The 60948-nt window shown below is 53.8% G+C and overlaps 1 protein-coding gene across 1 annotated transcript; it reads right to left on the reverse strand.

Annotated features, from left to right (window-relative positions):
- Nucleotides 1-7627: 7627 nt before the first annotated feature.
- LOC116952895 (inositol polyphosphate 5-phosphatase OCRL-like) lies at nt 7628-59892 on the reverse strand. The gene is made up of 23 exons (XM_032972576.2): nt 59568-59892; nt 58141-58214; nt 57489-57586; nt 55941-55967; nt 49350-49460; nt 48699-49064; nt 32972-33362; nt 31924-32085; nt 31370-31474; nt 29146-29260; nt 28105-28221; nt 26323-26510; nt 25832-25943; nt 24250-24359; nt 22921-23056; nt 21757-21867; nt 20018-20183; nt 19231-19442; nt 18003-18101; nt 13740-13824; nt 12208-12335; nt 11088-11199; nt 7628-9988 (listed from the first exon to the last, which is right to left on the reverse strand). The coding sequence occupies exons 1-23, from the start codon at nt 59613-59615 to the stop codon at nt 9864-9866; spliced, it is 3198 nt and encodes a 1065-aa protein (XP_032828467.2). The 5' UTR covers nt 59616-59892; the 3' UTR covers nt 7628-9863.
- Nucleotides 59893-60948: the final 1056 nt, after the last annotated feature.

Below are 60948 nucleotides of genomic sequence, written 5' to 3' on the forward strand. Positions count from 1 at the left end.
TCTCATCTGACCACAACACTTTCACCCAGTTGTCCTCTGAATCATTCAGATGTTCATTGGCAAACTTCAGACGGACATGTATATGTGCTTTCTTGAGCAGGGGGACCTTGCGGGCGCTGCAGGATTTCAATCCTTCATGGCGTTGTGTGTTACCAATTGTTTTCTTGGTGACTATGGTCCCAGCTGCCTTGAGATCATTGACAAGATCCTCCCGTGTAATTCTGGGCTGATTCCTCACCGTTCTCATGATCATTGCAACTCCACGAGATGAGATCTTGCATGGAGCCCCAGGCCGAGGGAGATTTACAATTCTTTTGTGTCTCTTCCATTTGCGAATAATCGCACCAACTAGTCACCTTCTCACCAAGCTGCTTGGCAATGGTCTTGTAGCCCATTCCAGCCATGTGTAGGTCTACAATCTTGTCCCTGACAACCTTGGAGAGCTCTTTGGTCTTGACCATGGTGGAAAGTTTGGAATCTGATTGATTGATTGCTTCTGTGGACAGGTGTCTTTTATACAGGTAAACAAGCTGAGATTAGGACCACTCCCTTTAAGAGTGTGCTCCTAATCTCAGCTCGTTACCTGTATAAAAGACACCTGGGAGCCAGACATCTTTCTGATTGAGAGGGGGTCAAATACTTATTTCCCTCAATAAAATGCAAATCAATTTATAACATTTTTGACGTGGTTTTCTGGATTTTTTGTTGTTATTCTGTCTCTCACTGTTCAAACAAACCTACCATTAAAATTATAGACTGATTATTTCTTTGTCAGCGGGCAAACGTACAAAATCAGCAGGGGATCAAATACTTTTTTCCCTCACTGTACATCGATCCACACACACGCACATTGACTTCCACACACACATATCGACTCACACACACACACATGGACTTACACACACAAATGGACCCACGGACACACATGGACTTACACACACAACAACCGCCATTCGCCACTAAGTGGCGGTGACGTCACCACGACGCTTGTGCCAGGCTATGTGCACCTTGAGACCACGTGAAGTGTTGAACGCCCGCTGGCAGGAGGTCACGGGGCAGACCCAGGTGCCACGGGTCGACTGAGATGACTGGCTGATGCACCACCTGTGCCCCCTACTGTGCCAACTAGCTGTGTTTTAGCCACCGGCGCTCCACTCATTGTTTTGAACGTCGCTCCTCCGCCCTCCGTTGTAGTTGAAGGGCGATTGCCTCCAACTGCCCAGCAGCGTCTTTCATGAGCCTCCTCCACAGAGGCCGATCTTGACACCGCTGGTACCAGTCATCGGCAAGTCCACTCAGCTCCACATCCTCCTGTACACCATCACTACATCTCTTCTCTAGTCCATGCCGCACCTGTTATACCCCCTCTCTCCGGCCGAACAAAAGCTGTTTAGGCATGCGGTGACTGGGCATGCGGGCTACATGACCCAGCCAACACAGTCTTGCCTGCTGGAGGAGCTAAACGGATGAGACTTTGCCCAGATCTTTCAAGGATTTGTGAGCTCCTCACACAATCCAGCCTAGTTAAACCCAGGATGGACCGTAGGCAGGCCAGCCTAAATGTTTCCAATCGGCGAAGATGCTCCATTAGGGGGGTCCACGTTTCGCAAGCGTAGAGAAGGGAGGGAATGACTGTGGCCAACAAGACCTGAAGCTTAGTGCGGAGCGACAGACCAGGTAGCTTCCACACAGCGTTACGAAAACGATGAAAAGATATTGCTGCTCGACTGATTCGGAGTGAGACCTCTGCTGTAAAACCGGAGCCAGTCATGAGCACACTGCCCAGGTATGGGAAACTCTCCACTCTCTCCACAACTGCCCCATCACCGATTGGGAGTTGAGGGGGTGGAGTGCCCGATGGTGCAAAATACCCAGGCAGGTGCTTTGCTTTGGTGGGGTTGATGGTAAGGCCCCACCTTTTAGTGGCACGCTCAAGTTTCAGCAGCAGCGCCTCCAACTCCTCCTCTGAGTGAGCGGCAATTACCAGATCACTCCAGCGCTGTCCTCCAGTCTCGTCCCTTCACCTAATGAAGGCCGCTTGTGTTGTGGCCGAAACTTCGTGATTTTTGTTATTTTATTTTTTACCTACGTGACTTTACCCAATAGAACCAAAGAGTATACATAACGTGGTTGACCAATAGGGAGCCATCCCTTGACCGCACCCGGGCATCGATCAGCCTCCCAATGTATCTGTACCAGATGGAAATTCCTCTGGTACAGCCATCAAAGGCTTCACGAACTACGTGGTCGAAAAAGATGTTAAATAATGAAGGTCCTTAATGATCGTGAGCAGAGGGTCAGGGACTCTGGAAGCATGAAGAACAACCCAGAGCCCAGGCCTACTGATGGCATCATAGGCCTTGACGAGGTCAATAAAGCAGAGATTTAGGTCTTGGTGGAATTCCCTACACCTCTGCTGTAGCAAATGGACGAAAAATATGGCATCTGTGCAGGACCGCCCTTTCCTGAAACCACATTGAGGCTCCGCAAGCCTCTCCTCAGCGTGCCTGGCAAGGCGATGTTGAATAATCCTTGCCAGGACCTTTTGCGGCACACTGAGGAGTGAGATGCCCCTGTAGTTGTTACAGTCTGTGCGGTCCCCTTTCTTAAAAAGGGGGACCACCAGGGCATCCTTCCAATCCTGCAAAACCCATCCAGTGGTCCAGACTGTTGCTATGATGTCATGTAGGGCAGTCTGTGCACAAATGCCACCGTCCCTCAGCATTTCGCTTAGGAGATCATCTCTGGCCAGTGCCTTTCCTGGTCTCAGACTCTGGATCGCCTTTAGTACTTCCTCAACAGATGGCACCTCAGCCAGCCACTCACAGGGGGTGACTTCTTCTTTCAATATTTGAGGCACCGCAGCCTCAGCAGGGTCATCCTCACTTTGTGCCACGATGTTTTCCATGTCTAGGGATTTCCCCTCCCCCAGGACTTCACAGAAATGCTCAGCAAATCTGCAAACCTGTTCCTGGGGGTCGGAGATTGGATCACCGTTTTTCCCCCTAATGATGGTAATAGGTGTGGTGCTGCAGGTTACTTTTTTGATGGAGTTAAATAGGGATTTGTGATCGCGGGCCATTGAGGCAGACTCCATCTCCTCAGCAACCCGCGACCACCACCCATCCTTGCAGCGCTTCACGGCTCTCCGAACCTCCGAGCGAAGGCTGCGTTAAGCCTCCTCATTTTCTGACGTGGGATGCTGTAGACGATTAGAGTGGGCCTGTCACTTTTTCTCAGCCATCCTGAACACCTCCTCTGTCAGCCAGGGTCTCTGGGGAGGTAGGGACCGCGTACCCAAAGCAGCCATTGCAGCTGCCTGAGTCACAGTCCTACACCTCGCCCATTTACCCTCGACATCTGGAGGAGTGGGGGACGATGCCAACCCCAGCCGCAAGTGATGATGAAATCCTCACTTGCAACTTTCATCAGCTAGCTGAGACCAGGCCACCTTAGGCTTGAATGGGGTCCTGGGTGTACACCCACCACCGGAGTGGAAGAATGGCAGCCGCATCTTACAGATGACAAGTCGATGGTCAGAGGGCAGATCAGCTCCACGGAAGGTCCTGGTGTCAAGGATATGGGCTCGCATCCGCTGTTACGTCACTATGTAGTCCAGCAGATGTTCTTGCTTGGACCCGGCATGCATCCATAATGTTACGTAGATGCGCCGATGTCGGAACAGCGTGTTGGTAATTACAAGCCCATGGGCTGCACAAAAATCTAGCAGCCTCCTAACGTTGTTATTGAGCCAAGTTGGCCCATGCCTTCCAATCACTCCAGATCAGGTGCCAGCATCATGACCAACTCGGGCATTGAAGTCACCCAACAAGATGACTATCCCGAGGGGCCACTTTAGCCAGCACCTGTGACAGCTCATAGAAGGCATCCGACTTATCGGCCTTGCCTGCATCCCTCCACGAATATTCGTCTTCGGTGGGGGCATAAGTAACCACGACCACCACTCCTCGCCTCCGGTTGATGGGAAGGCAAGCCCAAAGTAGCCTGGGGCTGACACACACACACAGCCTGACCCCCTCACACACACAGCCTGACCGCCTGACACACGCACATAGCTTGACCCCCTCACACACACAGCCTGACCGCCTCACACACACACAACCTGACCCCCTCACACACACACAGCCTGACCCCCTCACACACACACACACAGCCTGACCACCACACACACACACACAGCCTGACCACCACACACACACACAGCTTGACCCCCTCACACACACAGCCTGACCGCCTCACACACACACACACAACCTGACCCTCTCACACACACACACAGCCTGACCCCCTCACACACACACAGCCTGACCACCACACACACACACAGCCTGACTGCCTCACACACACACACACAGCCTGACCCCCTCACACACACACAGCCTGCCTCACCCACACACACAGCCTGACCCCTCACACACACACACAGCCTGACCCCTCACACACACACACAACCTGACCCCCTCACACACAGCCTGCCTCACACACACACACAGCCTGACCCCTCACACACACACAGCCTGACCCCTCACACACACACAGCCTGACCCCTCACACACACACACAGCCTGACCCCTCACACACACACACAGCCTGACCCCTCACACACACACAGCCTGACCCCTCACACACACACAGCCTGACCCCTCACACACACACAGCCTGACCCCTCACACACACACACACAGCCTGACCCCTCACACACACACAGCCTGACCCCTCACACACACACACACAGCCTGACCCCTCACACACACACACAGCCTGACCCCTCACACACACACACAGCCTGACCCCTCACACACACACACACAGCCTGACCCCTCACACACACACACAGCCTGACTCACACACACACAGCCTCACACACACACACAGCCTCACACACACACACAACCTGACCCCTCACACACACACAGCCTGACCCCTCACACACACAGCCTGACCCCTCACACACACACACTGCCTGCCTCACACACACACAGCCTCACACACACACACAGCCCGACTGATGACGCACCGCACACTTTACCAAGTATAACTGCCACGATGGAGCCGTCACAACTCACCAGGACCTCCTCGCACGGGGTTCTCGCCCTCGCGGGTAAAGGCGCAGCCCTGCAAATGCCTGCCAGCTGTGGAGAGATCCTCCGGCGGGTATTTGGCCTACTCTTCCACGCTGGCCTCGGGGAGAGGTGCGAGAAAGCCACCCCCACACGAACCCTGGTGCACCCATGTACACCGCTGCGTGGTAAGGGCGGTGGGGCAGTGGGGCAGTGGGACGTGTGGGTTTAAGGAACTCGACAATTTGTTAATTTAACGCCGGAAGATCGGCCTGGCGACCTCCACATTTAAAATCAAGTGCACTAAACCATCGCCCCACGGCACCACCCACCCTGCCCGCGTGTCTTTGTACCAACACCACCACATCGTCTTTCTTACCACCATTACCACCACCACCACAGACTTTGTGGATCCACGTCTCCCACCGACCTCTTCTACAGAGAAAAAATCCTCGGACGCAGTTCTCAGACAGCCCGAGTCCATCGAAGCTGCGCTGTCAACTGTGATGACGTTCAACACAGCATTCCAAATACCAGACCCTGGTGCAAATCAATTTCTGCCATCCGAACACAGATGCCAATTCCTGGACTAGCCGACTCAAACCTGAACAGGTGGCAACTGTACATCAATCTCCACAGGCTGAATACATGTTTTTTTCCCCCCCACTTCTGTGAAATAAGAGGGGCCCCACCATTTTCCCAAGATTAAATCGGTTGTTGGGAGTGAAGAAGCCGATTGTAAACGACCGGGGTATCCGTAAGTGAATGTCCTCCCGTGTGACGAACTTGCACACAGTCGCTGCACTTTGTAGGGCTCGTCCCAACGTCTCGTCCCGACGTCTCGTCCCAACGTCTCGTCCCAAGTGTGAGTGCAGCAGACGGTGCAATCGAGGGCTCACGGACAAACTCCGTGTCGCAATACGGACAGCGGAATAGCGGCCGCGATGACGCTGCGTTATTTCTCCAAGAGTCCCCTCGAAGGGTGGTGCGACTTGGCCAATAACCATCCTCAGCAACATCATCATCATCATCATCCGTGTCATCGGGGTCATCATCGTCTTCCCAAGAACTCTGTCTTGCTCCTCAAGCCACACGGAGGTCGTCGCTCAACGTCGCTTCGTCGCCACGAGACGCATGCACGGCACTGGGAGCGACGTGGAGCGGAGTGAGCGGGTTGAGCGGAGTGAGCGGGGTGAGCGGGGTGAGCGGGTGAGCGGAGTGAGCGGGGTGAGCAGAGTGTACGGAGTGAGCGACGTGGAGCGGGGTGAGCGGGGTGAGCGGGGTGAGCGGGGTCAGTGTGACTGAGTGTGGGTTCTCTCCAGAACTCTGGGTTTTTTTTATCACTTATTTCTCCAAATTATCACGGATTGTTTTAGACTCTCAGTAAAAACTTTTTTCTTCAAACTATAAAAAATCGTACTTTGCTAGTCTCATACCTATAAAAGTGTGCACCAATCGCTAGTAAAACAACAATGCTAAGTAAGCTGCACATTTGACCCTTTGTGGCAGAATCGCTCCTGCCGCGTCCAGCTCTGGCGGACCGTTCAAGTCGGCCCTCACAACCGCCTCGACCCCCCCCCCCCCCCCAGGCAGCGAGGCTGGCCAGGGTTGAGTCGTGCGTGCATCATCGCTCATGTCGAGCAGTGGCGCTGCAGTTTATAACCTGGGGTGACATTTAGCGTCAAGATTACGTTTGCAAAAAACTAAATGAAACAGCTCGACTGGTGGCATTTTTGGGGGGTAAAATAAGCGCAAGGCAACGTCCATTCCGCATTCCGACTCTGACCTTTGGATGCGCACAGCTGTGCCCCGAGCACGCAACCCGCAAACTTGGAGGTCACGAGTTCAAATCCCCTGGGAGTGGGTCCCATCATCATTGGCCATGATTGATCTACTGTTGGATGGAGGCCTCCCCGAGTCGTCACCATCTCTCGCAGTCCCACGACGCAACAAATCCACTCGGCGGCCATCCACGAGTTGAACTTATCACTCCATCTCCGTGGCCGAGGTGCTCTCAAGGGGGCGTTCCCTCTCCCTTGGCTGCCAATGTCGTTATTCTCGACCAGTTCAACATCATCGTCACGGTCAATAAACTGAGTACTAGTTTGTGGGACGTGAGTAGTGGCTGCCCGCTGGACTGGCCCCCACTATGGGAATGTGGAATCTCCACGGCTAACGTCCACCCCCATTGCCAATGGTATCTTGAAATCTCATCTTAAAACTCAGATCTTATTCCCTAGCCTCTTTGAATGATTCAACTCACTCGTCACTTAACGCTGCCTTAGGAATAATGTAATGGGTGACGTTTCGGGCAATGACCCTTCTTCATGGCACATACACCCGTGCATGTCCCATGAAGAAACGTCGCTCATGTATTATTCTTTCTTGCCTCCCGTGTAGTGCCATGAAGGGTCATTGCCTGAAACGTCGCCCATTATACGCGTGTTCCTTCTAAGCCAGCGTTATTGACGAGTGTGTCGAGTTTCTTGTTAAGTTGTCCTTGCGCACTGCTGCAACGCAGCAACAGTCCCAACAGCACCAAATAATGTATTTCACCTTCAAGCGATCGTGTTTATTTCTTTCAGTAGTCATCATTCCTCGCTTGTAATCTCACGTCGTCTCGGATCGTACAGCAGCGCGCTTTTTTGTGGGACATTCTGTTTGTGTGAAAGCTGCCGCAAAAAAATAAATAATGGTATTATTTGAACTGCTAATCCAACTCGTGTACGACTTCACTCGGATAACCTCTCAGGAGCTCTACCCCGCAAGCTGTCCACTCCGCGACTGTTGTGTGTGCACGTGGAACTATACATAGCGTGTACAGACCCACACACACGCCAGGAGGTGTACACACACGCACGCCAGGAGGTGTACAGACGCGCCAGGAGATGTACACACACACGCCAGGAGATGTACACACATACACCAGGAGGTGTACCTACACACACGCCAGAAGGTGTACACACACGCCAGGGGGTGTACAGACACGCCAGGAGGTGTACATACACACACACGCCAGAAGGTGTACATACATACGCCAGGAGGTGTACATACACACACATGCCACACACACCAGGAGGTGTACACACGCACACACCAGGAGGTGTACATACACACACATGCCACACACACCAGGAGGTGTACAGACACACACATACACGAAAGGAAATGTACAGACACACACACACACACCAGGTGTACAGACACACACACACCAGGAGGTGTACAGACACACAAACACAATGCCAGGAGGTGTACAGACACACACACAAGCCAGGAGGTGTACAGATACACACACGCACACACCAGGTGGTGTACATACACACACACACAAGCCAGGATGTGTACAGACACACACACACATGCCACGAGGTGTACAGACACAGACACACACACCAGGACGTGTACAGATACACACACACACACACCAGGAGGTGTACAGACACAGACACATACCAGGTGTACAGACAGACACACACCAGGAGGTGTACAGACACAGACACACACCAGGAGGTGTACAGACACACACACCAGGAGGTGTACAGACACACACACCAGGTGGTGTACAGACACACACACACACACCAGGTGGTGTACAGACACACACACACACACACCAGGAGGTGTACAGACACACACACACGCCAGGTGGTGTACAGACACACACACACACACCAGGAGGAGTTCAAACCCAATGTAAGCACCGCACAACAGGGGGCTCCGTGCAGCGTCAAGCGAACGACGGCTCACACGGAGATGATTGTGAAAAAGCACGCTCGCCGCCTTTGTGCACAAGCAACAAGGAAATAAACGACGACGCAGTTCCTGAAGGACTGCCTCGTGGTGTCCCCCCTCTGGTCCGCGGTGAGATGCGAGCGACTGCAGCAGCCGCGATGCAGCGGTGGACGACGGTGCGCCGGTTTCATCCTCATAGCGGCTCACGTATGGATACCCCGCTCGTTTATCACTTAACAGATTTGATTATTGATTAGATTGATATTACAATACACGCAAAATAAAAATGTGAATTATTTACATACAGTGTCGTGACATGGTATACGTTTTTATATATATATCTGCGTGTGGAATCCACACGGATGGCCTTAACACGATTAACAAAGGGATCTCAGCACGGGTTTAAAGGACTGGTTTGGATGTCGCCACCGATGTTAGCCTCGACCGGGAATCGAACTCATGCGGCGTGTCCGGAGCGCCGCCGCCGCCGCTCGACATCAAAATTAGAACTGCGATTGTTCAATTGTATTTAAACGTTTGTTTGAAGAAAAAAAAAAACGTCACCTCGAGCTGTTAAGTCAGCGGGTGTCGATTTTGGACCAGCTGGTGCTGGACAGCCTTCACCCAGCGAGCAACCGCACCTGCCCATTGCAGCAGCCACAGCCCGAGCGGGATGTCTTCACAATGCGGCGGCGGTTTGCTTGCAGCATCGACAGCAGAGGGAGACTCAACGGGTCCATGCGTCTCTCTCTCCTCGCGCGCACGTGCGTATGCGTCTCGGAAGCTTAAGCGGCGTTAGTTATCAGGTGACGCAGGCGGTCGCGACTGCACGCCAGGGGCCTATGGCGGCGGAGAGGCCCAGGCGCCGGACGAAGAGGGGCGAAATGTTGCGTCGGGGCCAGTGGGCCCCACCGCGGGGGGGCGGGGAGGGGGGGGTGGGGGGGGGCTAGGCCTCCGGGCAAAAAAAGTTGATAACCCTGGTCCTGTCGATGTTCTAACGGAGAGCCAACCCCGCCGCACGAGCCGCCGCTCGCTGCGAGCCGGGACTCAGTCGGCCGAGGATGCCTCCAGCAGGAAGTTGAAGATGAAGTCGGCGGCTTTCTGTTTCTCCAGGCAACTCAGCGCCCGCCGCTTGCCCGGCGGCCTGAGCAGCAGGCCCCCGAACACCGTCGCTGGGGGGGGGGGGGGCAGGGGGGGGCAGGGGAGACGAGGGGGGGGCGGTGGCGACGGGGGCGGCAAACGAGGAGGGGGCGTGCGACGGTTCGTTAAAAACGGTTGTAAGGAACGGGCACGCGGGGTGCACGGGGCGATTCCCAACACGCAATGGACGTTGTCTAACTAAGCCGCGTGTTCAGCCGACGGGGAGTTGACTATCCGAAAGTTCCCCTTTTTTCTCCGGTTTGTGTCTCTCCCAAGTTTTGGGAAACTCTTCGATCCGCGTGGCCGGCTGTCTCCCGAGTGCGTCGCGAAGATGCAACTCAACTTCGCAATCGGGTTTCTGTTCGTCGTGGATCATCGTTACAAGCGTGATCGAAGATGATGATGATGATGATGGGAGATGAGGTTTATGGTTATGATGGTGGTAAAGATGATGATTATGATGATGATGACGATGAGGAGATGATTGTTCATGGGGATGATCGTGACTTTTCCAGGAGGGCCTAGCCGAGTTTTCTTAGCAGGGGGCAATGTTGCTGCTGCTGCTCTGTTTGAGCCCAGCTGAGTAATTTTCGGGTGATTTCTGAGCATTGGAATGTTAGGCCAACACCGGTTACATTCATAATAAAGGTCAAACATTTTTGGGGGTTAGATCGCGTTGGTATAAATGTGTTGTTAACCCGCCACCATCCGACACAGCCAATGAGTAAGGTTTGTCACGTAAACAAAACTTGCAACTTAGTTACTACTGCAGCCCCACGGGTGTGTTGGAGAGTAAACCCACAACATTCACAATTTGAGAAACTTTGACGTTTCGCTGGCGACTACATCCAGCATCATCGGGCCATTTACTCGACTTGTGGACTGACCGGTTACATTGTGGGGGCTTTTACTTTGAGAGGACGAAACCGAAGAAGCCGGAGGAAACCCACGCAGAACGACGGGCTGGGGAGCACCGCAACACCCCACACGGACAAGCGCCCGAGTCGGGAATCGAACCCAGGCCTCCTTCTTTGCTGTGAGGCGACGAGCGTCGCCGCTTACACCAGCACCCTGCCGCCCCCCCCCCCCTCCCCCGTGGGATGACGAACAAAACGCAAATCAACGTCTTACCGAGCAACTTTGGTTCGACCCCGTTATCCTCCGAGTGCTTGAGCAACTCTCTGAGGAACGCCATGAGATAGCGGAAGGTGTTCAGGTGACAGCGGGGCAGCTGCTGAATCACCTGGTGGTGAAGAGGCGGCAGGGCGAGGGGGAGGAGAAGGAAGGGGGAGGGTTGGGGGGGGGAGGGGGCGTTGAGGGGGACGAGGAGGAACAACGCTCAATGCCACTTCCACAACAATGACCGCACAGTGCGCCGTGCACCACCACCGACGACGATGACGACGATGACGACGACGATGTTAATGACAAGGACTGGGGAGGAGGGGTTACACATCCTTCTAAATGATGTGCGATTCGCGTGGCACCATCGTGCAGATGTGACAAGGTGATATCACTCGGTCACTCACCGGCGATCAGTCGCCTCCCGATCGCTCTTCTCTTGCTGCTGCTACCGCGGTTACTCATCCCATGAACCTCACTCGCCCATTCTTCCACTCCGCCCATATTGAGGACTCGGACTGCCAAACACTGACTACTTCGTCTCAGCCACACTGCGTTCAAACATCGGTCACAACAACTTACTCTCCCTCTCGCCCTTTCGCCTGCTCACCCTCTCGACCTTTCGCCCGATCGCCCTATCGATCGCTCACCCTCTCGCCCACTCGCCCTCTCGCCCACTCACCACACTACCGGTCACCGCATGACTCTTGGGCTTCTTCCCTCGCACTGCTCCATTTTGGAATTCCCTCCCATCTTCCCTTTTCCCAAGTTACTCAATAAAATATTGTATTCATTAAAACGTTGATAGCGCTGTTTGTTGCTGGCATCTTGTCGTTTTGGGGGTCGATACTCACCGACTTTGCACAAAGTGTAATTCAGGCAGCTGCTGTATTATGAGCTGATGGACAGCGAGAGATTATGCTGCAGTGTGGCATACAGTGGTGCAGTGTGGCACGGTGTGGAGCTGTGTGTAGCCGTGTACAGTGCCGCGGTGCTATGGGGTGTACTGCGCTGCACTGTGGTGCAGTGTCCTGAGCTGTGGTGTGTGCTGTGGTGTGCCGCTGTATTGTGCGGTGTGCTGAGGTGCGGCGTGTACTGTGGTGTGTACTGCGGCGCGGTGTAACCCCACCTGGCTGCTCTGTGAGGCACTGCCCGCCTTGTCGAGGCACTGCCCGTAGAGCTCGCAGCTCACCACGGGCTCGGCCAGCGCCTCCAGGAACATGAGCAGCGACTCGGCCACCGAGTGGTTACTCCCAGCTGCTCGGGGCTCAGGAAACAGCCACGCAAAGGCTCCCACGCTCCCAGCACCACGTCGGCAGCGCCCCTTGCACACTACCCACACACGTGCACACGGAGGACTCCCCACGTGCACACTGAGGACTCCCCACGTACACACGGGGGACTCCGCACGTGCACACGGAGTATTCCCCACGTGCACACGGAGGACTCCCCATGTACACACGGAGTATTCCCCACGTACACACGGAGTATTCCCCACGCGCCTTTCGGAGGACTCCCCATGTACACACAGAGTATTCCCCACGTGCACATGGAGTATTCCCCACGTACACGACCCACGCACGTACACGAGGAGGTTTCTTCCCGCATGTAAAATGATAAACTATTTAAATTTTACCAGGTAAGGCTCACTGAGCTGTATAGATCTTTTTCAGAAGCAATCTGGCTACACATGATAGTCCAACCAAGTGGCTCATCACCACGTGCAAATGTACAGCAGCCAAATACTCTAAACGTGATGTTGTTTCTAAATGTGGAGGGAAAAACCGGAAGACCCGGAGAATAACCATTATAATACTAACCATTATTATACTAACCATTATTATACTAACCATTATAATACTAAGCATTATTATACTAACCATTATTATACTAACCATTATAAGTTAGTACATTTGGTGTATTTGTGCTATTCTTATCACTTCAGACAATCTCGAAGTAAGGCGCTGCTGTGTTCTATAGACAGTCTGCAGTAGTTTCACAGTAGGGGGTGATGTTGCTGTGCGTGATGCCAAGTGAATCATTTGCGGGCAATTTTTTGTTAATTTGAAACAAAATGCAGGTACATAATGGCGCTACTCTTTTTGAGTGACATTACGGGATCTTTAACATCTAATGTGGTATTTCAAGGTCGATATACCCGTAGTAATAACTAGCGCGGCCTGCCAGGTTCAAACCGCAAACTTTTCCAACGAGCAACATTTGCGGAGAACACCCAACGAGGCTGTTGCACGGACACGTTCAAGAGCCTATAATTGCAGTGCCACCATCGCCTGGCCAGCTCAAAACCGAGCAGTTCACCAACGCCGCACGAGCCGTGAAGCCCAAGCCCCCTGGGTCGAGGCGTCACCGGTCACCCCTGACCGGCGATTCTACGAGCGGTCACGACGATTCAGAGCGCGGTCGGATTCGAGAATCGACTCTCGAGTTCCTCGCTTCCACGTCTCGCTCGGATCAAATCCGGGAAGGATGGATCTCTCCTCTTGCCCACGCCAGTTACAGCCCTCGGTCAATCCACTGCTGGGTGAAGCCCTCCCCCCAATGCCACGTGTGTGCACGACCACGCGGGGGTGGATGAACCCGCGAGCGTGCGCGTGTGTGCACGTGCATGTGTGCGTGTGTTTACACCGGCGGAAAGGATACGGAGCGTGTCGGGGATGTCGGTGTCGAGGCAATCTCGGATCTCCTCCATTTCGGCGGTGAGGCCCGGCTGCTGGAACAGATCCTCCTGGGGAAACACCACGCGGAGATGATCTCGGCAAAATCCTAATCTCTGCCCCCCCCCCCCCCCCCACCGGATCCACGTGAGCTCGCCTCCTCCATCGGCCGAAACGGAGCACCGGCGCTACCCAACGGCACAAGGTGTCGAGGGGGAGCGGTGGAGCAGTGGAGCTCCGCATCAGAAGCACTGGCTCTTCTCTGCTGCCATGGTCACAGTGGGGACCACTCCCAACAACCGCATCACAACCACAACAACACCAGAACAACAAATACAACCACAACAACTAAAACCACAACAACTAAAACCACAACAACTAAAACCACAACAACTAAAACCACAACAACTAAAACCACAACAACTACAACCACAACAACTACAACCACAACACCAACTACAACACCAACCACAACTATAACAAGCACAACAACAACCACAAAATCAACAATAACAACCACAACAATGACTACAATCACAACTACAACAACTACAACATCGCGTGCAGGAGGAAGAAGGAGGTGTGTGTATATATCGTCCATGAATGGAGCAATAGGAGACCCCTCCACCATAATAGAGGTTTTTGGGTTAGATCCCGTAAATATATAAATGTGTTGTTAAACCCGCCACCACCCGACAAAGCCAACCAGTAAGGGTTGTCATGTAAACAACGTGACAATTCGTCACTAGTACAGCACTAACCGGTGTGTTGGAGAGCCAAGCCACAAACATTTACAAACTGAGTACGACGTTTCGCCAGTAATTACAACTAGCTTCATCAGGCGACAGCCAGATTTGTGGAGAAGTCTTCCTGCTTCGTTCATTATGTTGCGTCGTAGAGCCACGCGGAGACGGAACTTCTTGTAAGGGCTTTCGCCGTTTATTAACGCGGTTTCAACACTCGGCTCACACCAGGGGGGTACGTGTTCTCTCTGCTTGGTCCTTCCCGTGGACCCCAAAGCTCTGCTCGTCCTAACCTCGGCTATCCCTTGGGCTCTCTCACTCGGACTGGGACGGGGGTTCATCCAACACCGCCCGGCCAAGGAGAGAAGAACCCCACTCACTCCCAGCCGATTCTCACAGGCTCCTTCGAGCCCTTCTCTCGGCTATCTCTGCGGCTCTCCCACTCGTCCACCCCGGACGGGGGTTCAGCCAACACCGTCCGGTCACGAGCGGGAGGAGAGACCTCCTGGGGCCGATCCACACCCCGGGGCTCCCACAACCCGGGGCTCCCACAACAACCACGCCCCAGGGCTCCCACAACGACCACGCCCCGGGACTCCCACAACGACCCCGCCCCGGGGCTCCCACAACGACCCCGCCTTCGTCACGGGGTCCCCCTTAAGTACCCCTTGGGCGGCTCCTCCCCCTTCACTCGGACCCGCCCCTGTTCTCGAAGGTGTCTCCTTACAGCGCCCATGACATGACGTCATCACACCTTATAGCACCCATGACATGACGTCATCACACCTTGCGGCGCCCATGACATGACGTCATTACACCTTACGGCGCCCATGACATGACGTCATTACACCTTTCAGCGCCCGTGACATGACGTCATCACACCTCACAGCTCCTACATTGCAGGGATCACAAAAAAGATCTCCAAAATCTTGAATAAACACAAGATCCAGGTCCGTTTCAACACATTACATAAAATCCGTGATCTGGTTCCGTCTGTAAAAGGTGTGATTCCGGACATACAATACCCTGGTGTCTACAAACTAAGTTGCCTCTGTGGTAGTAGTTACATTGGAGAAACCAAACGCCATGTCTCGGACCGCATTCGTGAACACAAAGCAGACCTTAAACACGGTAGGACCAACACCTCGGCCGTGGCAGATCATTGTTATAATTCAGTAGGCTCACATGCCATTGACTTTTCCAAGACAGAGGTTCTTTGTAAGCCATCTGGCTACCATGAGAGATTCGTTCATGAGGCTATCCACATATACAAGCACAGAGACAATTTCAACCGAGAAGATGGATTCTGGCTTAGCAATCATTGGAAAGATTTGATAAACCATTTCAGGTCTTAATTGATTGTTCACGCTTACAGTGGCTTTCAGACAGCATACATTAAAAAAAATCGTCTCCCCCCTCCTCTTTTCAGAACATAGATGGACTAGTCCATCTAAATAAACTGCCAAATCGCTGCGCGTGGCGCTAACGTTTTTTTTTATTATAAATAAATAAATACACCGTTTTTAAATAAATAAATTTATGCAAACCGACATACCTGAAGACGACCGTTTGTGTTATGGTCGAAACGTCGTGAGAATTTTTATTGTTTTATATATATTTTATTATTTTGTTGTTTCCCTTCAACGTTACTTTACCGAAAGAACTAAGAATATGAACACTTACTTCACCTGGAATGGTACATTCTACAAAAAAATGAGGGTACTCCAATGGGTTCTCCCTTATCGCCAGTGGTAGCGAATATTTTCATAGATAAATTTGAGACAGATTCCATCCAGACATCCACCCTACGTCCCTCCTTGTGGAAGAGATACGTAGATGACACGTCCGTCATCTGGCCACATGGCCTGTCAGCACTGAACCAAAGAAAACGCAAACTGACGCCTATCTGAATGCAGAGTCACACCATCACCCCACACAGAAATCTGCTCTTATCAAGATGCTCATTCATCCAGCTAAGAAAGTGTCAGATGGTGACAGTCTGAGAAGTAAAATTCAACATGTTACAGAAGCTACACCATGGTACCTCCTTATTTGACCATTTCTACCCTGTTCCGTGGTGAACTGGATGGATGGATTTTGCGAGTTGAAATGATTTAGAAATGCGTTCAGTGTATTTTGCCGTGTGGCCAGACCACCAATGTGTCTCCCACATATCTAAACCAAGCAGATGGTTTTAGTGTGCTTGAAGCTATTGCTTTTGTTTCAAAATATTCCATATACAAATTCGCTATCACAGGAGACAAAGGAGAACCCATTGCTGCTCCTTCCTTTTGTTTATAAAAGTCACCTTGCCACAAGAAACAAGTGTTCTTTAGACACAATAGACAGGAACAACAAGTTCAAAGGGCTCGCGTAATGCACATTCATAATGTACGTTGCCTCAGCAATCCCCCCTCCCCCACATTGTGCAAGAGCGCAGAAGGGTGGTCACCACATCTACGCCTCTATATAAGGAACGAAACAGTAAGACTTCTCCACAAATCTGGCTGTCGCCTGATGAAGCTAGTTGTAATTACTGGTGAAACGTCGTACTCAGTTTGTAAATGTTGTGGCTTGGCTCTCCAACACACCGGTGTGCTGCACTAGTGACGAATTGGCCACGTTCTGTTTACGTGACGACCCTTACTAGTATGGCTGTGTCGGGTGGTGGCGAGGCACCAGGACCAATTCTGGCAAACGTCACTGGTGTTGGCTGTGAGCGGGAATCGAACTCGGGCCACCAGGTTCATAGCGCAGCGCACTAACCATTGCACTACCGTTCCCCCCGCACACTCAACTAATATCAATAAACACAACTGCACACTGACCCAAACACACGCCAGTGTTGTTGACGAAGCGCCATTAGAAACAGGCTTCTGCACGAACACACAGAACCCGTTCTGAAGACTGCGGGGGAGTCGCTTGGTAGGAGGACACTTCGAAATATCAGCAGGCAGTCAGGCATCCCTAGATGGAGCCTGCCCAGGCGAATCATTCACGAAATTCCATCTTCACTGGTGAGGCAATGAGTGGTGGAGCTTGGACAGTGCAAAACATCTGTCTCACATTTATTGTGCCATATGCGGCGCCTTCGTCCGTGGGCTCACACGCTCACTGTGTGCTCCAAGCGTTGCTTACGCAGGCGGCTTGCGGCCGTCGAATGTTCCCTTTGGTTGGCCTGACAACCAACCGGAGGACAGGTGTCACCACCTGGCCTAGCAATGTAATTAAATTTTTTGTTTACTGCTTGCGACAATTAACTTGTAGGAACCAGCCTTTGACGAAATCGCCACGGAAATGCACCCACAATTTTTCAAGCAGGGTAGAGAGCCTGGGACGGCGCTAGGACGGGTAACCACCGCACTGCACACAAAACCGGCGTGGAAAGGCCCTCATCCAGCAGTGGATTGGACGAAAGGGCCCCATGTCAGCAGAGTGTGTAATCGTCAGCAGACGCTCTCCCCACCGGCTCGTTCGCTCGCCCGCATGCCGCCGCCGGTCCGTACCTGCGTGAGCGCGTTGCGGTACAGGTGGTTCACGAGGATCCACATCTCCTTGGGAATGTCCTGCGCACTGCTCTGCTCCCCCACATCGTGCGTGTTCACCTGCGTCACGCGCACGCAGGAGGGTGGGGGAGGGTGGGGGAGGGTGGGGGAGGGAGGGGGAGGGTGGGGGAGGGTGGGGGAGGGTGGGGGAGGGTGGGGGAGGGTGGGGGAGGAGGAGAGTGGAACGGCGCTCTTTCCCACCAAGCCAGCGACAGAAAAATCGTCGATCGTTTGGCTCAGAGGTCAGAGGGCTCGGCCAGAGCACCCCCGGGACCCTGGGTTCCAATCTGGGTTTCAGCCACTGCCTGCGATGAGAAAACCGCGCTCTCCCACGTGACCAGTTGATGGACTCGGCCCACTCGCTGCTCGCTGAATGAAAAGAACACCCCCATAATTCCAGCTGCGATAATTAACAACACTGGTGCGGCTGTGATGCGATGAGCATGACCCCGCGCAGCACGGTGGGAGCAAAGGTCACTTGAAGAAAAAAGGGGATCTGTCTGGAGTAGATCCGAAGCATCCGCTTCCGCGGTCCGTTCTCTCATCGCAAATGGTTGCACCGCTCTGAGAGGGCTCCAGATGGATCCATCATCGCGCAAAGTGACGCAGACAGCACAACCGGCGCGCAAATCTGGACCAAGTTTGGGGAAAAATTCCTCGTCGCAACATTTGCAAGCTGCGGCGTGTACAATATTCTTTGGTACGTGTCGTGACGGGTACTCCAAGATTCGTCCATGTCCGTCCCTGCTCGCTGAGCTGCATTGGCTTCCTGTTGCCAAAAAATACGTTATATAGGTCGCACCCATTACACAAATGAACCACAATACCTTGCCAATATAATAAAGAAGCATAAACCATCAAGCGAACTCAGGTCATCGTCGCAGCAGCAGCAGCAGCGGCTTTTTGGCCAACCATCGAATAAAGACGGTCACCTCATCGCAGGCTTTCAGATGCGCTTCTGCAATCGTCAGGAACGCCCTTCCTTCCAATATTAGGAAGCCACTGGCGCTATGCTCTTTTAAATCATCATCATCATCCAGATTGACAAACTAATTTCTTGAAAACCGCTTTTTGCATTTAGTTTGTTGTCCTTCCCCGCGCACCTCCGATTGGCACGGTTGGCCGCGTATGGTGCGGAAGACGTTCAACACATATACATACAACACACACACACAACATGCATACTGACCAGGGCGAGGGGCTGCGTGGAGTGGCACAGAGTCGAGAGCGAGGCGCCGAAGCAGCTCTCGGTGTAGGAGCCGGTGATGATGAGGAAGTGGTCGCGGCCGTCCTGCAGGTGCAGTACCAGGATGTCGTCCAGGCAGCGGCCCTGCCCGCCGCCCAGCAGCGACGCCATCTCCTGGTTCACGTAGACCTCGATGGCCACCGCCACCTGCTCCCCTGCGTGCCGGGAAACAACGGCGGCGGCGTGCGCGATGAAGTGAGTGACGGAGTGATGAAGTGAGTGATGAAGTGAGTGACGGAGTGATGAAGTGAGTGACGAAGTGAGTGACGAAGTGAGTGACGAAGTGAGTGATGAAGTGAGTGATGAAGTGAGTGATGAAGTGAGTGACAAAGTGAGTGGTGGTGTGAGTGATGAAGTGAGTGACAGCACAAGTAACAACAAGTAAGGATACATCATGCACACGTAGGGTTGATCTGTGTAAAACACGTGTTATAGGTTGATCTGTGTAAAACACGTGTTATAGGCTGTTGTGGACCTACTCTGTCAGAAGAAGGCGGTGTAGCAAAATCCATTGTTGCACTGTACAACACTCCAGTGTCTATGCTCCCCGCGGTCACCAACCCACAGGTACCTGCGTTGTGGTCAAATAACCCGCACGGTCCACACGGCGAGGGGAGGCCCTTGCTCAGCAGTGGATTGGCTTTAGCGCCATGCGGAGCAGAGCGTACCGATATGTACGGTGGCAGAGGGGCAGAGGGGTAGAGGGGTAGAGTGGTAGACGAGGGGCCACCTTTCATGATGAAGCCCTTGTTGGGCTTCACGCTGAGCCAGGGCTTGCAGTAGTTCGTGTCGTTGAGCTTGGGCACGAACTCGAAGGTGCACGGCACTTGTCCGTCGTTGCGGATCAGCAGCGTCTCCGTGCGTAGCTGCCGGAACTTCACCGCTGGGAAGGAGAACTGCACACGGCGATGTCACTATGACGTCCGCTAGGTATGTAAAGTACGCCTCGCTGTATTGCACGTTGAACTTCCTTCGCACCGCATGCAGCCGACCGTGCTCGTCGGAGGCGCTGATCCGTCTGGGATTGCCAAGTGGCGGCGATGAGCCACGAGAAGAGGCGATGGCTTACGCAACAGCGATGCGCTTTATGCGTCCAGGAAAGCCAGAGCTCTCAAGGCTGGCCCACGGGAGGGTTACTGCATTGGGATGTTTGGCCAAGCCGATGAGCATAGACTCCAAGCACTGACTGTAACCGTATGGGGAATGGTGATTGTATGTCAAGCACGTTGGACTTCTTTCGCACCGTACGTAGCCGACCGTGCTAATCGGAGGCGCTATGCCCGGCTGCCCGCACCTGCGCACGGGGGGCGAGCGTGGTTACGCGATGGGCGGCGTGCGGTGGACCCAGCGGTAGCCCCAGTGGTGGCCCCAGCGGTGGCCCTAACATTCTCCACTCTTTGCCGAGGTTCGCAGTTCGAATCCGACAGGCCGCCCAGCCGGGTTACTGGTGTGGGTGATTTAAACTGTAAAATACCCCGCGCCGCTCCACTTCACATGGCCGTCAGAGATCCCCGTGAGTCGGCCATTGCGTGCCCGGCGTCAGAATCCAAATTTGCCAAATTTGAAAACTGACCCGCAAATTACTCAATTGGGTTTAAATGCAGGAACGTCACCCCCCACCCCCCCCCTACTGTGAAACTACTGCAGACCGCGTCTGCTAATTTATTCTTGACACCACGGCAAGAAAAAGCTGTCAAAATACACAGAAGAAAATATACCAGGGAATGTCTTCCCGTGCGTTTGATACGCATTACACGGCAGCGGTGGAACGGTCACAGCGCAAGGCACTCGCCATCCAGCGGTCGTCGCGTTCGAGTAAATCTCCCAGCCCCTCTCCAGTCGACTGGAAGGTTGTGCGTGGTGGGGTAAAGCGTGGGTGCGCCCCAAGTCTTCCCGGACGTGTCGCCAGTGTGCGGAAGGGGTCGGACAAATACCGATGAAATCGGCTCTTGCGCTCGATGAAATCGGCGATTCGTGACATCGCGGGATGGTGAGAGATGGCGATGGTTCAGGCAGCCCTTCATCCAGCAGTGGATAGATCATGGCTGATGGTTTTACAAATTAATGTAAATCATTGTTTTATTATTATTTGCTTATTGACAGGCAAGGCCCACTGAGCTACGTAGCTATTTTTTCAGACGCGCCCTGGCCAGTAATGATAGCTCAACGAAGGGGCTCATTGCCGTCACGTGGAAATGTACAGCAGCCAAATACTCTAAACGCGTGATGTTGATTCTCAATGTGGAGAAAGCGGAGAAAAATCCACGTGACCAGGGGGAAAGAGAGACATGCAAACTCCAAATATACAGCAGGCATCAGAGTCGGGATCGAACCCACGACTTCCTGTATACCAGGAGAAGTAGATAACATCTCCTAGAAACCGTGATGCCCTGATGATGATGAGGACCCGTCAAAGGCCGGTGGTGGTGTCCCGTGTCCGGCCCACGGCCGTGGCATGCCGGCTCTTACCTCCACGCAGCTGAGCAGCACCGAGGGCAGGAACTCATTCTCCAATCGGTCCAGCTGGCGGATGACCTCGTCGTGCACGCTCCCATAGCGCAGCTGGTCTATTACATTCACCTGCAGCACATCATCCGCAGCAGTAGCTTCATCAGCATCATCGTCGTCAGAATCATCATCATTCAGCATTATTATCATTCAGCATCATCATCGTCATCATCATAATCGTCGTCAGCGTCATCATCATCATCAGCGTCATCATCGTCATCATCGTCAGCGTCATCATCGTCAGCGTCACCGTCAGCGTCATCATCGTCAACAGCATCAAAATCGTCAACAGCATAAAAATCGTCAACAGCATCATCATAGCGCAGCTGGTCCACCATGCTTACCTGCAATACAGCATCATAATCGTCAGTAAAATCATCATCAGCATTATCATTATTCAGCAGCATCGCCAGCATCATCATCAGCATCGTCATTATCGTGATCATCGTCATCATCATCATCCTCTCTGAGTGCTCTGGTTTCCTCCCAGGTGAAGCCACTCATGAATGGTAATGACCAGGCTTCTGAATTATTGTTGTTGTTATTATTATTATTAACATGGCGCTTATTTACTCACAAACACCTCACTGAGTCTCAAGGATGAGGATGGTCCACAGTGGGAAAACTCAAGAGACAGGAATAAGCAATGGCAAGGATTCGCTATCTAGGTGAATGAATGTACAGGTATGTACATAGGCGCACATGGCGGGCACTGTGGGGAGTGGTGGCGCAGCAGTTAGCGCACGGCGCCACGAACCCAGCGACCAGACTTCAATTACGGCTCACAGTCAACATTGGTGCCGAATATCTAGACCGGTCCTGGGTCTCCCCTAGACACAACTCAGCCTTAAAACGAGTACCTGGTGCAGTGCATACACATTGGCACTGGGGCACAAGGGGGCCTTCAGAGTTGTGAAGTGGATGGGTTGGTGGGCGAGTGAGTGGGTGAAAGGATGAATGAGTGGATGGGTGTGTGGGTGAAATGGGGAATGAGTGGGTGGATAGGTGGGTGAGTGAGTGAGTATGTGAGTGGGCGGATGGATGGGTAGATAGGTGGGTGGATGAGTGATTGGGTTAATGGGTGTGTGGGTGGGTGGGTGGGTCGAGCTGTCCGTGCTGGCTCACCGTCACGTCCAGCGCCGCGCTCACGGGTTTGTGGTCGCTCGTGCGCAGGCACGGGTGGCTGCGGTAGGCACGCGGCACCACACCGTCACCACGCCACAGCACGCGGTCGCACCACGCTGGGGCACGGCCCTTCTCACTGCCCCACGTGGCACAGCCACACACATGGCACACGTGTACGCGTCACACACATATATACGTGACACGTGTGTGTGTGCACCGAGCGGCATGTGCGCAGCTACACACACACGCGTGACACACGTGATAAGCGTGTACGGGTCACACACGTGACACGCGTGCACGAGCGACACACGTGTACGCACCGAACGGAACACGGGCACGGGACATGGCACACGTGTACTTACAATACAATGCACACGTACACACAACACGTGTACGCACAATATATAACGCATAAACATAAAGATCACCCGTATATGGCCTTCAACAGACTGTTGGGGCAAGCGCTGTTAGCGAGTAGCACCCACGAAGGCCGGTACACGTCACATGTCGGGGTGGTGTTGACACAGCACACAAGGTTACTCATGTTTAAGGCTGAGTGGACCTAGGGGAGGTGGGGTGTGAACTCGGGCCGCCGGATTTGTAGCGCAGGGCACACACATACGGTGTCGAAAGAAGTTTAACATACATCCCTACAATCACCATTCCCCCGTACGGTTAGAGCCAGTGCCGGAGTCTGCGTTCATTGACTTGGCCAAACATCCCAATGCAGAAACCTCCCGAAGGCCAGCCTTGAGAACTCAGGAATTCCCCTGGTAAATAAAGCGCATCCCTGTCGCGTAAGCCATCGCCTCTTCCCGAAGCTCATCGCCGCCACTTGGCAATCCAAGGCAGCCCAGCCCCCCGACGAGCACGGTTGGCTGCGTATGGTGCGAAAGAAGTTCAACGTACATGCATACATACAGGCCACTTGGAGGCATCACATGCGCCCGTTTGTAGCGCAGGGCAAAGACAAAGACCCCACGTATAGCCTTAAACAGACTGTTTGGGCAAGTGCTGTTAGCGAGTAGCACCTATGAAGGCCGGTGGGTGGGTGGCCAACACCACGCCCGGCCACCTTTGTCTCCCTAGTGGCAATGTTTACACACCGCACCAGGTACTCATTTGAGGCCGAGTCGGCCGAGGGGAGGCCCAGGACCGGTTCAGAAAATCGTCACCGGTGTTGGCCGTGAGCGGGAATCGAACTCGGGTCATCGGGTTCATAGAGCAGCACGATAACCGCAAGACTACCGCTCCCCACTAGCGCAGGACACACACACACACATACACTACAGGATTAAACAGGGCCTACTCGCTCGCTCGCTCGCTCACCTCGTGTCCCAGTTGTCAGTGCCCGGGTCGTACTTGTAGGTGGGAGGGAAGCTGAGCTCCGACTCCCGGAAATCCACAAACACGGCCTTCTTCTGCTGCTGCTGCGTTAGCTGTGGACACGAGTGTGCGTGTGAGTGCGTGCGTATGAGAGCGCGCGTGTGTGCGTGCATGTGGGGAGAGGTAGTAGTATAGCGAATCGGCGACCCAAGTTCGATTCCCGCTCATGGTCAACAACAGTGACGATTTTCTAACCGGTCCAAGGCCTCCCCTAGGTCGACTCGGCCTCAAATGAGCACCTGATGGGTAAACGTGACCACTGGGGAGACAAATGCGGCCGGGCGTGGTGCTGGCCACCCATCCCCTCGTGTGCCGCGCCGGCTTTCATAGGCGCTCACGAACAGCACTTGCCACCAAATTCCATTGTGTCAGAGAGGGGGATGTTTGTCTCTGTACCCAGATTTCCCTGCTGGCCGTGTTACCCGTGTTCAGCATCTACATGCAAGCCAACAGCTCTGTCCACGGCGGCACGCGGGCTGGGCTCCCGTTAATTGCCGCACCTCCGATGGCCATGGTTGGCTACCTACAGTGCGAACGAAGTTCAACATACAGACATGCCACGTTGAGGGTATCATATCCGCCCGCTCTCAGTATTCCTGCTCCACCTCCCCTGGTGTGGCCCGGGAGGACCTCCTTGACGCCCACGGGGAGAAAGTTTCTCAACATTTGTGTTGCGGTGATCCACCAACCTTTGCTCTGCTGCCTCCACAGCGTCAGACTACAGGGCAGCCACGTGCACCTGGCAATAGCAGGGCTTCATTTCTCAAGGAATATTTTTCCATTGAAATCCCTGTGGCCAAATTATTTCCTGGATCTCAGGCCTGGACAGCTCCGGCTGACATGAAGCCCTCTCCCTCCCCCCGCCCACCGAAAGTAGTAGGCATACAGCATTGATGTACGTATGTATGTATGTTGAACTTCTTTCGCACCGTACGTATGCAACCATGCTAATCGGAGGTGCGGTTAGAGCCAGTTCACCAGGGAGAAGGATCCCACTGCCCTTGGCCCGGGGGGCAGCCCACGGCGACTGGCCGCGAGAAGCGTCGCCGATTGGCCACGAGGTTCCCCGGGGTCCCCATGGAGACCCCGGGCGCTCGAGGTTTTGCCATTCCAACCTCCGACCCTGCGGGAGCGCTCCACCCCATCGGATAAGAGTGAAGACGAAGGAGAAGAAGAAGAGGGCCTCGTCTGTGGAAGCTTTTTAAATCTGCATGCAGGACACTGCCCGCCCCTTCAACCTCACTCAGCCAATTGTGAATGTCATTTTTCGCGCAAAGGAGCTGCGATACATCTCGCGAGTTGCGCTTTTATGAACGCATCGACACCGCGTCGACCGACAATTGCAGACGGGAGACGTCTCCGATCGCGAGCGCCGCCGTGGCTCGGCTGGCTCTCTCGCCCCCCCCCCCCCTCTTCAGACCACGCACCGCCGCGCTCGGCCCCTCGCTAAGGAAACGGCTTTCCCGGGCCCCGACCCAGGGGCCAGAGGGCCCGCGTTCGTGCCGCGCCGGCCGCCGGGTGTCACCTGGTCGTTGGCCTGCAGCTTCTTGTAGTCGCAGTTGTTGATGAGGTGCTTCACCTCGTCGGCGCGCAGGTTGTTGATCCGGTAGTTGAGGTCCCCGAGCCAGATGAGGGCGCTGCGGGGAGAGGAACGCCGGGGGCGAGCGAGTGAGTCCGAGCGCCGAGTCGGCACCGCTCACGTTCAGGGGGCGAATCCACGTTTTAGACGCCCAAACTGTCGTAGCGACGCTAGGTTTTATTTTTGTGCGTTGCGTGCGATACGAGTTTCGTGTCGAATAAGGATCCCGTGTCTAACGGATAAAGTGCTTGCCTAATCACCGGTGTCGGCTGATGAGACACTCAATGTCAAAACCCCGTCCCAAGCTTGCTTGCGTTGGAACCAATCCTGCTGAAAGTACGCACTCCCAGAAGGCCGTGTGGCTACGCCCCCCCCCCCCACCTCGAGCAAACCCCTCCCCCTAGCACCACCCCACCACCCCCGCCGCCCCCCCTCACTCGTGGTTGGAGACGCCGAGCAGGGTCCGTGCAGGGTCGTCCCTCTGGAAGCTCATGCGCGCACACACGTCACGGAAGTCCTCGTTGCGTCGCTCGCAGCCGTCCGTGTGCGCCGCCAGGTGGGAGTTGACGACGCAGACGCTGGTGCCGTGCAGCATGAGCGACACGCCCACGCCGCCCTTGTTGCCCTGGGGAGCCACGCACGGCACACACACGCACGGCACACACGCACGGCACACACGCACGGCACACACGCACGGCACACACGCACGGCACACACACGCACGGCACACACACGCACGGCACACACACGCACGGCACGCACGGCACACACGCACGGCACACACGCACGGCACACACGCACGGCACACACGCACGGCACACACGGCACGCACGCACGGCACACACGCACAGGATACACGCGCACGGCACACACGCACGGCACACACACGCACGGCACACACACGCACGGCACACACGCACGGCACACACGCACGGCACACACGCACGGCACACACGCACGGCACACACGCACGGCACACACGCACGGCACACACGCACGGCACACACGCACGGCACACACGCACGGCACACACGCACGGCACTCACGCACGGCACACACGCACGCGACAAACGCGCAGGATGCACACGCAACACACGCACGGCACACACGCACGGCACACACAGCAGCCAGTCATGGCTCACGCACAAGAGCCACAGTCACTCCCACCGTGTGTTCAACCACCACCACTACAAAACATTCACCCACCGACCCACCCACTCACTAAACCAAACAGCAGGTCACAATACCATGTTCAGTCGATCTTAGGTTCGTGAATAAAAAAAGGTCATGCAATCGAACGGTAAAAATTTGTTTCTGTTTTGACGCAGAGATGAACAAAGTAGATTCCGATTACGAGACAGCTGTAATTTATATTCTGGGTTCTTTCGGTAAAGTCACGTAGAAGGGAAACAATAAAATAATAAAAATATAAAACAATATTTTATTGTTTCCCTTCTACGTGACTTTACCGAAAGAACCAAAAATATGAATCCCTGCAGTCACGAAAGCTGTCATTTAGTTTCAAAAAACAAATGACTGTGTCTTGTGTCAATTGGCTACCGATTACAAGTCACAAATTCATTCGTAAAATTACATTAGTCGCAAGTCCTTTAGACGGTGCCCGTCTCTGCCGGCCTAGTAAACTGTATGTATGGATGTTGAACTTCTATCCACACTGTGCATCGCCATCCGTGCTCATCGGAGGTGGGGAGGAAGGACAACAAACTAAACACAACAACAAAAATGAGACTGTCAGAGTAAAGTTCGAGCCTCAGATTCCAATCTCAACCACAACCGGAACCCGTCGGCTCAGTGAAGGAGATAGAATCAGAATATGTATTCATACTGGAGATGTCCAGTCAGGGGCAGGTCAGAACGCGGCAACAACCAACAATTCAAAACACGATAGGAGTGCTAAGTATAGGAAAGGTAAACAAATCACGTAAAAATTACCAGGTAAAGCCTACTGAGCTATTGACTTGTTTTTCAGAAGCGACGTGGCCACAAATGATAGCTCAACAACAAAGTGGCTTATCACGTGAAAATTTACAGCAGCAAAATACATCTCAATATTCGGGACGGCCGAGACGCTCGTGCCGACGGGCGAACATAAACCGCGACGTCCGCCAGCATCTCTGCCGGGGGAGCTCCGATCCGGTGCGCCAGAGACTCCGCGGCGAGCGGAACGGCGGCCGCCACGGTCGGGACCGCGCGCTCACCATTCGTCCCATGATGCCCGTGCCCACGGTGTCCGTCACCACCTGCTGGATGTGGGGGCACAGCGCCGCTTTCGCGTACACGAGCAGCATCATCCCCACGAGGCGCACCAGCGTCACCTGAACGTGCGGCGGCGGCAGCAGGACGGCGGTTAGTCGACGCGGACGCGTTGTCTCGTCGCGGGGCGACGCTCGCCCACACAACTGACTCCACACGACCGCCGGGAGGGTTGTCTATACTGGACGACCACAGTCGACTTTCCACAAAGCGGGCCGCGTTTAATGTTAAAGACGCGGGGGGGGGTGGGGGGGGGAGGTGAACTTAACTGTTAAACAATATTCATTTTACCAAGTAAGGCCCACTGAGCGATGTAGCTCTTTTTCAGAAGCGACCTGGCTATCACAAATGACAGCTCAACGAAGTGTGATGTTGATTCCAAATGTGGAGGAAAAAAAAACGACTCGGAGAAAAATCCACACGACCACGGGGAGAGAGACACCACAAACTCCAAATAATACAGCAGGCACCACAGGGTCGGGATCGAACCCACAACGTCCTGTATACCAGGCGAGGTAGTTAACATGTCGCCACTCGCGACGGGCGAGTCGAGCGCTCGCACCGCGGCAACGCGACCGGTGCCAAACCCTCAAGGCGCCGGCCGAGGGATTTCTTTCGGCATCTTCCCAGCCAACGCTGGGCGACCGGCGCTTGCCTCGAGCGCCGTCTGTCCGTGGGACGGAACCCGCTGCCGACATCCCACGGAGACCGACACAGAGGGGCTCGACGCGACACCACGAAGTGGCCCTCGCGCCAGACAGCCCCACTCGAGCGTCTCGGCAGAGAGGCCAGAGGAACGGCGTTGCGGGTAGTCGGCAGCGTGGTAAAAACCACGTGCGCTTCGTGCGAAGTAGCGCCGAGTTTTTGCCGACCTCGGAGGAACGATGGGTTTGAGTTATTCAAATCTCAACAGAAAATTTTACTCAAACTTCTGACCGCGGCCAGACCGGTAATCGGGGGAACATTCTGTAGGCAGCCCTGGTCACCCGCTTGTAGCTTGCGCCGCAGTGCAGGCCACTGACGACCGCCTGTACCCACTCCTTCTCTCTCGGGGAGTCGCTGAACAGGAACGCCTCCTTGCTCAAATCCAGCTCCTGGAACCTAGACACGCAGCGCAGAGCACAAGATCGTTATACACACACACACGCAGCACGGGTGTCTCGCACACACACACACAGCACAGATGTATCACACATACACACGGCACATGTGTATCACACACACACAGCACAGATGTATCACACATACACACGGAGCACGGAAGTATCACACATACACACGCAGCACGGAAGTATCACACATACACACGGCACATGTGTATCACACACATACGGCACATGTGTATCACACATACACACGGCACGGATGTATCACACATACACACGGCACGTGTATCACACACACAGCATATGTGTATCACACACACACAGCATATGTGTATCACACACACACGGAACATGTGTATCCCACACACACACGGCACATGTGTTTCACACACACACGGCACATGCGTATCCCACACACACACGGCACGGGTGTATCACACATACACACAGCACGGAAGTATCCCACACACACACGGCACATGTGTATCACACACACACACGGCACATGTGTATTACACACACACGGCACATGTGTATCACACACACACACACACAGCACGTCTATCACACACACACAGCACGTGTATCACACACACACGGCACATGTGTATCACACACAGCACGGATGTATCACACATACACACAGCACATGTGTATCACACACACACGGCACATGTGTATCACACATACCCACAGCAGATGTGTATCACACACACACGGCACATGTGTATCACACACACACGGCACATGTGTATCACACACACACATGGTACATGTGTATCACACACACACGGCATATGTGTATCACACACACACGGCACGGATGTATCACACACACACACACACAGCACGTGTATCACACACACACGGCACATGTGTATCACACACACATGGCATATGTGTATCACACACACACGGCACACGTGTATCACACACACACGGCACATGTGTATCACACACACACACGACACATGTGTATCACACACACGGCACGTGTATCACACATACACACGGCACATGTGTATCACACACACACGGTACATGTGTATCACACACACACACATGGCACGGGTGTATCACACACACACACAGCACGGATGTATCACACATACACACAGCAGATGTGTATCACACACACACGGCACATGTGTATCACACACACACGGCACATGTGTATCACACACACACATGGTACATGTGTATCACACACACACGGCATATGTGTATCACACACACACGGCACGGATGTATCACACACACACACAGCACGTGTATCACACACACACGGCACATGTGTATCACACACACATGGCATATGTGTATCACACACACACGGCACACGTGTATCACACACACACGGCACATGTGTATCACACACACACACGACACATGTGTATCACACACACGGCACGTGTATCACACATACACACGGCACATGTGTATCACACACACACGGTACATGTGTATCACACACACACACATGGCACGGGTGTATCACACACACACACAGCACGGATGTATCACACATACACACGGCACATGTGTATCACACACACACAGCACATGTGTATCACACACACACGGCACATGTGTATCACACACACGGCACGGGTGTATCACACACACACATACGGTATGGGTGTGTGTGATACACCACATACACACGCAGCGCGGTCTATCACACCCACACAAAGCATGGGTATATCAGACACACAAAGTACATCTGTATCACACACACACGGCATGCGTGTGTGTGTGATACACAAAGTACATCTGTATCACACACACACGGTATGCGTGTGTGTGTGATACACAAAGTACATCTGTATCACACACACACGGTATGCGTGTGTGTGTGATACACAAAGTACATCCGTATCACACGCACACACACGGCACACGTGTCGCGTGTACACAGACGTCACGACTTGGCAATGGCCTCGTGACTTCATAACGTTCACACACACGTCATCACAAGCGCGCAAAAGCTCGGACGGCGGTGGCGGCGGCGGTACTGATGGTGCTGCTAGCGCCGAGCTCGAGGGTCCCGTGGCATTGGCGCGGCACCAACGACCTCCCCGAGCGTGCGGCCGGGCCGGCGTACCCGATGTAGTAGACGTCGGGCGCCTCCTCGTCGCAGCTCAGCCAGCTTTTCAGGGTGCTGTTGTACGGACTCTGGCCGTTCACGTTCCACGTGCCGATGAAGAACCTGCAAGAGGACGCACGGTTCGGGGCGGACGCCGCCTCCGTTGTTTCAACTTCCGCGGCGGGGGGATTGAATGGAACCGGCGCGCTCCCGAACCACCGCACCGGCAAGATGGGGGCCGGTGGGAGGCGCGTTTGGTGCTCTGAGAAGGGCACACTTCCAACGCTGCGGACAGCAGCTGCTGGGTGAAGACCTCCGTTAAAGCCGGAGCCGGCCCGACGGCCCGCCGAGACGCACAAGCCTCTACGGCACGGGAGGTCTGAGGCACGAAAACTCGACGGTGCAGACGTCTCGCACGACCGCGCGGAGCCACAACGACGAGAAAACAAGTTGCGCCACCAAAAAAGCTAACGGAGCGAGCAGCGAGCCGAAGCTGTGACAGCGGCGGCGGTGGCGACGGCGGCGACGGCGGTGGTGGTAGCGACGGCGGCGACCGTCGCGGCGAGCCCCACCTGAGCGTGCACTTGGTGGTGAACTCGCGCGCGCGCCGCCGCATATACTCCTGGATGAGCGCCTCACGCTGCACCGACATGCGCTCGGGCCCCAGCGTGCGCAGGGTGGTGAGGGGCGACATGGGGCCCGCCGGCCCGTCGCTGTCCTGCCGGGTGATCTGCCTGCGTGAGTGCACACGGGGACGCCCGCGTCACGCGACGCAGAGGGCAGCGCCGACGCAGCGTGTCTCGCCACCGTGGGACGCCACGGTGGCTAGGAGATGTTCACTACCTCGCCCCGGTATGCAGGGGTCGTGGGTTCGATCCCGACCCCGCCGCCTGCCGCTGTGTATTTAGAGTTTGCGCGTTCTCCACCGTGGTCGGGTGGATTTTCTTCCGGGTCCTCCGGCTTTTCCCTCCACAATTAAAATCAAGACACGTTGAGAGCGTTTGGCTGCTATAAATTTCCACGTGATAAGTCACTTTGTTGAGCTATCATTTTTGGCCAGGTCGCTTCTGAAAAAAGAGCATTAAAGATCAGTGGGCCTCACCTGGTAAAATAAAAAGTTTTATTTAGGTGGCTTGGCCGGCACTACGCTCAACCACCACGTGTCCCCCGGTAATGATTATAGTGCAATAATTATAATAACAATAATGTTTTATTCATATTTTGCATCATTTGTGCAAACTGCATCTCAAACAAGCTGCCGTAGAATTTGCAAAGCGCACAGTTTACCGCACGGAGGCGCCGTACACCACAAACGCAACCACAATCGGCGTTGCCAACAACTGCCCAAGATCTGTGGTTCTATGTCAAGATGTTGGGCAAACTCCGTTATTGATTATTCACATGCGAGGTTGGGGGGGGGGGTTAAGACTCAATCCCCATACAGATGACAATGGTGATGATGAGACGGACGATGATGATTATGACGATCGCAACGTCGGTGACGATGACGACGATCGTTGCAATCGCTATGCAATCGCGACTGCGGTGTTGATGACGACGCGGGGTAGCGAGGACGCCGACGATGACGCCGACGATGACGCCGACGATGACGCCGCTCACCCCACGCCGCGGGGCAGGGGCCGCGCGGGCACCGGAGGCGGGGGTCTGGGCGGGGGGCGGCGCTCCCCCCCCTCCCCGGCGGCGGCGGCCGCCGCGAGGGGCTTGGGGGGCCTGGGCGGGGGCAGCTTCCGGGACGTCGGCCTCGGCGCTTCGGCCGTTCCGGCGCTCCGGGCGACCGGATCCGGCGGCGGCCCCGTGCCGAACGCGTCTTCGTCGAACGTCAAGGGCGGCGGGTCGCTGCTCACGGGACGGTGGCGCGGCGGGGCCGACGCGACGGCCCCGCCGCCGCCACCACCGGCGGCCCCGTTGTCCAAACTGCCGGGGCCCGGACCCCGGCCGATGCTCGCCGACAGCATGTCGGCAAAGTTGTCGTCGAAGCCGCAATGCGTCCCTGAGGGCAGCGGGGGCGGGGGGGGCGGGGTGGAAAGGACGAATCACGGCACAGCTTCAGCAGCGCTGGTTGAACATGGGCCAAACTGAGACGCGGTTCTGGCAGCAGAGTCAGGCTGCTTGCGTGAACCAATGCCGTTGAACTGACAGATGTGAGTGTTTAGATAAAGGTCCTAGCTTGACACAGCACTTTAATAAGACACAACACGGACGTGGTTACTTGTGACTGCAATCAGCGAGGCTCTAACGATGGCGGAACGATGACCTACACACCCTCGACCAGTCCCTTGCCACAATTGCTCTGCTCACTTCTGCTCACTTCGATTCAGAAACGAGGCATCGTATCTCACGGCACTGGTTCATAAAATCCGTGTCCCCGCTCCTTAGGCGAACACAGTGAGGATAAGAGACATCGGTTTCAACTTCTCGAAGGAAAAATAAATAATCTGTGGAACGGCTATTGGGCAATGGGGCCCTCCTGCACTGCTCTCTTCAGCAACATTTGCTCAGGCACATTAAAACCTGGGCTTGTTCTCAATCTCCGGGAGACTCAGGTGGGGGGGGTTCCCCACTGGTCTCCGACACAGCACACACCACACCATCGAGAAGGCGGCTGTAGTCAGTTCACGCACCATTCTCAATCCCCGGCTGGAACAGAGGACTCCGACCGCCGTGCGGGTCACGGCGGTCGCTGACCCATGCCACCCCACGCCGGTCAGCGCGGGTCGTTCAAGGCAGACAGAGGCGAGGGTCCGCTTGGGATATTGCTCGCCGCGCTCACGTCAACCCCCCGGTCGGGAATCGAACTCGCCTCGCCGGGTGAACAGCGCGCCTACCCCAAGCGCCGTGCCGCAGCTCCACCCGCCGGCTAGGGTGGAGCTGCGGCGTTGAGCGGCTTGCTGCGGAAGTTCGTGGTTCGAGCACCCCGGGCCGCCCTGGTTAATACCGCGGGTGAATTAACCGTAAAATATTTCCCTTCTACCCCAGAGCGGACGCTGAAAATCCCGCGGTGTTATTTGAAAAAGAGTCGGCCATTGTGCGTAACGACGCCCCGGTCATATTTGCGAAAATTTGTAAAATTACTCTCAGGTTACTTCATTGTGAAAAGCCACGCAGCAGCAACACCGCCCCCCTACTGGCAGACCGCTGCCCACTTGCAGGCCGGCGCTGTGTCCCCAATGCGGCACACAGGGAACAAGCTGCCTCTGGCGAGTCCTCTGGGGGTAAAAATAAGCCTGCCCTGAGATGTTACTTTGCGAGCACAAGATGCGTGCGAGTGTTCGTGTTAAATGCGTCGCAGTGGTTTATAAACGGAAAAGTGTATAGCATCGATTACCAAACGCTGAATTTACGGCACATGTGTGCCACCACAATGCACCTTTTACCCACGCCCACAAATCTCACTCAAACACAAACAAATGCAGTACTCTCGCTCAAACATAACGTCACACGCGCTGCTGCTGTTGCCGCTGCCAACACCATCGTAGAATGCCACCCAGATACGGAAGAACGCAGCCGAACAGTGGAACCATTTTGAACGAGGCGTTTATTCCGGACGTGGACGTCCAGAATAAACACCTCATACGAGACCCACACATGGCAGCTCCTGGCTTTGACATTCCTCCACCCTCCGCCTCGACAACACCGCTGGAACCGTGAACCACTTCCAAACATCAGCAGGCCGATGTGCACCTCTCCTTTACGAGCGTAAAATTAAAGAGCCGAGCCAAAGGAGTGCGATTGTGGCCACGCAACCCACACTGTGCACGGCCGGAGTCTGCGCTCCTTTAACGGAAGAGGGACAGCAAAAAACTGCACGAACTCTCTCCTGAAGCCCTCTCATCGTGATTAGCAGACCTCGATATTAGCATTCAGCTCCTGAACATCTTGCCATGCACAAGACACACACGTGGGCTGGCTTACAACCGAGACAGAACTTTGAATTGCTTTTAAGGCATGACCTCCGATTAGCACGGTTAGCGACGTACGGCGTGAAAGAAGTGCAACATGCATACATAGAGACGTTTGATTTAACTTTTAGATTTTGCTTCTAATTATATTTTAATTCTCACAGAGCAGCGTACCACCTTGTCCCAGAAAACGTCCACTAAAGATGTCCCAAAATGATGAACCATAAAACAAAAGTACGACTACGCTCCGTCTGCTTCGCAGCGGACGTTGATGACCCCGTGACGTCATTCGCAAGGAGGAGGAGGCCCATCGCGTGCGCCGGCGACGCGCTCCAACTTTTGCACAAACGCGAAATATCACCGGCAAAAATTACTCAGTTGGCATCTCACGCACGCAGCAGCCGTCACCGCCTCCCCGCAGAAGCTTGGCAGGCCAAACTTGAACAAAAAAGTGACGGGGGTTCAGGGGAAGCGACGCTCCCGCGGTGTAAAGAAGCCGAAATTATTGATCAAACGACTTCTGCAGGCCCTTAAATCAGGCTCCATACCTCCGTACCATTTAAATTGACGCGCCCCCTCCAGAGCAGCGCACACGCCTGCCAACCAACAAGAGGTTTTACTCTCGGGGTTGGAACATTCCCAACTTAGTACTCAAGCTACATTTAATCCTGGTTGATCCACACTCTTAAGACTGAAAGCTAATTTCTTTAGAGCTGCTTTTTACGATGAGCGAGGTTGGCTACGTATGGCGCGAAAGACGTTCAACGTACATACGTACGTACGAACATATTTTTGGGTTTTGCCACATACCCAAGAACAACGAAAAGGGATCATTTGTCGTGGCTGCAAAACCCCCACGTGTAAAGTTTAACGGTGGAGGATTGCACGGGCGGAAGCCACCGGCTTGCCACAATTGAGAACCCGGATTAATACGCGGCATATCAACGACGCCAGCCCATAAGCTATGACACGGTCATTATCAACCCGCGCCATCATTGTACAAGTCGTAGATAACAAAAAACATTTTATCTAACGCGCCATTTGGTGTTTTTCTAGGTGTGCATGTGAGCGCAGGTATCCCTCGATTTACGACCGTTCGGTTGATGAAATTTCGCACTTTCGCAATTGACAAACTGCGGAATCGAATTTCCGCGTGAGCTAAGTTTCACGACGGCCACACGCCGTGACATCGTCAAACGAGAAGCCACCCGGGAGGCTGCGTCGTCATCCATCGGCGACAGCGTCACGGTGTCCCTGCAGTGGCAGCAGTAACGCCCCCACATCGCCTTGCTAGTCATTCCAAAGTGCAGTAGATCTTTTTGCGAGTTCTGTAATAAGTTTCATTAAAATTTTTTATCATGATTATTCAATCGTTTTAATGTCCATGTTCTTTTTTTGATTATTTTTGAATTGTGAAAAGTGATGTAGGTTTATTATTAATTAGGTTAGGAGTAGAGTTGGAATGTCCGAAAAGCGGTTCTAATTAACAAAATATCGTTTAATGAGTGTTTTTTTGAGAACCGCATCCTTTTGTAAATGGAGGGAAGCCTCTATATGTCTTTGTACGTATGTGTGTGTGTCTATATGTATGTGTTTATAATGGGGAGCGTTAGTGTAGTGGTTAGCGCACTGCGCTACGAACTCGGATAGCCGAATTTAATTCCCACTCACAGACAACACCAGTGACGATTATATGAATTGGTGCTGGACCTCCCCTAGGTCGACTCAGCCTCAAATGAGTAGCTGGTGCAATGTGTAAGCATCACCACTTGGGAAACCAATGCGGCTGAGCGTGGTGCTGACCACCCAACCCCCCGCGTGCCGTGCCGGCCTTCACATGCGCTCGCTAACAGTACTAGCCCCAACAGTCTGTGAAGGCTACACGGATGATCTCCTTCTTTGTTTCTATAGTGGGCACTGTTGGGGGCAGAGCTGGGGCATCTCCCAGTCATCTCAGTCAGTCAACTCATGGCACCTGGGTGCCAGCGAGCCTTCGACACTTCACATAGCCTCAAAGTGCACCTAGCCTGGTAAAAGTGCCGTGGTGACATTGCCGCCAATTAGTAGCGAGTGGCGACTGTTGTTGTGTATATGTGTGTACGTTAGTATGTATGTTTGTATCTATGTATGTCTGCCAGTCATCTCAGTCAGTCAACCAATAACACCTGGGTCTGTTCCGCGACCTCCTGCCAGCAAAGCTCCAACATTTCACGTGGCCGGAACTAAACTAAACAATTTTTTTATCTTACCAGGAAAGGCCCACTGAGCTATATAGCTCTTTTTTAGAAGTGACCTGGTCACAATTTACAGCTCAATAAAGTGGCCCATCATGTGGGAATGTATAACAACGAAACATATGATGATTCTAAATGTGGACCACGGGGAGAACATGGAAACTCCAAATATACAGGCATAAAGGTCGAACCCACGACCTCCTGTATACCAGGCGAGGTAGTTAAAATCTCGCTGAGCCTGGTGTCAATGGCACTTAGTGGTGAACGGTGGTTGTTGTGTGTATATATGTTGAGCTTCTTTCGCACCGTATGTAGCCAACCGTGCTGACCTCAGGCGTGAATGTGTGTGTGTGTACAGCAAGTACTCGTTTAACGTGCTAGTAGATGTGCTCCTGAACAGTGCCGCGTTCACGAAACGCAATCTTCGCGTAAATGTCGCGACGATAAAGTTTGACGACTTACGGTGCACGCACGCGCAGCGTGCTGGCGGGACAAGTAACTCGAGGGCATGCCGCCACGTTTCCGGTATTGTAACCCCCAGCCGCGCAGCTCAAGGAGATCGTCGTTGGCTGCTCAGAAACCGCCATAACAATGGGCTCATTTCCGCGTTGTACGAACGGCGTTCCCAAATGGGCGAACAGCGTTATCGCGAAAACGCATTGTGTGAACACCACGCGTTAAGCGAGGGCTCGCCGTATTTGAATAATGGGGAGCGTTGGCACTGCGGTTAGCGCACTGTGCTCGATTCCTGCCCACGGCTACCAACAAACGCGATGATTGTTTGAACCGGTCCTGGGCCTCCCCTAGGTTGACTCGGCCTCAAAACGAGTACCCGGTGCAGTGTGGAAAACATCGCCACTGAAGAGAAAAAGGTGGCCGGGCGTGGTGCTGGCCACCCACCACCTCATGTGCCGTGCCGGCCTTCATATGTGCTTGCTAACAACACTTGCCAGAACAGTTTGTTAAGGCTATACGGGGGATCTTTGTCTTGTTGTGAATGTGAATGACTGAGTACATGTGTGTACACACATCACCACGTGTTAGCTGTGTGTGGACACCCTTGCAAACAAGATGTCCCCTCTCAGGCGGGTTTTCCCAGGTGAAATGTTTTCAATGATGAACACTTAAGTGTTTTAATACCGCGTGCCGCCCAGACAGCCTCTGGGTTAAGAAGTTGCTTGAGAGTGAAAAAGAGCGGACAGAGTTTAATCATTAGCCACGTGGAACGACCTTTCGAAGAATGGGTGTGCTCGTTTTCAACCTGGGTTTGGCAAAAAGGGGTTTTACTGCACCCACAGGTTCAAGGGTTGTCCCTACCCCACCACCGCACGTCCAATTAGCACGGTTGGCTAGGTATTTTACCAGGTAAGGCCCACTGAGCTACGTAGCTCTTTTTCAAAAACAAAGTGGCTTATCAGGTGGACATAAATAGCAGCCAAATATTCTAACTGCGTGATGTTGCTTCTAAATGTGGAGGAAAACCTGGAGAAAAATCCATGCGGCCATGGGGAGAACATGCAAACTCCAAATATACAGCAGGTGTCAGGATCGGGATCGATTAGCCTGGTGGTTACGTAGCTAGTTACGGTGTGATTAGTGTAGTTAGCCTGGTGGTTACGTAGCTAGTTACGGTGTAATTAGTGTAGTTAGCCTGGTGGTCACGTAGCTAGTTACGGTGTAATTAGTGTAGTTAGCCTGGTGGTTACGTAGCTAGTTACGGTGTAATTAGTGTAGTTAGCCTGGTGGTCACGTAGCTAGTTACGGTGTGATTAGTGTAGTTAGCCTGGAGGTTACGTAGCTAGTTATGGTGTAACTAGTGTAGTTAGCCTGGTGGTCACGTAGCTAGTTACGGTGTAATTAGTGTAGTTAACCTGGTGGTTACGTAGCTAGTTACACTGTAATTAGTGTAGTTAGCCTGGTGGTTAGGTAGCTAGTTACGTTGTAATTAGTGCAGTTAGCCTGGTGGTCACGTAGCTAGTTACATTGTAATTAGTGTAGTTAGCCTGGTGGTCACCACCATAGGTTGTTATCTGGTTAAGGGGCAGTTACCCCTTTGTGTTGGTATTAATAAATATGTTGCCTCCAAAGAGCACGTGTGCGACTCAGTTGAACTCACTACACAGAGACTGACCGCCTACCGTGATAATGTGGAATTTCCACCAAAGCAAGGACCATTCATATGCCTTCCGTGTCCTCCAGTCATCGGGTGTTGCGTGTAGCAGGCAGTGGGGGTGACCTTCAAGCTACAAGGCTTGATCTTGGCATGAAATCCATCTGAACAAACCCTGGCAAGCTGCAGCAACCGAGCTGCCACGTTGCAAGCAGTGTCGCATAGCAGGGCGTGCCACCCTCACACAGCGGCCTACAGCGGGCGCAGCCTGCGCTATTCAACCATTCAAACTGAAATTAAACTATTGTTAATTTCACCAGGTAAGGCCCCACTGAGCTCTTTTTCAGAAGCGACCTGGCCACAAATTATAGCTCAACGAAGTGTCTTGTCATCACGTGGACATTTATATCAGACAAATAATGTGGAGGGAGAAATATCAGAGGACCCGGAGAAAAATCCACACGACCACGGGGAGAGAGAACATGCAAACTCCAAATATACAGCAGGTGTCAGGGTGGGAATTGAACCCACGACGTCCTGTACACCAGGTGAGGTAGTTAAGATCTCCAGGTCACCGTGGCACGCCTAAAGATCCCCTGACGCCATTCACTAAGAGTGGCACCGCTGTGCGCCGGCGTCATGGCCAAAATTTGTAACATCCGCAAATCGCTCATACACAGAGCAACCGTCACCCCGCAATGAAGAAGAGTCATGGGACTCGTGCGGCTCTCAGGGCTCAACGAGTGACTTATAAAACAACCACCACGGATGTCCACAGCCAGCAGGAGAAGGGGGGGGGGCAGCACCACACCCGGCCGCCTTTATCTCCTCGGAGCTGATGTTTACACACTGCACCAGGTACGATGTTTTTTTAAGACTGGAAACTATTTTCTCTAGAACTGTTTAGTTTGTTCCCCTCCCCCGCACCGTACGGCTGCATACAGTGTGAAAGATGTTCAACGTACGTACGGTGCAAAATAAGTTCAACATACGTACACATACGTATGGTGCGAAAGAAGTTCAACATACATGCATACAGCAATGAGATGGCAACGCCACACAACGCGTTCACAGCACGCGTGCAAGGCTGGGACAAGCACAGCAAAGACAATCGACGACTTTAGATTTCGCCAAAATATCACTGACCAACAGTAACCATGAGTGAGCCCTCATTCAGGCCAGGCAGCGCTGAGGTCAAAGCGCTTGAACCCCAGAGGTCACGCTTCACATCCCGGCCACGGGCGAGTTCAAACGATCATCGCTCAATGCCCGTCAGCATCAACGCCGCTCCTGTGAAAAAGTCAAGTCAATGGTGGTGGTCAATGATGTTCTCGACTGGCCCCTTACACCATAGCAATGTCCACAACTGTCTCAGCGTTGTACAGATTGAGATGAGTCGTGCTGCTCCACTGCAGGCAAACGGGTTGGTGTTTGGACGAACGGCCTGGCGGACGCTCGGCAACGTGCGTTCCGCAATAAGCCGCGTACGGGACCTTTCGAGCTCCCTCATGTGATTAATCGCATACACTGTGTAACGAGTAACAACACACGGGGGCAATGTTTCCCAGGCGCGATCACATGACGCCCGGGGCCCGTGAGTGATGGGGGGGGGGGCGTCGGTCAGGTCATCCTCTGATCCACGGTGCCGAGCGTTCCAAGTAAAATAAAAATAACCCGCTTTAGAAAGATGACGACAACATCATTTGTGAAACGTTCCCCCACTGAGAAACTTTCCCCGGGTGTGTGTCAGACTAAACCTTCGTGTACGGTGTTCAAAAAGAAAGACGTTCAACGTGGAACCGTACAATCGTAATAATGTCAACTCGTAACACGACACCGCAGAGTATCCGCTCGAGCCCGCGAGGAGGAACTGCAGCTCAGCGGGAAGGCAGCCACGATTTCAACCGGTGTCAAATTCCCTTCCCCCCCCCATGCTGTACAGCCCTCTACATATTAAGGTGCCATCGGTTGACATGTGCAAACAAACCACGACCAGGGGGAAAAGAAACTCCACTTGTGTAAGGGGGCAACACTCTATCCCATACAGACGGAAGAGTTGCAGGCTACATTTGCTGTAACGCCTTCTGGCAAGCCAGGGTAGGGCTCCTCACACACATTTTAATCCATTCCTCGCACCTCCGATGAGCACGTTTGGCGACGTGCGGTGCGGAAGACGTTCAGGATACAACACCCGCGGGAAGGGAGTTGTTTCACAACATTTGTGCGGTGATCCATCAACGCTCACTGCCTGCAGTGCTGTAGTACAGGGGACACTGCGTGGCCGCTACTATCCGGCAAAGTAACGTTGCAGTTACAATGCATTGCTCTGGTCTCGAGGTTCTAGCAAATGCGTACCCCATTTTACTCCATTAAAAACATTTCACTCATATCTGGTCTCAAACTTGGTGGGAGGGTAAATCGGCGCAGAGGTAACGCTTGTGCCTCGCAAGAAGGGCACCTTTCTCCAGTTTCCTCCCAAAGCAAAAATAAAACAATGTAACCGGTGTTGGACAAACATCCCAATGCTATTAAAATATAGCTAAAAATTACTCAATTGGGATCACAACAACAACAACCGTCATTCGCCGCTAAGTGGCGGTGACGTCGCCACGGCGCTTGTGCCAGGCTAGCTGCACTTTAAGGCCACGTGAAGTGTCGAACGCCCGCCGGCAGGAGGTCACGGGACACACCCAGGTTGTCATGGGTCGACTTACTGAGATGATGGGTAAATGCACCACATGTGCCCCCTACTGTTTTATCCACCCAGCGCACCGCTCGTTGTTGTGAGCGTCGCTCCTCTGCCCTCCGTTGTTGTTGGAGGGCGACTGCCTCCTACTTCCCACTAGTGTCCTTCACGAGCCTCCTCCACAGAGGCCAATCTTGACAATTGGCATCACACACACAGCAGCTGCAGCAGCAGCAGCAACATCACCAAGCACTGTGAAAACTAGGCAGGAACCCTCCTCAGAAATTATTGAGACTCAGTGAAGCTTTACTGGGTAGGACATGCAGAATAAATAAATACAAACCCAAAAAATCCAAAACACCGAGGGCAGCACTCCACACAACACACACCAACATGAAAAACACGGCATATCAACGCAGCTCACCAACAAAGTTTACCAACACAGCTCACCGACACAGCGAACCAACACCGCTCACCAACACAGCGTACCAACACAGCGAACTAACACAGCGTACCAGCGCAGCTTACAGCCAACGTGGTGGGAGAGCGCACAACGACAGACCGCGAGCAGGGCCGGTAGACCTGGGTCCGACCCCACAAGTGCCACGGCCTTCAATTTGCCACCATCCCGCATCGGGGACGTTCTCACGACAAGCGTGGGTGGAGGGGGAGGTGACGCCGTGTCCCGTCTCACCGGCACTTCACTGCATCCTCACTACGCGGCCGGCCCCCGAGTGTGCCATGGACATCTCCACGTGAGTGTGTTCGTGCGTGAGTGAGTACGTGCGTTCGTTCGTGCGTGAGTGAGTGCGTGAGTGCATGCGTACGTTAGTGCGTGCATGAGTGATTGCGTGAGTGAGCGTGAGTGCGTGCGTGAGTGTGAGTGAGTGCATGCGTGAGTGGTGCGCTAGTGCGTGAGTGAGTGTATGCGTGTTTGCGTGCGTGAGTGCGTGCGTGCGCGAGCGTGTGTGTGTGCGTGCGTGAGTGTGTGCGTGTTTGCGTGTGAGTGCGCGAGTGTGTGAGTGAGTGTGTGTGCGTGAGTGAGTGTGCGAGTGATTGCATGAGTGCGTGCGTGAGTGAGTGTGTTAGTGCGTGAGTGTGTGCGTGATTGAGTGCATGAGTGGCGTGTTAGTGCGTGAGTGTGTGCGTGATTGAGTGCGTGAGCGAGTGCGTGAGCATGTGCGTGAATGAGTGAGAGAGTGAGTGTGTTAGTGAGTGTGTGCATGAGTGGTGTGTTAGTGCGTGGGTGAGTGTGTTAGTGAGTGTGTTAGTGAGTGAATGTGTGCGAGTGAGAGAGTGAATGTGTTAGTGAGTGAGTGCATGAGTGGTGTGTTAGTGCGTGAGTGAGTGTGTTAGTGAGTGTGTTAGTGAGTGAATGTGTGCGAGTGAGAGAGTGAATGTATTAGTGAGTGAGTGCATGAGTGGTGTGTTAGTGCGTGAGTGAGTGTGTTAGTGAGTGAGTGAATGTGTGAGTGTGTGCATGAGCGTGTGCGTGAGTGTGTTAGTGAGTGTTAGTGAGTGCGTGAGTGAGTGCGTGAGTAAGTGTGTGCGTGCGTGAGTGTGTGCATGAGTGAGTGTGTTAGTGAGTGCGTGAGTGTGTTAGTGAGTGCGTGAGTGTGTTAGTGAGTGCGTGAGTGTGTTAGTGAGTGAGTGTGTTAGTGAGTGTGTTAGTGTGAGTGTGTTAGTGAGTGTGTTAGTGAGTGTGTGTGTTAGTGAGTGTGTTAGTAAAGGAGAGTGTGTTAGTGAGTGAGTGCGTGAGTGAGTGTGTGTGTTTGTTAGTGCATGAGTGAGTGTGTTAGTGAGTGAGTGTGTGAGTGAGTGAGTGTGCTAGTGAGTGTGTTAGTGAGTGTGTTAGTGCGTGAGTGTGTGAGTGAGTGTGTGCGTGAGTGTGTTAGTGTGTTCTTGAGTGTGTTAGTGAGTGTGTGCGTGAGTGTGTTAGTGAGTGAGTGCGTGAGTGAGTGTGTGCGTGTGTGAGTGTGTTAGTGAGTGTGTTAGTGAGTGAGTGTGTTAGTGAGTGAGTGTGTTAGTGAGTGAGTGTGTTAGTGAGTGAGTGTGTTAGTATGTTAGTGAGTGTGTGAGTGTGTTAGTGAGTGAGTGTGTTAGTATGTTAGTGAGTGTGTGAGTGTGTTAGTGAGTGTGTGCTGTACCGTAGCGTCCGGGCAGGGCTGTGCGTTACCGGTGTAGCAGCAGCAGCAGCATTTAGCGTCACCTTCACGACCAACGGAGCCGAGTGAAAACACGCCCAGGCAGGTGCACACCGCCACGGCTGCGGGCAGCAAACAGGACTTTCCAGTGGGGTATTAAAGCGCACTCACCCCCCTACCTCCCTCCCCTTCAACACACGATTGACATTTGGGATAATTGACCCAACGATTCAGTAAGCTACTCAAATAAGAAAGCTGTGTATACGTACACAGGCGGCGGGGGATAGGTAGGTCAAGGGAGTCGGCAACAGCGGGTCCCAGAGAGGTACGCGGGCCACGTCTGTGCGTTTGCTGCGTGGCAGCGTCGCGCGAGTTCCGCCTATCGCCGGATCTCCCGCAACGCCGCCGCCCTAAAAGCGTTGACGTTATAGGGCGACGAGGTGGTGAGCGGGGCTGAGGCTCTGGCCTCAGTGCTGGGTTGGTGGTGGTGAACGGGGCTGAGGCCTGGCTCCAGTGCTGGGTTGGTGGTGGTGAGCGGGGCTGAGGCCTGGCTCCAGTGATGGGTTGGTGGTGGTGAGCGGGGCTGAGCCCTGGCTCCAGTGATGGGTTGGTGGTGGTGAGCGGGGCTGAGGCCTGGCTCCAGTGCTGGGTTGGTGGTGGTGAGCGGGGCTGAGGCCTGGCTCCAGTGATGGGTTGGTGGTGGTGAGCAGGGCTGAGGCCTGGCTCCAGTGATGGGTTGGTGGTGGTGAGCGGGGCTGAGACCTGGCTCCAGTGATGGGTTGGTGGTGGTGAGCGGGGCTGAGACCCTGGCCTCAGTGATGGGTTGGTGGTGGTGAGCGGGGCTGAGACCCCAGCTCCAGTGATGGGTTGGTGGTGGTGAGCGGGGCTGAGACCCTGGCCCCAGTGATGGGTTGGTGGTGGTGAGCGGGGCTGAGCCCTGGCCCCAGTGATGGGTTGGTGGTGGTGAGCGGGGCTGAGGCCTGGCTCCAGTGATGGGTTGGTGGTGGTGAGCGGGGCTGAGACCCTGGCCCCAGTGATGGGTTGGTGGTGGTGAGCGGGGCTGAGCCCTGGCCCCAGTGATGGGTTGGTGGTGGTGAGCGGGGCTGAGCCCTGGCTCCAGTGATGGGTTGGTGGTGGTGAGCGGGGCTGAGCCCTGGCTCCAGTGATGGGTTGGTGGTGGTGAGCGGGGCTGAGGCCTGGCTCCAGTGATGGGTTGGTGGTGGTGATCACCGTGCAAGGGCTCGCCGTAGGGTTGCGGTGAGGCTACGGTGCGGGAGACGCAGGCCGAATCAGCCGTTGCACTGCATCTCTATGGCTCCCGCGTCTGATGCTCCCACCCACCTTCACCAACCCGCACCGACCGTGGTCACGGTGAAGTATGGTCAAACAACCCCCCACAACGACTGCGGCGACGTCGGTAGGTCTTCGTCCAGCAGAGGACTGACAAAGGGACTATAAAATTAGACGTTATTATTTTAAAGCGTAACTTTCAATGGCTGCATTGCGAGGTTCCGCCTGTTTCCACCGTGGGCACGTTGAGCCGGCAGGAGGAATCTGCACCGCGCAGGAAGCCACAACCCATGCCAGGGCAATACCAGGGGCGCCATGGTGGTGAGATGTTAACTCCCTCACCCGGTATACAGGAATTCGTGTTGGCTCGATCCCGACCCTGGCGCCTGCTGTATATTTCGAGTTTGCATGTTCTCCCCGTGGTCACGTGGATGTTTGTCCATTCCCTTTGTCAACTTGTTTCGAGTGATTGGCTGCTGTAAGTATCCCCATGATAAGCCCCTTCGTTGAGCTATCATTTGTGGCTTGGTCGCTTTTGAAAAGGAGATACAGTATAGCTCAGTCGGTCTGAGTTTAGTATATTTTTATAGGAGGTAATGGCTGATGGTCTGCACAGACTTATGAGGAACCCTCCTGCTATGCTGCCACCTACTGACCAAACTGTAGACTGGCAGGCTTAAGGAAATGCAGATTGCGCACTCGCTGGACATACACAAATATTCAGAAGCGCCAAAAAGACTCCTTGGCCTTGACCAGGGGTCGGAAACCAAAATAACAAGGAGACATATTTTTTTTCCTGAAAAAAAAACCCTGAAAATTTCAAGAGCTGCAATGCACGTGAAAATACAAGACGGTGAGTCTTTAATAAATACCGTCTCACAAAGCAGTCCTTAAAGAGCCGAACGCGGCCCCAGAACCGCAGGTCGCCTACTCCTGCCCATGACCAAATCTTCGGCGGGCTCTCCGGCCTCGTGAGCTAAGCAGGCCTGGGCCTGGATAGCGCTTGGACGGGTGACCGCCGTGCACAGACAGGGAGGTTGCCACCGGCTTGCGTAGTTACAGCGTGGGCATCGGGGTGGCAGTGCCGCAAAACCCGACGTTGTCATACACTGCACTCCTACGCTGCACACATCTCGGCGCCCCGGCTTCACCAACCCGCACCGGAGTGCGAAGGTGGCAGCAGCCTTCGCGCGTGGCCCCACCCCCTCCGGCCCACCCCCGGCCCACCGCCCCTGGCCCACCCGCCCCCCGTCAAGAGAGAACTCACGACCGGTGCCATTGTCAACCCGGCGACCGGACACGACCAAGGTCTCCGGGGTGAAACAACTCACCGACCGTAAGGCACCGGACGGCGCGGCGAGGTTCGTCCCCACAACCCCCCGCGTGACTCGCATGGCACGGGCGGAGGGTCCTCATCCGGCAGTGGATTGACAAAAATGCCGTGCACGCGCGGTGTGAGGTCTTGTTATCGGCAGCTCTCGTCCGTGGGATGGCATCCGAGCATAGTGAGAAGGCGTCGAGAGGCTCGTGGCCAAGCCGCCCGTTTGACCATCGACCAGGTTCCCCGTGACATCGCGAGTCATGGCCGAGGAAAACGTACAGTCCCTTCTCCTGTAATGCGGTAGTTGTAGCGTTCCTGAAGAACACCGCGTGATGGAAAAATCGCGTTATAATAAATAATATAGGGGTAAAGCACGGTCCGCGATAACGCGTGAGATGCGTACGCAGGATGAACAAAGACTGAGGCACGTGCGGAGCATCTAGAAGCATCCAGCAGTATCCCACCTTGCGCGATGCCACGCCGAGGCAGCCGTAGGACTGCTTATTGCTACTCGCGCAACGTAGTTCCGTTCACTAAAATCGCGTTACATCTAATTCCCATCCGCGTGATAAAAAAAAGTGTTCCCTAATACATTCAACTCGTTACATCCAATTCGCGTTATTAAAACTACGCGTTATAGGACGGACTGTACTTCCTCGTTCAAGCGAGGATGGGGGGGCGACACTCTGCTGGTAGCCCTGAGCCAGTGCTGTAAATTCCACATTACTGTGCCAGCGGGGAGGGCAGTCTTTCCGCAGGAGAAGCAAACGGCTGCCATTAAGACGAAGGTCACGCGGCCAATGTCTGACAAAGCGGCACCATCGCCCCCTTATGCCGCTAAAACCTTCAGCAGTTGCAGTCGGTATCTGATCTCCAGGACCTGCTCCGACAGTCTCACCACCACCACCGCCACCACCACCACCACCGCCTGGCTTTAGGTCTTCTCTTCCTCGAGGCCTCGATAAGCTTCCCACCACCACCCCCCCTCCACCCCGCACACGTGTCTCACCCATCACAACCTCCCCCCCTCTTCCTCCAGATCACATCAACAGGGCTCTCCTGCCGCGGTCTATTTCCGCACGTGTGTGCCAACACGCCGCCAGTCAAAATGTTAACGAGATGCCCTGACTGCAGGAAGGGAGTAGGTGGTCTCCATCTACCTCCATTAGTCTACGATCTCCATAGGTAATCCAAACAAAGCAATGGATATGGAGAACGTGACAAAATAAATGAGTAGACAATTAACCTCCTTCAAACATGTCCCTAAACGTACAAAAATCACAGGATTTTCACACATCCCATCAGCCACACAACCCATCAACTACACGGCCCTCTGAGAGTAAAATAATTTCAGCAGCATTGGTTCAACACGAGCCAAACAGTTTGCGACATTCAGTGACTCATCAGCATTGGAGGCTCTCTTGATCCAATGCTGCTATCAAAGCCGCATGGCCGGTGTGCCCCCGCATCGTGCGCAGTCGAGCGTTCACGTCCCAGCCGCGCCGCTTTGCGCTCACCCACGTCGCTTACCACGTCCCACCCTGAAATTCCCCCAGCGTGCCGTGCGCGCAAAACCGGCAGCAGCAGTAACGGCAGCCGGCGACGACGACGCTGCCGCCGCCGCCGCCGCAAGGGGACGAACCTGCGTGGGGCTCCGCCAGGGTGCTCCCCAAGCCCAGCAGGTCAGCATCCTGGCCCCACGGCCTTAACGCCGACGCCGGAACCGAGGACAGGCCGCCGAGCGACGGCGCGTCCGCGGGCTTGGCCGTGGCGTCCCGCCGGGCAGACCATACCGACTCCAGCGATTCAAGGTCCATGAGGTTGTCCGCGATGATGAGGGGCGCCGCAGCGGACGAGGCGACGCGTGAGGGTGCGGGAGGAGGAGGGGGGGGGCAGCCCAGGCCGAGCAGGTCGGCCTCGGCCACCGCGCCGCACGCCATTTTTTGGCGGTACGGAGCCGCCCAGAGGAAGCCGTCGACAGGAGAAGCGCAGCTGTCCTGTTTGCGGGCTGCAGACAGACGCACGCACGCACGCGGTTCCCATGCACAAGCGTACAGACGTGCGCACGTGTACGGACGTGCGTACACACGTACAAATGTGCGTGCGCACGTAGAGACATGCGCACACGCGTACAAATGTCCTTGTTGAAAAGTCGGCAGGTATTCATGTACCTTTGCAATTTGTAATTCGTATTTATTTTTAGTGATTTGCTTACTTTCCTATACTTTGCATTCCTATCAGTTTTGTCTCCTTTGTTGTGGTAATTTTCTGTGAAAATGTGCGAGTCACCGACCTGCGATGGCTTTCACCGTCTCGGTTAAGAAGGTCTCCGTGTCGAGGTTCGGAGGCATCTCCAGCACGAGCTCCTCCCCTCCACTGCTGCAAGACACCTTCATCGTGTTCGCTACAAAGACAAGACAAAGATCCCCCGTATGGCTTTAACAGACTGTTGGGGCAAGTGCTGTTAGCGAGTAGCACCTATGATGGCCGGCACGGCACACAATGGGAGTGGGTGGCTAGCACAACGCCCGGCTGCCTTTGTCTCCCTAGTGCCAATGTTTACATATCACACGAAGTAATGATTTTAGGCTGAGTCGACCTAGGGGAGGCCCAGGACCGGTTCAGATAATCGTCACTGGTGTTGGCCATGAACGGGAATCGAACTCGGGCGGCGAGGTTCGTAGCGCAGCGCGCTAACCGCTACACTAACGCTCCGCAAGCACGCGCACGTACGCCCAGCGTCTGTGAGAGCCGCGACAGTATGTACGTATGTGGAATTTATTTTTCACCATACGTAGCCAACTGTGCTCATCAGCGGTGCAAGTTAACACTTCCCCGTTCCAAGATGTCTGCAAATTGCACGGTGGGTGTCCCGTTCACCGCTGAAGCTCGGAACACCCAAGTGGCTCAGCGATAATTTTATTTAGAGGCGTAGTAGCGCCGTTGTCTTCAAAGACATTGTTACTCGCCGCAGCGAACTGTAGCGACACGACCGTCGCACTCTACGACAACTGGCGCCAAACTGTGCCACACGCCCTCCCGCATGGCCTTGTGGGAGTCTCGGTACCGATAGCTACTTTATTTTAAAAACTCATGACGTAAACGTACATCATCGGAACTGGAAAAGGTTAGCCACTGGGTCAGCGCTCCACCCCATCTCGTTACGAGTTCACGGTCAAACAAGGGGAGGGGAGACGCATCCTCAATGGGCTCTCGACAGGCACCACGGTGGCTAGGAGATGTTCACTACCTCGCCTGGTATACAGGAGGACGTGGATTCGATCTCCACCCTGATGCCTGCTGTATATTGGAGTTTGCGGTGTCTCTCTTTCATCATCATCACGGTGGCTAGGATATGTTAACTACCTTGCCTGGTTTACAGGAAGTCGAGGGTTCGATTCTGACCCTGACACCAGCTGTATATTTGGAGTTTGCGTGCTTTCCCCCCTGTGGTCGTGTGTATTCTTCTCAGGGACCTTCGGTTTTTCCCTCCACATTTAGAATCAACATCACGTGTTTACAGTATCTGGCTGCTATACATTTCCACGTGATGATAAGCCACTTCGTTGAGCTATCATTTGTGGCCAGCTCACTTCTGAAAAAGAACTACATAGCTAAGTGGGCCTCATCTGGTAAGATAAAAATAGTTAATTTAATTACTCACTGGGCCGTCACAACGAGTTCCTGCCCGAGCGAGCACCGCGGCATTGGCGCTCATCTTCAACGTGTAACCCTGAGCCATTGGTGCAAGTTCCACGTTACTATGGCGAGGATGAGTCTCACCGCTGTTGAATTCCCCACGAAGTGGTACTGTATTTATTCACCCTTCAAGAGATGATTCGACGACAAACCAGGGTGTGAACTCGCAAACTTACGATTGGAAGGTTGGCAGCGAGCTGGCCGATTTGTCGAGGATCCGATATCACAATTGTCTAGGATCTGAAATAACGATTGCCTAGAATCTGATATCCCGATTGTCTAGGACCTGATATCACAAATGTCTAGGATCTGATATCACGAATGTCTAGGAACCGATATCACGATTGTCTAGGATTTGATATCACGATTGTCTAGGAACCGATATCACGATTGTCTAGGATCTGATATCACGATTGTCTAGGATCTGATATCACGATTGTCTAGGATCTGATATCAATATTGTCTACGATCTGATACCAAAAATGTCTAGGATCTAATGTCACGATCGTCGAGGATCACATATCACGATTGTCTAGGATTTGATATCAAGATTGTCTATAAATCCGATATCACGATTGTCTAGGATCTGATATCATGATTGTCTAGTATCTGATATCATGATTGCGAGGATCCGATATCACAAATGTCTAGGAACCGATATCTGATATCACAAATGCCACAGAATCGATATTATGATTGTCTAGGATCTTATATCATGATTGTCCAGGATTAAATATCACGATTGTCTAGGATTCAATACCAAAATTGTCTAGGATTCAATATCATGATTGTCTAGGATCCAATATCACGATTGTCTAGGATCCAATATCACAATTGTCTAGGATCTGATATCACAATTGTCCCATGCAGGTAGAACAGAACGTACAACTAACCTAAGCCCCGAAGGTAAATTAAGCAACAATATTTGTTTATTTTATTATATTCTCCACAACGACAACAATGACTAGGTTGCTATAAATTTGCACATGATGATAATCCACTTAGTTGATCCATAATTTGTGGCCAGGTCGCTTCTGAAAAAGCGCTATATAGCTCAGTGGACCTTATCTGGTAAAATTAAAAAGTTTAGTTTTAGTTTAAAGAAATTATCTTGTAGGAGTTATATTTGCTCTATGGCGACACGACCTCCGTGCTACCCAATAGGTGGGCGACCACACGTCCACATGACCTCCGGTCTACCAATAGGTGGGCGACCACACGTCCACATGACCTCCGGTCTACTAATAGGTGGGCGACCACACGTCCACATGACCTCCGGTCTACCAATAGGTGGACAACCACACGTCCACATGACCTCCGGTCTACCAATAGGTGGACAATCACACGTCCACACGATCACCGCACTACCCAATAGGTGGGCTTCCACACGACCTCCGCGCTATCCAATAGGTCAGTGTCTACAGGACCTCTGCGCTATCCAATAGGTGGGCGACCACATGACCTCCGCGCTACCTAATAGGTGGGAGACCACACGTCCACACGACCTCCGCACTACTCAATAGGCGGGCGACCACATGTCCACACGACCTCCGCACAACCCAATAGGTGGGCGTCCACACAACCACCGCGCTACCCATTAGGTGGGCGACCACACGTTCACACGACCTCCGCTTTACCCAATAGGTGGGTGACCACACGTCCACACGACCTCCACGCTACCCAATAGGGCGCAACCACATGACTTCCGCGCTACCCAATAGGGGGCGAACACACGTCCACACGACCTCCGCGCTACCCAATAGGGGGCGAACACACGTCCACATGACCTCCGCGCTACCCAATAGGGGGCGAACACATCCGGATGACCTCTGCGCTCCCCAAATCCACGAGAGACACTGCCCACACGCGCTCACAGTGCCCGCGCGACACCCGCACCTGGTCTCCACGGTGAGGGCGGGTCGCAATTCTGAAGCTAGACACACGGATACCATGCTCGACATAGCTCATCATCCCTCCGGGGTCGATACAGAGAGTACCGCTAAATAGTGGTTTTCCTACGGAGAGACTTGCCAGCGCTGTAGGGACGTGGAAATTCCACCACTGGCTCTGCCAGGAGATAAGAACTGATGCCTCAATGCTCATTCGAGTGGGAAATCGCTTTGGGCTTGACCAAGCTTGCATTGGCGAATAAATATCGGGTGTGCGGGCGGCTGCACTGCGGGGGGCCCCATGGGGTCATGGGCCGCATGAAGTGAAGTAGTGGGCTGTGTCTGGCCCACCTTGTCGCAGGTTCCCCCGTCCTACTTGAGATTAACTGCTATGGAATGCGTCAATAGACAGACCACCTCTAGTTATGAGCAGGCAAGAGCTCGCAGCGAACAAGTATCGACTGCGAGGGAAACCTAGGTTTAAATAATAATCATATATAATTTACAGGCCTTTGTCAATCCACCGCTGGATGAAGGCATCCCCATGCGGTGCCAGCTATGGGAGATGTTTGACCAGCTATGGGAGATGTTTAACCAGCATTCTTCACTGTGCTGGTCAGAGCGGGCTGGTGGACGGAAGGGGAGCCAAGACCAGAACAGACATCACTCGCCACTGATGTTTAGATGTGGCTGGGAATCAACATCAGGTTGCTAGCTGCATCGTGCCATGCGCGAACCACTGTGCTACCACTCCCCATTCCCCGTCTCATCACAGGTTAAAATACAAAAAATGTAAATGTGTATTAAAAACATAAAACAACACTAATTCCACACCTTCACACACGATTGAAACTTAAAGATGAAAGAATACATTTTCAAGAGTATCAAGCGTTTATCGCAAGGGTCACCACACGTTGTGCACACACTCTCGTTGTTCCTGTCATGACCCATCGGACTGTCTCTTCGTGGGAACCCAGCGGCTGCTGGGACAAGTCCCTGCAAAGCCGACTCCTTAAAAGCTATATGTTTTTAAAATGCTCATTTGCCAAGGAGAAGCCTCGGGGCCTATAACACCGAGTGTCAGCCACAAGAGAAGTTACCTCTTTCAAAAATACCTGCCAAGGCACTCCTTGCTAGGCCTTGCTAGGCCTCGCTAGGCCTTGCTCCTTGCTAGGCCTCGCTAGGCCTTGCTCCTCGCTAGGCGTTGCTCCTCGCTCGGCCTTGCCCCTCGCTCGGCCTTGCCCCTTGCTATGCCTTGCTCTTTGCTTGGCTTTGCACCTTGCTAGACCTTGCCCCTTGCTAGGCCTTGCTCCTTGCTAGGCCTTGCTCCTTGCTAGGCGTTGCTCCTTACTCGGCCTTGCCCCTTGTTAAGCCTTGCCCTTTGCTCGGCCTTGCTCCTTGCTCGGCCTTGCTCGGCCTTGCTCCTTGCTCGGCCTTGCTCCTTGCTCGGCCTTGCTCCTTGCTCGGCCTTGCTCCTTGCTCGGCCTTGCTCCTTGCTCGGCCTTGCTCCTTGCTCGGCCTTGCTCCTTGCTAGGCCTTGCTCCTTGCTCGGCCTTGCTCCTTGCTAGGCCTTGCTCGGCCTTGCTCCTTGCTAGGCCTTGCTCCTTGCTCGGCCTTGCTCCTTGCTAGGCCTTGCTCCTTGCTATGCCTTGTAGGCCAGAAACTACAGGGTCTACTGAGAGCGGAATACTCACAAGAGCCTATTTATTGTCGTGTGTTTTCCCAGGAGTCAGTTAATGAACATTTTTGCATGCGAGAGAAACCTGGAGTGCCTATAGAAACCCCACACATTCAAGGGGATAACCCTTACAGGTTCGCAGCCTGGCTGTTTGTAAAAATAAAAGTATCCTACTCGTGAACGGGGATAACAATGCTGCAAAACAACCTAAGAATCACAACACACGGCAGCAGTGGTGGCTGTTAATAAGAAAGCAGGCCTGGTGGAAAATGTGAAACTAATCAAGCTATATAAGTACATTTTAATTGATAAGTTAAGGTATTTTTATATTACAATTTCACTTTCAACATCCTTTGAGATGGAGCATCTCAATGGTATCCACACATAGCAAACACGGGGTGACACGTGTCCACACCTCCATTATACACACCTATACAAACTCATACATACACATGTACATAGCAAACAGGCGGTGACACGTGTACACACCTACATTATACACACACCCCCATACAAACTCATACATACAAACGTACATAGCAAACACATAATGACACGTAAACACACAAAGATCGCCCGTGTAGCCTTAACAATTGGGGTCAGTGCTGTGAGCAAGCACCTATTAAGACCGGCATGGCAAATGAGGAGGTGGGTGGCCAGCACCATGCCTGGCCACCTTTGTCTCCCGAGTGGCGATGTTTAAACATCGTTCCAGGTACTCATTTGAGGTTGAGTCAACCTAGGGGAGACTCAAGACCGGTTCAGATAATCGTCACTGGTGTTGGCTGTGAGCGTGAATCGAACTCGGGGTACAGGGTTTTGGAGCTCAGTGCGCTAACCACAGCCCCCCACACACACGCAAGACAGCACGTTACAACACGTATACACACACAATGTATATATATATCACTTATACAGTGCGCATTTACACAGTGAACATTTATAGAGTGACTATCACACCCAATCAAACACATGAGTAACAAGTAACACACAAAAAAACACATTGGCCAATAACAGTGGCCTTCAAAAAATATGCGACGGTTCAGGCGATGGTCCTTCTTCACAGCACAGAGGCTAAAGTGGTCGTCACACAAAGACCTCCCGTATAACTTTAACAGACTGTTGAGCCAAGTGCTATTAGCAAGTACTTATGAAGGCCGGCACGGCACACGAGGAAATGGTTGGCCGGCACCACACCCAGCCGCCTTTGTCTCACCAGTGGCGATGGTTTCACATCACACCAAATACTCATTTGAGGCTGAGTAAACCTAGGAGAGGCCTAGGACCAGTTCAGATGTTGGCCGTGAGCGGGAATCGAACTAGGGTTGCCGGGTTCGTAGCGCAGCGCGCTAACCACTACACCACCGATACCCACCCCCCCTTGTCACACATACAACTGTAACATTTACAAACCTTGTGCAATTGTGTTTAAATTGCCTATGGCACAGTGGTCCACCTCCGATTAGCACGGTTGGCTACGTACGGTGCGCGTGCCTTCCTGCTGACAATTAACGGTCACATTCAGTTGGGATCTCGTTGGAGGGGATTCGCAACACACGATATGTGTTCCATTCAATTAAAACACTCCAGTCATGACGTTCCACTGATACGTACGTACCTCTATTCGCCCTTGGTCCAGTCTCTTCTGCAAGAAAAGAACATCGGCGTTCAGCCATCGGGAAAATCTCTCCATCTATCGTAGTCATAAGCGATCAATCAATTAATTTACCACTCGTTTTGTCAACCCACTCCTGGATGATGAAGGCCTCCCCCACACACCGGTAACAGAGGGGTGATTGACCATACTTCACCACGTTGGTCAGTGTGGGATGAAGGGCGTTGGGCAGCCAGGTACCGATTCAGACATAGCATTCGCCACTGATGTTAGCCGGAGCCGTGGTGGCAAGATTTTAACTACCTTGCTCGATATAAAGGAGGTTGTGGGTTCAATCCTAACGACTGTATATTTGGAGTTTGCATGTCTCTCTCTTCCTGTGGTCGCATGGATTTTTCTCTGTGTCCTGCGGTTTTTCCATCCACATTTAGAATCAACACGCGTTTAGAGTATTTGGCTGCTATACATTTCCACATAAGCCGCTTCGTTGAGCTATCATTTGTGGCCAGGTCGCATCTGAAAATGAGCTATATAGCTCAGTGGGTCTTACCTGGTAAAATAAAAAATAGTTTAGTTTATTTGTACTCGGGTAGCCGGATTCATCATGCAGTGTGCTAACCGCTGCACCGCCACCAACCCCCCCCCACAGCGGTGGTAAGCGCGTCACGCTGAACCACTGGAGACTCACCGAACAGCAGGGCCCTGCACTGCTCCGTTTCTCCAGCTCCGTACCGAAGTGCGTGGGAATATCCCAAGTGCGCAAGGGGATTTAAAAGGGTGTTCACGTCTTACTCCTTAAAACGTATACGGGACAGTGCTCCTCTGAGCTATTGGTGGAAATTCCACGTTCCCATGGTAGGTACTGCTATCTGTTGAACAACCACTCGTCAAAGAGTAGTGCCGATTTATATTGACCCCAGATGGATGATGTGACACGTCAACCCCGAACCGGGTTGTGAAATCAACCAAGTTGACCAGAAGGTCACCTGGGCAACAGCTCTCAACAATCACAACAGTTAGGCCAGCACCCTGCTCCCTGTGCTGCTATCTAATCTACACACGCCTGCGCAGACAGTACAATGACAAATATCCCCCGTGGAGCCTTTAACTGACTGTTGGGCCAAGTGCTGTTCGCGAGTAACACCCATGAAGGCCGGCACGGCACGCGATGGGGTGGGTGGCCATCACCATGCCCGGCCGCCTTTGTCTCCCCAGTGCTGATGTTTAGACACTGCACCAGTTACTCATATGACGTGGAGTCGACTTAGGGGAGTCCCAGTACCGGTTGAGATAGCCGTCTCTGGCAATGCCCGCGAGCGGGAATTGAACTCGGGCCGTAAGCGGGTTCGGAGCGCAGCGTGCGAACCGCTGCTCCCCAGTGCATAGACACAATACACAAGACACGCTCGCACACCGCCACCACCAAGCAGAACATTCGCTCGCACGCGCAAGCGCAGCACATCGTCCGCGCGGATGCTTAAGAGCGTGTCCGTTGGTCACTGGCGCTTTGCGAGCAGAAGCGGCGTCGGGTAGACTGAGCCAAAACCTCACCAGCGGAGAGCGAGAAGGAGCCGTCGACCGGCATCAGCCACTCCAGTCGCAGCGCCTTGCTCCCCGGCAATGTGTGGTTGAGCGAGTAGACGAAGAGCCTGCGACAAACGGCGGGTGGCACGTCGTGACGCTACGGGCGGCGGCAGCACAGCAGCGGCGGACGCACGCACCTCGTGCCAACGAGAGTTCTGTGTTCGATGCCCCGGCTTGCGTGTGGCGTGTGGAGTTTGTACGTTCCCTCCCCCCTGATTTGCGTGGGTTTGTTTCACCCCCGGGTTCTCCAGTTTCCTCCCATAGCTAAAAAAACGCACAATGTAACCGGCGTTGACCCTCACATCGCAATGCTAAAATTCATACAGATTGCCCAACTGGGAGTCTTAAGACTCGGCGAGGCTTTCCTGGGTAACAAAGCACCTCCGATTAGCACGGGTGACAGTCCGAAAGAAATTAAACATACACACACAAGCGTACAAATAAAACCAAACTAACAAGTTGTAAATCATCATCATCATAATCAGCAGGCCGCCATAATTAACCCACCGCTGGATGGAAGACTCCCCAAAAGGAGGTGACACACGGTGACGATGCGGTGAGGAACACGGTGACACAGCAAGACACGGGTGGTAGCTGGTGGCACGGTGTCAGAACTCACGCGTGCTTGTCCCCGGAGCACACCAGGGCGCACACGTGGGAGACCTGCCCGCCGAGCTTGGAGGCCTTGGTTGCGTGCACAAACATTAAGGAGCACACAGCAACCCTCACCAAAGACGAAGATCGCACCCCACCCCCGTGTAGCCTTAACAGACTGCTGGGGCAAGTGCTGTTAGCGAGCAGCACGAGGGGGTGGGTGGCCAACACCACGCGCCCCGCCGTCTTTGTCTCCCCAGAAGCGATGTTTGCACATCGCACCAGGTCCTCATTTGACGCTGCGTCGGCGTAGGGGAAAGCCCATGACCGGTTCACATAATCGTCACTGGTGTTGGCCGTGAGCGGGAATCGAATTCGGGTCTCCGGATTCGCAGCTTAGCGCTAACCGCAACTCGACCGCTCCGCACACACCACCACCACGACCTGTAAAACCGCAAGCACTCCCCACGCCCCCATCAAGACCCAGTGCCACCACCTTAACGTTGAGCTATGTAGCTCCTTTTCAGATGCGACCTGGCTGCACGAATGACAGCTCAACGAAGAGGGTCATCATCGTGTGGACAGCCAATTACTCTAACGCGTGATGATGATTCTAAACGTGGCCCATCCAAGCACCGTCCAGGCTCAACCCAGCTTAGCTTCCGAGCTCTGTCGAGATCGGGCGCATTCCGGCGTTTACACATCATCGAGTGCCATGCACTTCCTGCTGGAGGCCAGTCAACCGAAACGTCGAGATGTCACTCATTCTCTCTGCGGGCGCAACAATAATGCCACTTTCCTCTTGGCCTGCACTGCCATGGAGCCTGTTACCCCAGGGTAACCTAATCATGGCAAACCACCAATGTTAACCCTGTCGTGGTTAAACCGTGGTAGCCTACGGACTTAACGCCGAGGTAACCTCCCGGAGTAATCGGTGTGAGGGTAACGAATGAACAAGTGGCAATGACCCCTCACGGGGTAACCTGTCAGAGTAGCCAGTGTACACGTGGCTAGGATAGCCCATCAGAGGAGTAACTCGTTATATAATGTCAAGCGTAGCCCGCGAAAGTTACCCCGGAGTAATCCACGTCGGATGTTAACCCGTGTGGATGCGAGGGCAAGTGTCAGGGTAACTAAGTATGAGGTCAACCCGCATCGGGATAACTTCCGTGTACTTTACATGATGCCCAGATCACCGTTGCTGCATCAAGGATTTCAGGATCTATATTTATACCTAGAGGAATCCGATGAGCTATGAAGCTCTTTGTTTCACGGACGTCCAATTTGGGGGCGGGTCAGCAAGTTACAACAACACCCCGGGTAACCCGTGGCCGTAGTTGCCACGGGTTACCCAGGGGGTAACTCGTGTTGCCCTCGGTTGCCGGGGTAACCGGCGTTGCCCTGGGTTACCCCGGAGGGTCAACCCCGCCGCGCGTTGTGCTGAAAGGATATGGCGAGGCACCGGGCCGCTCCGCTCAGCGTCGCCTTCACGAGCTCCATCGCGGCTCCGCGGCTCCCTGGCCGCGCTGCCTCCACCCCACCCCGGACGCGGGCAGCAGCAGCAGGAGGATGAGGAGGAGGAGAAGAGAGGAGGATGAGAGATATGGTGGAAAGAGGAGAGAGAGGAGCCTCTTCTTGTCCGCCTCTCCCTCTCTCTCCTTGCGGGGACCCCGCTCCGCTCTTCCTGGGGGTGCCCCGTGACGTTACGGGGGCGGGGCGAGAGGATGAGGGGCGGGGCGAGTAGCTTCAGGGGCGGAGCGTGTGGGGGGGTGAGGAGGGGTGAGGTGTGGGGGTGAGGAGGGGTGAGGTGTGGGGGGTGAGGTATGGGAGGGTGAGGAGGGGTGAGGAGGTGTGGGAGGGTAAGGAGGGGTGAGGTGTGGGGGGTGAGGTGTGGTGGGGGGTGAGGAGGTGTGGGAGGGTGAGGAGGGGTGAGGTGTGGGGGAGAGTGAGGAGGGGTGAGGTGTGGGGGTGAGGTGTGGGAGGGTGAGGTGTGAGGGGTGAGGAGGGGTGAGGAGGTGTGGGAGGGTGAGAAGGGGTGAGGTGTGGGGGGTGAGGAGGAGTGGTGAGGTGTTGCTCTGCCTCCCTTCTATACTCTACAAAGACAAAGATCCCCCGTATAGCCTGTAACAGACTGGTAGGGCAAGTGCTGTTTGCAAGCACCTGTCGGCGATGCTGCCCCCCGTCTCCCCGCTCCCTTGTGATCCGAGGCTCTCCTCTCCCGTACGCGGGGAGGGATACTGCCCTCCGGCTCTCCTACCCTCACCGTTGCTGCTCGAGGCATGGACCGCGGGTGGCACCGGGGCCAGTCCACACACGTGTCCTCTACCCACCCAGGCACCCGGAAATCCGACGCCGCTACCTGCCCGGCGCCGAGGAGGTACCCCGGAGCCGATTTAAAGGCCGTGTGAACAACCTCACGTGCCCCCCTCGCCCTCGCTAACCACGAGTCACACCGTTAATCTTGCGTACGCGATGTGCGTCTACCTCGCACACACGTTAGCTACGAGTCACACGTAGCGGCGAGCGTACCCAAACGCGTAGAATACCCGCTGGTGCGCGAACACGGGGCACTCCACCGAACAGTTGGGTGTAAATACAGTGCACCCCGGCGATCCGACTCACGACACCCCACTCACAGAGCCCACACGACACGGTTTATACTCTACTGACGATTTATTCCCCGCGAATAAACTACGCGTGTCAGTGTGGGCCAGCAGGGCAGGTATAGCCTCTGGTCTGGGACTCAGTCTATCTTGCCTCTCGCCCCACTTACTCTCCCCTAGTTGTTAAGCCCAAACTCACCTCTCTCTCACGTATTCGCTCGTTACTCTGC

Source organism: Petromyzon marinus, chromosome 49 (genome assembly GCF_048934315.1).
Source record: "Petromyzon marinus isolate PM22_M1 ecotype Great Lakes invasive population chromosome 49, UKy_Petmar_22M1.pri1.0, whole genome shotgun sequence".
NCBI classification, from domain to species: Eukaryota; Metazoa; Chordata; class Hyperoartia; order Petromyzontiformes; family Petromyzontidae; genus Petromyzon; species Petromyzon marinus.

Bases quoted from the DNA above. Each gene is read 5' to 3' on its own strand.
- LOC116952895 (XM_032972576.2), bottom strand. From the start codon at position 59,615: ATGGAGCTCGTGAAGGCGACGCTGAGCGGAGCGGCCCGGTGCCTCGCC. The intron at 33,363-48,698 runs GTTCGTCCCCTT...CGCTGCCCTCAG, and splicing joins CCTGGCGGAGCCCCACGCAG to GGACGCATTGCGGCTTCGAC. The intron at 20,184-21,756 runs GTAAGAGCCGGC...CGCCGTGTGCAG, and splicing joins TGCTGCTCAGCTGCGTGGAG to TTCTCCTTCCCAGCGGTGAA.